This window comes from Drosophila hydei, unplaced genomic scaffold (genome assembly GCF_003285905.1).
Source record: "Drosophila hydei strain 15085-1641.00,03,60 unplaced genomic scaffold, DhydRS2 tig00000508-arrow-arrow-pilon, whole genome shotgun sequence".
In the NCBI taxonomy this organism is placed as follows: domain Eukaryota; kingdom Metazoa; phylum Arthropoda; class Insecta; order Diptera; family Drosophilidae; genus Drosophila; species Drosophila hydei.
Window position 1 is genome coordinate 980 of NW_022045743.1, and position 70,458 is coordinate 71,437.

At 34.8% G+C, this 70,458-nt stretch overlaps 6 protein-coding genes, 6 long non-coding RNA genes and 10 pseudogenes across 17 annotated transcripts; 6 read left to right on the forward strand and 16 right to left on the reverse strand.

Annotated features, from left to right (window-relative positions):
* Positions 1 to 10,920: 10,920 nt before the first annotated feature.
* Positions 10,921 to 11,976, reverse strand: LOC111599868 (annotated as a pseudogene).
* Positions 11,977 to 11,981: 5 nt separating this feature from the next.
* LOC115483130 lies at positions 11,982 to 12,441 on the reverse strand (annotated as a pseudogene).
* Positions 12,442 to 13,053: 612 nt separating this feature from the next.
* LOC115483131 lies at positions 13,054 to 13,698 on the reverse strand (annotated as a pseudogene).
* A 1,435-nt stretch (positions 13,699 to 15,133) lies between these two features.
* On the reverse strand, positions 15,134 to 16,552 carry LOC115483132 (annotated as a pseudogene).
* Positions 16,553 to 16,571: 19 nt separating this feature from the next.
* Positions 16,572 to 18,699, reverse strand: LOC115483133 (annotated as a pseudogene).
* Positions 18,700 to 18,973: 274 nt separating this feature from the next.
* Positions 18,974 to 19,685, reverse strand: LOC115483134 (annotated as a pseudogene).
* Positions 19,686 to 19,765: 80 nt separating this feature from the next.
* LOC115483139 (general odorant-binding protein 83a-like) lies at positions 19,766 to 20,075 on the reverse strand. Its single transcript, XM_030224303.1, has 2 exons — positions 20,030 to 20,075; positions 19,766 to 19,950 (listed from the first exon to the last, which is right to left on the reverse strand). Exons 1-2 carry the CDS (start codon positions 20,073 to 20,075, stop codon positions 19,766 to 19,768), a joined length of 231 nt encoding a protein of 76 aa, XP_030080163.1.
* Positions 20,076 to 20,366: 291 nt separating this feature from the next.
* On the reverse strand, positions 20,367 to 20,856 carry LOC115483135 (annotated as a pseudogene).
* A 234-nt stretch (positions 20,857 to 21,090) lies between these two features.
* Positions 21,091 to 21,581, reverse strand: LOC115483136 (annotated as a pseudogene).
* A 237-nt stretch (positions 21,582 to 21,818) lies between these two features.
* Positions 21,819 to 22,530, reverse strand: LOC115483137 (annotated as a pseudogene).
* Positions 22,531 to 22,610: 80 nt separating this feature from the next.
* Positions 22,611 to 22,920, reverse strand: LOC115483140 (general odorant-binding protein 83a-like). Its single transcript, XM_030224304.1, has 2 exons — positions 22,875 to 22,920; positions 22,611 to 22,795 (listed from the first exon to the last, which is right to left on the reverse strand). The coding sequence occupies exons 1-2, from the start codon at positions 22,918 to 22,920 to the stop codon at positions 22,611 to 22,613; spliced, it is 231 nt and encodes a 76-aa protein (XP_030080164.1).
* Positions 22,921 to 23,211: 291 nt separating this feature from the next.
* LOC115483138 lies at positions 23,212 to 23,701 on the reverse strand (annotated as a pseudogene).
* A 663-nt stretch (positions 23,702 to 24,364) lies between these two features.
* On the forward strand, positions 24,365 to 24,660 carry LOC115483153. The gene is made up of 3 exons (XR_003944268.1): positions 24,365 to 24,386; positions 24,465 to 24,479; positions 24,553 to 24,660. It is a non-coding gene; the product is annotated as an uncharacterized LOC115483153 (long non-coding RNA).
* Positions 24,661 to 28,888: 4,228 nt separating this feature from the next.
* Positions 28,889 to 30,248, reverse strand: LOC115483141. Its single transcript, XR_003944259.1, has 3 exons — positions 30,079 to 30,248; positions 29,469 to 29,717; positions 28,889 to 29,105 (listed from the first exon to the last, which is right to left on the reverse strand). It is a non-coding gene; the product is annotated as an uncharacterized LOC115483141 (long non-coding RNA).
* Positions 30,249 to 31,627: 1,379 nt separating this feature from the next.
* LOC115483149 lies at positions 31,628 to 34,220 on the forward strand. 2 transcript variants are annotated; one of them, XM_030224308.1, is made up of 3 exons: positions 31,628 to 31,751; positions 31,832 to 31,846; positions 34,034 to 34,220. In XM_030224308.1, exons 1-3 carry the CDS (start codon positions 31,650 to 31,652, stop codon positions 34,217 to 34,219), a joined length of 303 nt encoding a protein of 100 aa, XP_030080168.1. In that variant the 5' UTR covers positions 31,628 to 31,649; the 3' UTR covers position 34,220. The 2 variants fall into 2 exon arrangements, with proteins under 2 accessions (XP_030080168.1, XP_030080169.1); XM_030224309.1 differs by having other exon boundaries at positions 31,629 to 31,768.
* A 138-nt stretch (positions 34,221 to 34,358) lies between these two features.
* On the reverse strand, positions 34,359 to 35,710 carry LOC115483142. The gene is made up of 3 exons (XR_003944260.1): positions 35,393 to 35,710; positions 34,939 to 35,331; positions 34,359 to 34,575 (listed from the first exon to the last, which is right to left on the reverse strand). It is a non-coding gene; the product is annotated as an uncharacterized LOC115483142 (long non-coding RNA).
* Positions 35,711 to 38,233: 2,523 nt separating this feature from the next.
* LOC115483151 lies at positions 38,234 to 40,467 on the forward strand. Of its 3 annotated transcripts, none has more exons than XM_030224313.1 (3): positions 38,234 to 38,362; positions 38,441 to 38,455; positions 40,281 to 40,467. In XM_030224313.1, the coding sequence occupies exons 1-3, from the start codon at positions 38,261 to 38,263 to the stop codon at positions 40,464 to 40,466; spliced, it is 303 nt and encodes a 100-aa protein (XP_030080173.1). In that variant the 5' UTR covers positions 38,234 to 38,260; the 3' UTR covers position 40,467. The 3 variants fall into 3 exon arrangements, 2 of the variants coding, with proteins under 2 accessions (XP_030080173.1, XP_030080174.1); XM_030224314.1 differs by having other exon boundaries at positions 38,238 to 38,379; XR_003944266.1 differs by lacking the exons at positions 38,234 to 38,362; positions 38,441 to 38,455 and adding exons at positions 38,671 to 38,692; positions 38,774 to 38,788.
* A 138-nt stretch (positions 40,468 to 40,605) lies between these two features.
* Positions 40,606 to 41,945, reverse strand: LOC115483144. Its single transcript, XR_003944262.1, has 3 exons — positions 41,628 to 41,945; positions 41,174 to 41,566; positions 40,606 to 40,822 (listed from the first exon to the last, which is right to left on the reverse strand). It is a non-coding gene; the product is annotated as an uncharacterized LOC115483144 (long non-coding RNA).
* Positions 41,946 to 43,874: 1,929 nt separating this feature from the next.
* On the forward strand, positions 43,875 to 46,333 carry LOC115483152. Its single transcript, XR_003944267.1, has 3 exons — positions 43,875 to 43,896; positions 43,979 to 43,993; positions 46,147 to 46,333. It is a non-coding gene; the product is annotated as an uncharacterized LOC115483152 (long non-coding RNA).
* Positions 46,334 to 46,906: 573 nt separating this feature from the next.
* LOC115483143 lies at positions 46,907 to 48,082 on the reverse strand. The gene is made up of 3 exons (XR_003944261.1): positions 47,765 to 48,082; positions 47,311 to 47,703; positions 46,907 to 46,947 (listed from the first exon to the last, which is right to left on the reverse strand). It is a non-coding gene; the product is annotated as an uncharacterized LOC115483143 (long non-coding RNA).
* A 641-nt stretch (positions 48,083 to 48,723) lies between these two features.
* LOC115483150 lies at positions 48,724 to 50,618 on the forward strand. 2 transcript variants are annotated; one of them, XM_030224310.1, is made up of 3 exons: positions 48,724 to 48,847; positions 48,926 to 48,940; positions 50,432 to 50,618. In XM_030224310.1, the coding sequence occupies exons 1-3, from the start codon at positions 48,746 to 48,748 to the stop codon at positions 50,615 to 50,617; spliced, it is 303 nt and encodes a 100-aa protein (XP_030080170.1). In that variant the 5' UTR covers positions 48,724 to 48,745; the 3' UTR covers position 50,618. The 2 variants fall into 2 exon arrangements, with proteins under 2 accessions (XP_030080170.1, XP_030080172.1); XM_030224312.1 differs by having other exon boundaries at positions 48,725 to 48,864.
* Positions 50,619 to 53,237: 2,619 nt separating this feature from the next.
* LOC115483145 lies at positions 53,238 to 57,448 on the forward strand. Of its 2 annotated transcripts, none has more exons than XM_030224306.1 (3): positions 53,238 to 53,361; positions 53,440 to 53,454; positions 57,258 to 57,448. In XM_030224306.1, the coding sequence occupies exons 1-3, from the start codon at positions 53,260 to 53,262 to the stop codon at positions 57,441 to 57,443; spliced, it is 303 nt and encodes a 100-aa protein (XP_030080166.1). In that variant the 5' UTR covers positions 53,238 to 53,259; the 3' UTR covers positions 57,444 to 57,448. The 2 variants fall into 2 exon arrangements, with proteins under 2 accessions (XP_030080166.1, XP_030080167.1); XM_030224307.1 differs by having other exon boundaries at positions 53,240 to 53,378.
* Positions 57,449 to 70,458: the final 13,010 nt, after the last annotated feature.

The window sequence follows — 70,458 nt, forward strand, 5'->3', positions numbered from 1 at the left end:
GGTTCGGTTATTAGATAAGTCCCATTATTGTATATTGTAATTTATTATATTGGTTCGGTTATTGGATAAGTCTACTTATTGTATAGCTTTATATATTGGATTGGTTCGGTTATTAGATAAGTCTAATTATTGTATTGGTTAATTTATTGCACTGGGTTGGATATTAGATAAGTCCCACTATTGTATATGTTAATTTATTAAATTGGTTCTGTTATTAGCTAAGTATACTTAATATATATGCCTATAAATTGGATTGGTTCGGTTCTTAGATAAGTCCAATTATTGTTTTGGTCAATTTATTGCATTGGTTGGATATTAGATAAGTCTAATTATTATGTATGTTAATTTATTAAATTGGTTCGATTATTGGCTAAGTACATTTATTGTATAGGTTCATATATTGGATTGGTTTGGATATTAGATAAGTCCAATTATTGTATAGGGTTATATTTTGGAGTGGTTCGGTTATTAGATAAGTCCCATTATTGTATATTGTAATTTATTATATTGGTTCGGTTATTGGATAAGTCTACTTATTGTATAGCTTTATATATTGGATTGGTTCGGTTATTAGATAAGTCTAATTATTGTATTGGTTAATTTATTGCATTGGTTTGGATATTCAATAAGTTCTACTATTGTATATGTTAATTTATTAAATTGGTTCTGTTATTAGCTAAGTCCACTTAATATATATGCATATAAATTGGATTGGTTCGGTTATTAGATAAGTCCAATTATTGTTTTGGTCAATTTATTGCATTGGTTTGGATATTAGATAAGTCGATTTATTGTAATTGTTAATTTAATAAATAGGTTCGGTTATTGGCTAACTACATTTATTGTATAGGTTCATATATTGGATTGGTTTGGATATTAGATAAGTCAAAATATTGTATAGGGTTATTTTTTGTATTTGTTCGGTTATTAGATAAGTCCCATTATTGTATATTGTAATTTATTAAATTGGTTCGGTTATTGGATAAGTCTACTTATTGTATAGCTTTATATATTGGATTGGTTCGGTTATTAGATAAGTCTAATTATTGTATTGGTTAATTTATTGCATTGGTTTGGATATTCAATAAGTTCTCCTATTGTATATGTTAATTTATTAAATTGGCTCTGTTATTAGCTAAGTCCACTTAATATATATGCATATAAATTTGATTGGTTCGGTTATTAGATAAGTCCAATTATTGTTTTAGTCAATTTATTGCATTAGTTTGGATATTAGATAAGTCGATTATTATGTATGTTAATTTAATAAATAGGTTTAGTTATTGGCTAACTACATTTATTGTAAAGGATCATATATTGGATTGGTTTGGATATTAGATAAGTCAAATTATTGTATAGGGTTATGTTTTGGAGTGGTTCGGTTATTAGATAAGTTCCTTTATTGTATATTGTAGTTTATTAAATTGGTTCGGCTATTGGATAAGTCTACTTATTGTATAGCTTTATATATTGGATTGGTTCGGTTATTAGATAAGTCTAATTATTGTATTGGTTAATTTATTGCATTGGTTTGGATATTTAATAAGTTCTACTATTGTATATGTTAATTTATTAAATTGGTTCTGTTATTAGCTAAGTCCACTTAATATATATGCTTATAAATTGGATTGGTTCGGTTATTAGATAAGTCCAATTATTGTTTTAGTCAATTTATTGCATTGGTTTGGATATTAGATAAGTCGATTTATTGTAATTGTTAATTTAATAAATAGGTTCGGTTATTGGCTAACTACATTTATTGTAAAGGATAATATATTGGATTGGTTTGGATATTAGATAAGTCCAAATATTGTATAGGGTTATATTTTGTATTGGTTCGGTTATTAGATAAGTCCCATTATTGTATATTGTAATTTATTATATTGGTTCGGTTATTGGATAAGTCTACTTACTGTATAGCTTTATATATTGTATTGGTTTGGTTATTAGATAAGTCTAATTATTGTGTTGGTTAATTTAATGCATTGGTTTGAATATTAGATAAGTCCCACTATTGTATATGTTAATTTATTAAATTGGTTCTGTTATTAGCTAAGTCCACTTAATATATATGCTTATAAATTGGATTGGTTCGGTTATTAGATAAGTCCAATTATTGTTTTAGTCAATTTATTGCATTGGTTTGGATATTAGATAAATCAATTTATTGTATTTGTTAATTTATTAGATTGGTTCGTTTATTGGCTAAGTACATTTATTATAAAGGTTCATATATTGGATTGGTTTGGATATTAGATAAGTCCAAATATTGTATAGGGTTATATTTTGTATTGGTTCGGTTATTAGATAAGTCCCATTATTGTATATTGTAATTTATTATATTGGTTCGGTTATTGGATAAGTCTACTTATTGTATAGCTTAATATTTTGGATTGGTTCGGTTATTAGATAAGTCTAATTATTGTATTGGTTAATTTATTGCACTGGGTTGGATATTAGATAAGTCCCACTATTGTATATGTTAATTTATTAAATTGGTTCTGTTATTAGCTAAGTATACTTAATATATATGCTCATAAATTGGATTGGTTCGGTTATTAGATAAGCTCAATTATTGTTTTGGTCAATTTATTGCTTTGGTGTGGATATAAGATAAGTCCACTTATTGTTTTTGTTAATTTATTACATTGGTTCGGTTACTGGCTAAGTACATTTATTGTATAGGTTCATATATTGGATTGGTTTGGATATTAGATAGGTCTAATTATTATATAGGTTTATATTTTGGATTAGTTCGGATATTAGATAAGTCCCATTATTGTATATTGTAATTTATTATATTGGTTCGGTTATTGGATAAAACTAATTATTGTATAGCTTTATATTTTGGAATGGTTCGGTTATTAGATAAGTCTAATTATTGTATAGGTTAATTTATTGCATTGGTTTGGATATTTAATGAGTTCTACTATTGTATATGTTAATTTATTAAATTGGTTCCGTTATTAGCTAAGTAAACTTAATATATATGCCTATAAATTGGATTGGTTCGGTTATTAGATAAGTTCAATTATTGTTTTGGTCAATTTATTGCATTGGTTTGGATATTAGATGAGTCCAATTATTATGTATGTTAATTTATTAAATTGGTTCGCTTATTGGCTAAGTATCATTATTGTATAGGTTCATATATTGGATTGGTTTGGATATTAGATAAGTCCTATTATTGTATAGGGTTATATTTTGGAGTGGTTCAGTTATTAGATAAGTCCCATTTTTGTATATTGTAATTTATTAAATTGGTTCGGTTATTGGATAAGTCTACTTATTGTATAGCTTTATATATTGGATTGGTTCTGTAATTAGATAAGTCTAATTATTGTATTGGTTTATTTATTGCATTGGTTTGGATATTTAATAAGTTCTACTATTGTATATGTTAATTTATTAAATTGGTTCTGTTATTTGCTAAGTCCACTTAATATATATGCTTATAAATTTGATTGGTTCGGTTATTAGATAAGTCCAATTATTGTTTTAGTCAATTTATTGCATTGGTTTGGATATTAGATAAGTCAATATATTGTAATTGTTAATTTAATAAATAGGTTCGGTTATTGGCTAACTGCATTTATTGTAAAAGATCATATATTGGAATGGTTTGGATATTAGATAAGTCCAATTATTGTATAGGGTTATATTTTGTATTGGTGCGGTTATTAGATAAGTCCCATTATTGTATATTGTAATTTATTATATTGGTTCGGTTATTGGATAACTCTACTAATTGTATAGCTTTATATATTGCATTGGTTCTGTAATTAGATAAGTCTAATTATTGTATTGGTTAATTTATAGTAGTGGTTTGGATATTTAATAAGATCTACTATTGTACATGTTGATTTATTAATATGGTTCTGTTATTAGCTAAGGCCACTTAATATATATGCTTATAAATTAGATAGGTTTGGATATTAGATAAGTCTCATTATTGTATAGGGTTATATTTTCGATTGGATAAGTTCCATTATTATATATTGTAATTTATGAAATTGGTTCGGTTATTGGACAAGTCTACTTATTGTGTAGCTTTATATAGGTTCACATATTGGATTGGTTTCGATATTAGATAAGTCCAATTATTGTAAAGGTTTATATTTTGGATTGGTTGGGTTATTAGATAAGTCCCATTATTGTATATTGTAATTTATTAAATTGGTTCGGTTATTGGATAAGTCTACTTATTGTATAGCTTTATATATTGGATTGGTTCGGTTATTAGATAAGTCTAATTATTGTATTGGTTAATTTATTGCATTGGTTTGGATATTAGATTAGTCCCACTATTGTAAATGTAAATTTATTAAATTGGTTCTCTTATAAGCTAAGTATATTTAATATATATGCCTATAAATTGGATTGGTTCGGTTCTTAGATAAGTTCAATTATTGTTTTGGTCAATTTATTGCATTGGTTTGGATATTAGATAAGTCCAATTATTATGTTTGTTAATTTATTAGATTATAATATATTTTGTATTGGTTCGGTTATTAGATAAGTCCCAGTATTGTATATTGTAATTTATTATATTGGTTCGGTTATTGGATAAGTCTACTTATTGTATAGCTTTATATAGTGTATTGGTTCGGTTATTAGATAATTCTTATTATTGTGTTGGTTAATTTATTGCATTGATTTGGATATAAGATAAGTCCCACTATTGTATATGTTAATTTATTAAATTGGTTCTGTTATTAGCTAAGCCCCTTAATATATATGCTTATAAATTGGATTTGTTCGGTAATTAGATAAGTCCAATTATTGTTTTGGTCAATTTATTGCATTGGTTTGGATATTACATAAGTCCAAATATCAAATATGTTAATTTATTAAATTGGTTCGGTTATTGGCTAAGTTCATTTATTGTATAGGTTCATATATTAGATTGGTTTGGATATTAGATAAGTCGCATTATTGTATAGGGTTTTAATTTAGATTGGGTCGGCTAGTAAATAAGTTCCATTAGTGTATATTGTAATTTATTAAATTGGTTCGGTTATTGGATAAGTCTACTTATTGTATAGCTTTATATAGGTTCATTAGTTGGATTGGTTTCGATATTAGATAAGTCTAATTATTGTGCATGTTAATTTATTAGATTGGTTCGGTTATTGGCTAAGTACATTTATTGTATAGGTTCATATATTGGATTGGTTTGGATATTAAATAAGTCCAAATATTGTATAGGGTTATATTTTGTATTGGTTCGGTTTTTAGATAAGTCCCATTATTGTATATTGTTATTTATTATATTGGTTCGGTTATTGGATAAGTGTACTTATTGTATAGTATTATATATTGGATTGGTTCGGTTATTAGATAAGTCTAATTATTGTATTGGTTAATTTATTGCATTGGTTTGGATATTAGATAAGTCCCACTATTGTATATGTTAATTTATTAAATTGGTTCTGTTATTAGCTAAGTATACTTAATATATATGCCTATAAATTGGATTAGTTCGGCTATTAGATAAGGCAAATTATTGTTTTGGTCAATTTATTGCATTGGTTTGGATATTAGATAAGTCCAATTATTATGCAGGTTAATTTATTAGATTGGTTCGGTTATTGGCTAAGTACATTTATTGTATAGGTTCATATATTGGATTGGTTTGGATATTAGATAAGTCCAATTGTTGTATAGGGTTATATTTTGGAGTGGTTCGGTTATTAGATAAGTCCCATAATTGTATATTGTAATTTATTAAATTGATTCGGTTATTGGATAAGTCTACTTAATGTATAGCTCTATATATTGGACTGGTGCGGTTATTAGATAAGTCTAATTATTATATTGGTTTATTTATTGCATTGGTTTGGATATTAGATAAGTCCCACTGTTGTATATGTTAATTTATAAAATTGGTTCTGTTGTTAGCTAAGTATACTTAATATATATGCCTATAAATTCGATTGGTTCGGCTATTAGATAAGTCCAATTATTGTTTTGGTCAATTTATTGCATTGGTTTGGATATTAGATAAGTCGATTTATTGTAATTGTTAATTTAATAAATAGGTTCGGTTATTGGCTAACTACATTTATTGTAAAGGATCATATATTGGATTGGTTTGGATATTAGATAAGTCCAAATATTGTATAGGGTTATATTATGTATTGGTTCGGTTATTATATAAGTCCCATTATTGTATATTGTAATTTATTATATTGGTTTATTGTAGAGCTTTATATATTGCATTGGTTTGGATATTAGATAGGTCTAATTATTATATAGGTTTATATTTTGCATTAGTTCGGATATTAGATAAGTCCCATTATTGTATATTGTAATTTATTATATTGGTTCGGTTATTGGATAAGTCTAATTATTGTATAGCTTTATATTTTGGATTGGTTCGGTTATTAGATAAGTCTAGTTATTGTATAGGTTAATTTATTGCATTGGTTTGGATATTTAATGAGTTCTACTATTGTATATGTTAATTTATTAAATTGGTTCCGTTATTAGCTAAGTATACTTAATATATATGCCTATAAATTGGATTGGTTCGGTTATTAGATAAGTCCAATTATTGTTTTGGTCAATTTATTGCATTGGTTTGGATATTAGATAAGTCCAATTATTATGTATTTTAATTTATTAAATTGGTTTGTTTATTTGCTAAGTACATTTATTGTATAGGTTCAATTATTGGATTGGTTTGGATATTAGAAAAGTCCAATTATTGTATAGGTTTATATTTTGCAGTGGTTCGGTTATTAGATAAGTCCCATTATTGTATATTGTAATTTATTAAATTGGTTCGGTGATTGGATACGTTTACTTATTGTATAGCTTTATATATTGCATTGGTTCTGTAATTAGATAAGTCTAATTATTGTATTGGTTAATTTGTAGTATTGGTTTGGATATTTAATAAGATCTACTATTGTACATGTTGATTTATTAATATGGTTCTGTTATTAGCTAAGGCCACTTAATATATATGCTTATAAATTAGATAGGTTTGGATATTAGATAAGTCTCATTATTGTATAGGGTTATATTTTCGATTGGATAAGTTCCATTATTATATATTGTAATTTATGAAATTGGTTCGGTTATTGGACAAGTCTACTTATTGTGTAGCTTTATATAGGTTCACATATTGGATTGGTTTCGATATTAGATAAGTCCAATTATTGTATAGGTTTATATTTTGGATTGGTTGGGTTATTAGATAAGTCCCATTATTGTATATTGTAATTTATTAAATTGGTTCGGTTATTGGATAAGTCCACTTATTGTATAGCTTTATATATTGGATTGGTTAGGTTATTAGATAAGTCTAATTATTGTATTGGTTAATTTATTGCATTAGTTTGGATATTAGATTATTCCCACTATTGTAAATGTTAATTTATTAAATTGGTTCTCTTATAAGCTAAGTATATTTAATATATATGCCTATAAATTGGATTGGTTCGGTTCTTAGATAAGTCCAATTATTGTTTTGGTCAATTTATTGCATTGGTTTGGATATTAGATAAGTCCAATTATTATGTTTGTTAATTTATTAGATTATAATATATTTTGTATTGGTTCGGTTATTAGATAAGTCCCATTATTGTATATTGTAATTTATTATATTGGTTCGGTTATTGGATAAGTCTACTTATTGTATAGCTTTATATAGTGTATTGGTTCGGTTATTAGATAATTCTTATTATTGTGTTGGTTAATTTATTGCATTGATTTGGATATAAGATAAGTCCCACTATTGTATATGTTAATTTATTAAATTGGTTCTGTTATTAGCTAAGTCCACTTAATATATATGCTTATAAATTGGATTGGTTCGGTAATTAGATAAGTCCAATTATTGTTTTGGTCAATTTATTGCATTGGTTTGGATATTACATAAGTCCAAATATCAAATATGTTAATTTATTAAATTGGTTCGGTTATTGGCTAAGTTTTTTTATTGTATAGGTTCATATATTAGATTAATTTGGATATTAGATAAGTCTCATTATTGTATAGGGTTTTATTTTAGATTGGGTCGGCTAGTAAATAAGTTCCATTATTGTATATTGTAATTTATTAAATTGGTTCGGTTATTGGATAAGTCTACTTATTTTATAGCTTTATATTGGTTCATCAATTGGATTGGTTTCGATATTAGATAAGTCTAATTATTAAGCATGTTAATTTATTAGATTGGTTCGGTTATTGGCTAAGTACATTTATTGTATAGGTTCATATATTGGATTGGTTTGGATATTAAATAAGTCCAAATATTGTATAGGGTTATATTTTGTATTGGTTCAATTTTTAGATAAGTCCCATTATTGTATATTGTAATTTATTATATTGGTTCGGTTATTGGATAAGTGTACTTATTGTATAGCATTATATATTGGATTGGTTCGGTTATTAGATAAGTCTAATTATTGTATTGGTTAATTTATTGCATTGGTTTGGATATTAGATAAGTCCCACTGTTGTATATGTTAATTTATAAAATTGGTTCTGTTATTAGCTAAGTATACTTAATATATATATATGCCTATAAATTCGATTGGTTCGGCTTTAGATAAGTCCAATTATTGTTTTGGTCAATTTATTGCATTGGTTTGGATATTAGATAAGTCGATTTATTGTAATTGTTAATTTAATAAATAGTTTCGGTTATTGGCTAACTACATTTATTGTAAAGGATCATATATTGGATTGGTTTGGATATTAGATAAGTCCAAATATTGTATAGGGTTATATTATGTATTGGTTCGGTTATTATATAAGTCCCATTATTGTATATTGTAATTTATTATATTGGTTCGGTTATTGGATAAGTCTACTTATTGTATAGCTTTATATATTGGATTGGTTCGGTTATTAGATAAGTCTAATTATTGTGTTGGGTAATTATTGCATTGATTTGGATATTAGACAAGTCCCACTATTGTATATGTTAATTTACTAAATTGGTTCTGTTATTAGCTAAGTCCACTTAATATATATGCTTATAAATTGGATTGGTTCGGTTGTTAGATAAGTCCAATTATTGTTTTGGTCAATTTATTGCATTGGTTTGGATATGAGATAAGTCCAAATATCAAATATGTTAATTTAATTAATTGGTTCGGTTATTGGCTAAGTTCATTTATTGTATAGGTTCATATATTAGATTGGTTTGGATATTAGATAAGTCTCATTATTGTATAGAGTTATATTTTGGATTGGGTCGGCTATTAGATAAGTTCCATTATTGTATATATTAATTTATTAAATTGGTTCGGTTATTGGATAAGTCTACTTATTGTATAGCTTTATATAGGTTCATATATTGGATTGCTTTGGATATTAGATAAGTCCAATTATTATATAGGTTTATATTTTGGATTGGTTTGGTTATTAGATAAGTCCCATTATTGTATATTGTAATTTATTAAATTGGTTCGGTTGGTGGATAAGTCTACTTATTGTATAGCTTTATATATTGGATTGGTTCGGTTATAAGATAAGTCCATTTATTGTATTGGTTAATTTATTGCATTGGTTTGGATATTAGATAAGTCCTACTATTGTAAATGTTAATTTATTAAATTGATTCTGTTATTAGCTAAGTCCACTTAATATATATGCTGATAAATTGGATTGGTTCGGTTATAAGGTAAGTCCAATTATTGTTTTTGTCAATTTATTGCATTGGTTTGGATATTAGATAAGTCAATTTTTTGTATTTGTTTATTTATTAAATTGCTTCGGTTATTGGCTAAGTACATTTATTTCATAGGTTCATATATTGGATGGGTTTGAATATTAGATAAGTGTAATTATTGTATAGGGTTATATTTTGGATTGTTTGTATAGGTTCATTAGTAGAGTCCATATTTTGGATTGGTTTGAATTGCTGATAAGTCCAATTATTGTATAGGTTTCTATATTGGATTGTTTCGGTTATTGAATAAGTCAACTTATTGTATAGGTTCATTTTTTGGATAGGTTCAGTTGTTGGGTAAGTACACGTATTAGAGGTTCATATATATGTTAAATTGGCAAATAATTATGAAGTTATATGATTTCATTATTAAATTAGTACATGGTCATATAAAGTTTGGTGGTAGCCTTTTGTAAACATATGAGACATAGAAACGGTGTCAAACACCTATATAGTGAAGTGGAGTCTAGTCATATCAAAAAAATTAAAAAGCAATTTCATATTATTGTAGACCGTTGTCAGCTTTGTAGAATAGATGTCAAAAAACCTCAGGCAAGTCATATAAAATAAATGTAAAAGGCTATTTCATATTATTGTGTAGTGTTGTTATTTATGTTAAATGGCCAAAGATAAATGAATTTATATGATTGTATTATTAAATTAGTACATGGTAATATAATGTTTGGTGGCAGCCTTGGGTATGAATGAGTATAAATATATTAATTAAATATTAAACAATCTATTTAAGCATACCAAATCTGATGTTTAATGATTTTAAAATCATTTGTTAGTATTATAAATTCTTTTTTATTTGTAACCGGACACAGAACTGACCATTTGTGGTTTATTCTGCCGTTATGTGAGATCCAAAATGCTTTATGTGCCCAACATTGCGAAGTGCAGAAAAAACCATTTGTGCTTCTGAAACATACTTTTATTTTGTCTGCAATACAGTATAGCACATAAGTATATGCATACCTAAAACAGTGTTTTTTTTAAAGATTTAATTTTTGCAGCAAACTAATTTTATTATATAATCAAACTAAAAGTTGTTAACAATTATAGCACCACCAGCTAAGCACAAAACTAAATTAGAATTCTAAACAGTTTTTAAGACCTTCCAAAAGCAACCCAAATGCCTCTCAGCTTTATGATAGGAAGTAATGCTAGTTGAAAGAATGAGATCAAGCTGTTAGTAAAGCATGAATCGAATGCTTCATTGGCCGACATACCTACGGACCGGTCTTCTTCCACCACTGATGGAACCACTAGGCCTTGTGGCACAGTGTATCGCCTTCGGGGTGCACGCAATACTGGTACATGCCTATCAGATTGTCTCGAATCGAGTGCGGCACCGAGCGGAATAGTTTATCCAGATGCACATCGCCATTGTCGTCGACCACTTCGAACTCGTGAAACAAACAATTCATATAGCACTTGTGCTTTTCATTCTCATGGACTTCGCCATCACTGAACTCCTTGATCGCAGCTGTAAATTGTTGCAAGAGTCACAATTAATGTGAATACACATAACTGCTGTAGTGTTCAGTTGTGTAATGATCTTTATTCGTCTGAGCAAGAGTTCTTATACCCTGGCTCATGCGTATTTCATCTCTTAGCCTAAGTACATTATGTAGTGAGTTCCGCGGTTGAGTGGAGCTCCAAGCGGGAGACATACTTGTATATATTTATATGCATATGGCATAAACATTAGGTAAGCGACATAGACCTTAGGCAAAGTGCGTACGCGGCATCTCCCACGCTGCTGGTCAGACCACACTTAAGTGGCTGATCATATTCCATTTGTTTGCGCTCGCCCTATGTTTATGCGTAGGGACAAATGTCACTATATGCGTATTTATTATACACTATCATATGTAGGGCTTATGACGCATTTATATGTAGAACACTGTATATTGCTTCGGGTATTATTAATATGTTATTAAATATACTACAGTATGTTCATGCCTGAACAATTAAAATTATTATTATTTTCTGCAGTTATATTTGTTTATCCTGTGCAGCCTGTTTCACAGACGGTTGTGTGGATTGACATTCGCTGACGCCGGTTCGCTCCACACAAATGTCGGGGAAGAGCTTGGCCATTTTAAGTACGTTCGTCGCTGGACACTGCAATTAAAAATGTAATGCTTAAGTGGGCGTTGTAGAGCTGAGCTCCGTTTATTAACTCACATTGTCGTCACGCTGCGCCATAACCGCCGGGCCTCGCTGAGCTTCAGTGACAAGGCGATTAACAGGCAGGCTGCGACGGGACGAAGTCCGCGATTTCGGCTCAAGCTGTTAGTAAAGCATAAATCGAATGCTTCATTGGCCGATGTACCTTGGGATCGGTCTTCTTCCAGCACTAATGGAACCACCAGGCCTTGTGGCACAGCGTATCGCCTTCGGGGTGCACGCACTACTGGGACATGGCTATCAGATTGTCTCGAATCGAGTGCGGCACCGAGCGGAATTGTGTATCCAAATGCACATCGCCATTGTCGACGACCACTTCGAACTCGTGAAACAAACAATTCATATAGCACTTGTGCTTTTCATCCTCATGGAGTTCGCCATCACTGAACTCCTTGATCGCAGCTGTAAATTGTTGCAAGCGTCACAATTAACATTATTATTATTTTCTGCAGTTATATTTGTTTTTTCTGTGCTGCCTGCTTCACAGACGGTTGGGTATATTGACATTCGCTGACGCCGGTTTACTCCACACATATGTCGTGGAAGAGATTGGCCATTTAAGTATTTTAAGAAGGTTGTTAGTTTTGCAGAATAGGTGTCAATAAACCTATATAGTGGAGTGGAGTCGCGTAAGGCAAGACATATGAAAAAATATGTAAAAAGCAATTATATATTATTTTGTAGTGCTGTTATTTATGTGAAATGGCCAAAGAATAATGAAGTTATATGATTGTATTATTAAATTAGTACATGGTGATATAAAGTTTGGTGGCAGCCTTTGGTATGAATGAGTATAAATATATTAATTAAATATTAAACAATCTATTTTAGCATACCAAATCTGATGATTAATGATTTTATAATCATTTGTTAGTATTATAAACTCTTATTTATTTGTAACCTGACACAGAACTGACCATTTGTGGTTTATTCTGCCGTTATGTGAGATCCAACATTGCGAAGTGAAGAAAAAACCATTTATGCTTCTGAAACATACTTTTATTTTATGTGCAATACAATGCAGCACATAAGTATATGCATACCTAAAACAGAGTTTTCTTTAAAGATTTAATTTTTGCAGCAAACTAATTTTATTATATATTCCAACTAAAATTTGTTTACAATTATAGCATCACCAGCTAAGCACAAAACTAAATTAGAATTCTAAACAGATTTTAAGACCTTCCAAAAGCAACCCAAATGCCGCTCCGCTTTATGATAGGAGGTAATGCTAGTTGAAAGAATGAGATCAAGCTGTTAGTAAAGCATAAATCGAATGCTTCATAGGCTGACATACTTTGGGATCGGTCATCTTCCAGCACTGATGGAACCACCAGGCCTTGTGGCACAGCCTATCGCCTTCGGGGTGCACACACTACTGGTACATGGCTATCAGATTGTCTCGAATCGAGTGCGGCACTAAGCGGAATAGTGTATCCAGATGCACATCGCCATTGTCGTCGACCACTTCGAACTTGTGAAATAATTCATATAGCACTTGTGCTTTTCATCCTCATGGAGTTCGCCATCACTGAACTCCTTGATCGCAGCTGTAAGTTATTGCAAGCGTCACAGTTAACATTATTATTATTTTCTGCAGTTATTATTGTTTATTCTGTGCATGGCTGTTTCACAGACGCCTGGGTGGATTCAAACTCGCTGAAGCCGGTTTGCTCCACACAGATGTCGTGGAAGAGCTTGGCCATTTTAAGTTCGTTCGTCGGTGGACACTGCAATTCAAAATGTGTTGCTTAAGTGGGCGTTGCAGAGCTGAGCTCGGTTTGTTAACTCACATTGTCGTCACGCTGCGCCATAGCCGGCGACAGCCACAAATCGGCAGGCTGCGACAGGACGACGTCCGCGATTTCGGCCAAAGTCACTTAAAGCCTTTTCCATGTTGCTTCTTTGTGGAAAAGCATAAGTTGTCTGTACGCTCGCTCGACCTTTTTTGCCAGTTGTGAAAGGCGGAACAAAGGCGACGATGCATAACAACAAAAAAAAAAAACAAAAAAAAAGTGGAACACAGAGTAGGCAGATATTGTGGAATTATCGACATAATCGATAAGGTTCTGTCAAAACACCTATTTAGTGGAGTGGTGTCAAGTCATGTGACAAACAAGTAAGAAAGCTCTAGTCGGGGTGCCCTACTAGGAGATACCCTGAATCCAGTCCTCTGAGCCTACTATTTTCCGTAGTTCGTATCGAGAATTAAAAAAAAAGAAAACAAATAAAAACGACATTGCAAGACCAGGTTTCAAACCCGGACTCTTTGCGCAACGTGCACCAACTCTACCAACACCGCCACTTAATAATTAAAAAAAGAAATAAAAATACAATAAAAACATTTCATCTCCACCGGTCTCGAACCCCATACCAATCTGCATACGAGCGCCGCCTCTACCAACGCAGCCAATGCACTGCTCACACCATCAGTTACAAATTTGAACATAAGTAGCAGCTAGTAATTCAGCACAATTCAAGCGCCATTTCGATTCTTCGAATAGAATAGAATACACGCATTTGAATGGATGTGTGCACACGCATAGGAAAAATTCGTGCGCGTGCCGCTACTGACATTAGTGCTGTAAAACTATCGATTGAACTATCGATCTATCGAATTTTTATATTTCTGCGTCCATATTGATTGTTTTTTATTACTATCGATAGCGATGATATCGGGCGTTACACATCAATTACTTTGGCGCAATTGTGCAACTCAGCAGCTCTTTTTGGTCAGAAATACATTTATATATACGAATGTTATATTTTCCCGCATTTACAGCATAACGAAAGTAGAATAAAAGACGTCATTACGAAATTTTTGTGTATTCCTGCTTCATCCACTGAGTCAGAGCGATTGTTCAGCAAAGCTGGACAGATTATCACGGAGCGACGGACTGCCTTAAAAGCTAAGCATGTGGACATGCTTCTTTTTCTGTATCATAACTCTTAGATCTTGGCAGAAGACTAAAAGCCATACATTTAATTTTAATTTTATTTAATATTTTTTTGTTTTTTTATAGTCCATGAAGGATCTCATTGTAAACAATTGAATTGTTTATTAAATTTTTATTTTTATTTTTAAATATGCATTTATTTAGTTTGTTTTTTAACGAGAAAATATTTTCGATAGTAGTATCGATACTATTGAACAATTGTTGTAAAACCATCGAAACTATTGAATGTTGCAACCATCGATAGTTTTACAGCTCTACTTCATTGGCCGACATACCTTGGGATCTTTTAGCACTAATGGAACCACCAAGCCTTGTGGCACAGCGTATCGCCTTCGGGGTGCACGCACTACTGGGACATGGCTATCCGATTGTCTCGAATCGAGTGCGGCACAGAGCGGAATAGTGTATCCAGATGCGCATCGCCATTGTCGTCGACCACTTCGAACTCGTGAAACAAACTATTCATATAGCACTTGTGCTTTCCATCCTCATGGAGTGCGCCATCACTGAACTCCTTGATCGCAGCTGTAAATCATTGCAAGCGTCAAAATTAACAGTATCATTTTCTGCAGTTATTATTTTTTTTTTCTGTGCTGCCTGCTTCACAGACGGCTGGGTGGATTGCTCCACACAGATGTCGTGGAAGAGCTTGGCCGTTTTAAGTATGTTCGTCGGTGGACACTGCAATTAAAAATGTGTTGCTTAAAGCCATACATTTAAGTTTTATTTTATTTAATATTTTTTTGTTTTGTTATAGTCCATGAATGATCTCATTATTGTAAACAATTGAATTGTTTTTTTTAAATTTTTATTTTTATTTTTAAATATGCATTTATATAGTTTGTTTTTTAACTTGAAAATATTTTCGATAGTACTATCGATACTATTGAATAATTGTTGTAAAACCATCGGTACCTTGGGATCGGTCTTCTTCCAGCACTAATGGAACCACCAGGCCTTGTGGCACAGCGTATCGCCTTCGGGGTGCACGCACTACTGGGACATGGCTATCCGATTGTCTCGAATCGAGTGCAGCACCGAGCGGAATAGTGTATCCAGATGCGCATCGCCATTGTCGTCGACCACTTCGAACTTGTGAAACAAACAATTCATATAGCACTTGTGCTTTCCATCCTCATGGAGTGCGCCATCACTGAACTCCTTGATCGCAGCTGTAAATTTTTGCAAGCGTCAAAATTAACAGTATCATTTTCTGCAGTTATTATTGTTTATTCTGTGCTGTCTGCTTTACAGACGGCTGGGTGGATTGCTCCACACAGATGTCGTGGAAGAGCTTGGCCGTTTTAAGTATGTTCGTCGATGGACACTGCAATTAAAAATGTGTTGCAATTTAATTTTAAGTTTATTTAATATTTTTTTGTTTTGTTATAGCTTGGCCGTTTTAAGTATGTTCGTCGGTGGACACTGCCATTAAAAATGTGTTGCTTAAAGCCATACATTTAATTTTAATTTTATTTAGTATTTTTTTGTTTTGTTATAGTCCATGAAGGATCTCATTATTGTAAACAACTGAATTGTTTATTAAATTTTTATTTTTATTTTTAAATATGCATTTATTTAGTTTGTTTTTTAACGAGAAAATATTTTCGATAGTAGTATCGATACTATTGAACAATTGTTGTAAAACCATCGAAACTATTGAATGTTGCAACCATCGATAGTTTTACAGCTCTACTTCATTGGCCGACATACCTTGGGATCTTTTAGCACTAATGGAACCACCAGGCCTTGTGGCACAGCGTATCGCCTTCGGGGTGCACGCACTACTGGGACATGGCTATCCGATTGTCTCGAATCGAGTGCGGCACCGAGCGGAATAGTGTATCCAGATGCGCATCGCCATTGTCGTCGACCACTTCGAACTCGTGAAACAAACTATTCATATAGCACTTGTGCTTTCCATCCTCATGGAGTGCGCCATCACTGAACTCCTTGATCGCAGCTGTAAATCATTGCAAGCGTCAAAATTAACAGTATCATTTTCTGCAGTTATTATTTTTTTTTTCTGTGCTGCCTGCTTCACAGACGGCTGGGTGGATTGCTCCACACAGATGTCGTGGAAGAGCTTGGCCGTTTTAAGTATGTTCGTCGGTGGACACTGCAATTAAAAATGTGTTGCTTAAAGCCATACATTTAAGTTTTATTTTATTTAATATTTTTTTGTTTTGTTATAGTCCATGAATGATCTCATTATTGTAAACAATTGAATTGTTTTTTTAAATTTTTATTTTTATTTTTAAATATGCATTTATGTAGTTTGTTTTTTAACTTGAAAATATTTTCGATAGTACTATCGATACTATTGAATAATTGTTGTAAAACCATCGGTACCTTGGGATCGGTCTTCTTCCAGCACTAATGGAACCACCAGGCCTTGTGGCACAGCGTATCGCCTTCGGGGTGCACGCACTACTGGGACATGGCTATCCGATTGTCTCGAATCGAGTGCAGCACCGAGCGGAATAGTGTATCCAGATGCGCATCGCCATTGTCGTCGACCACTTCGAACTCGTGAAACAAACAATTCATATAGCACTTGTGCTTTCCATCCTCATGGAGTGCGCCATCACTGAACTCCTTGATCGCAGCTGTAAATTTTTGTAAGCGTCAAAATTAACAGTATCATTTTCTGCAGCTATTATTGTTTATTCTGTGCTACCTGCTTCACAGACGGCTGGGTAGATTGCTCCATACAGATGTCGTGGAAGAGCTTGGCCGATTTAAGTATGTTCGTCGGTGGACACTGCAATTAAAAATGTGTTGCTTAAAGCCATATATTTAATTTTAAGTTTATTTAATATTTTTTTTGTTTTGTTATAGTCCATGAAGGATCTCATTATTGTAAACAACAGAATTTTCTATTAAAATTTTTATTTTTATTTTTAAATATGCATTTATTTAGTTTGTTTTTTAACGAGAAAATATTTTCGATAGTACTATCGATACTATTAAATAATTGTTTTAAAACCATGGAAACTATTGAATGTTGCAACCATCGATAGTTTTACAGCTCTACTTCATTGGCCGACATACCTTGGGATCGGTCTTCTTCCGGCACTAATGGAACCACCAGGCCATGTGGCACAGCATATCGCCTTCGGGGTGCACGCACTACTGGGACATGGCTATCAGTCCTCTGAGTTTAATGTTTTCCGGAGTTCGTATCTAGTATTTTTTTGTTTTGTTATAATCCATGAAGGATCTCATTATTGTAAACAACTGAATTGTTTATTAAAATTTTTATTTTTATTTTTAAATATGCATTTATTTAGTTTGTTTTTTAAGCTTGAAAATATTTTCGATAGTACTATCGATACTATCGAATAATGGTTGTAAAACCATCGAAACTATTGAATGTTGCAACCATCGATAGTTTGACAGCTCTACTTCATTGGCCGACATACCTTGGGATCGGTCTTCTTCCAGCACTAATGGAACCACCAGGCCTTGTGGCACAGCGTATCGCCTTCGGGGTGCACGCACAACTGGGACATGGCTATCAGATTGTCTCGAATCGAGTGCGGCACCGAGCGGAATAGTGTATCCAGATGCACATCGCCATTGTCGTCGACCACTTCGAACTCGTGAAACAAACAATTAATATAGCACTTGTGCTTTTCATCCTCATGGAGTGCGCCATCACTGAACTCCTTGATCGCAGCTGTAAGTTATTGCAAGCGTCAAAATTAACAGTATCATTTTCTGCAGTTATTATTGTTTATTCTGTGCTGCTCATCCACTGAGTCAGAGCGATTGTTCAGCAAAGCTGGACAGATTATCACGGAACGACGAGCTGCCTTAACAGCTAAGCATGTGGACATGCTTCTTTTTCTTCATCCTAACTCTTGGATCTTGGCAGAAGACTAAAAGCCATACATTTAATTTTAATTATATTTAATATTTTTTTGTTTTGTTATAGTCCATGAAGGATCTCATTATCGTAAACATCTGAATTGTTTATTAAAATTTTTATTTTTATTTTTAAATATGCATTTATTTAGTTTGTTTTTTAACTTGAAAATATTTTCGATAGTACTATCGATACTATTGAATAATTGTTGTAAAACCATCGAAACTATTGAATGTTGCAACCATCGATAGTTTTACAGCTCTACTTCATTGGCCGACATACCTTGGGATCGGTCTTCTTCCAGCACTAATGGAACCACCAGGCCTTGTGGCACAGCGTATCGCCTTCGGGGTGCACGCACTACTGGGACATGGCTATCAGATTGTCTCGAATCGAGTGCGGCACCGAGCGGAATAGTGTATCCAGATGCACATCGCCATTGTCGTCGACCATTTCGAACTCGTGAAACAAAGAATTCATACAGTACTTGTGCCTTTCATCCTCATGGAGTGCGCTATCACTGAACTCCTTGATCGCAACTGTAAATTATTGCAAAATTAACAGTATTATTTTCTGCAGCTTTTATTGTTTATTCTATGCTGCCTGCTTCACAGACGGCTGGGTGGATTGCTCCACACAGATGTCGTGGAAGAGCTTGGCCATTTTAAGTATGTTCGTCGGTGGACACTGCAATTAGAAATGTGCTGCTTAAAGCCATACATTTAATTTAAATTTTAATTAATATTTTTTTGTTTTGTTATAGTCCATGAAGGATCTCATTAATGTAAACAACTGAATTGTTTATTAAATTTTTATTTTTATTTTTAAATATGCATTTATTTAGTTTGTTTTTTAACTTGAAAATATTTTTGATAGTACTATCGATACTATTGAATAATTGTTGTAAAACCATCGAAACTATTGAATGTTGCAACCAGCGATAGTTTTACAGCTCTACTTCATTGGCCGACATACCTTGGGATCGGTCTTCTTCCAGCACTAACGGAACCACCAAGCCTTGTGGAACAGCGCATCACCTTCGGGGTGCACGTACTACTGGGACATGGCTATCAGATTGTCTCGAATCGAGTGCGGCACCGAGCGGAATAGTGTATCCAGATGCGCATCGCCATTGTCGTCGACCACTTCGAACTCGTGAAACAAACAATTCATATAGTAATTGTGCTTTTCATCCTCATGGAGTGCGCCATCACTGAACTCCTTGATCGAAGCTGTAAATTATTGCAAGCGTCAAAATTAACAGTATTATTTTCTGCAGCTATTATTGTTTATTCTATGCTGTCTGCTTCACAGACGGCTGGGTGGATTGCTCCACACAGATGTCGTGGAAGAGCTTGGCCATTTTAAGTATGTTCGTCGGTGGACACTGCAATTTAAAATGTGCTGCTTAAAGCCATACATTTAATTTAAATTTTAATTAATATTTTTTTGTTTTGTTATAGTCCATAAAGGATCTCATTAATGTAAACAACTGAATTGTTTATTAAATTTTTATTTTTAATTTTAAATATGCATTTATTTAGTTTGTTTTTTAACTTGAAAATATTTTCGATAGTACTATCGATACTATTGAATAATTGTTGTAAAACCATGGAAACTATTGAATGTTGCAACCATCGATAGTTTTACAGCTCTACTTCATTGGCCGACATACCTTGGGATCGGTCTTCTTCCAGCACTAATGGAACCACCAAGCCTTGTGGCACAGCGTATCGCCTTCGGGTGCACGCACTACTGGGACATGGCTGTCAGATTGTCTCGAATTGAGTGCGGCACCGAGCGGAATAGTGTATCCAGATGCACATCGCCATTGTCGTCGACCATTTCGAACTCGTGAAACAAAGAATTCATATAGTACTTGTGCCTTTCATCCCTATGGAGTGCGCCATCACTGAACTCCTTGATCGCAGCTGTAAATTATTGCAAGCGTCAAAATTAACAGTATTATTTTTTGCATATATTATTGTTTATTCTGTGCTGCTCATCCACTGAGTCAGAGCGATTTTTCAGCAAAGCTGGACAGATTATCACGGAACGAGGAGCTGCCTTAAAAGCTAAGCATGTGGACATGCTTCTTTTTCTTCATCATAACTCTTGGATCTTGGCAGAATACTAAAAGCCATACATTTAATTTTAATTATATTTAATATTTTTTGTTTTGTTATAGTCTATGAAGGATCTCATTATTGTAAACATCTGAATTGTTTATTAAATTTTTATTTTTTTTTTAAATATGCATTTATTTAGTTTGTTTGTTAACTTGAAAATATTTTCGATAGTACTATCGATACTATTGAACAATTGTTGTAAAACCAACGAAACTATTGAATGTTGCAACCATCGATAGTTTTACAGCTCTACTTCATTGGCCGACATACCTTGGGATCGGTCTTCTTCCAGCACTAATGGAACCACCAGGCCTTGTGGCACAGCGTATCGCCTTCGGGGTGCACGCACTACTGGGACATGGCTATCAGATTGTCTCGAATCGAGTGCGGCACCGAGCGGAATAGTGTATCCAGATGCACATCGTCGTTGTCGTCGACCACTTCGAACTCGTGAAACAAACAATTAATATAGCACTTGTGCTTTTCATCCTCATGGAGTGCGCCATCACTGAACTCCTTGATCGCAGCTGTAAATTATTGCAAGCGTCAAAATTAACAGTATTATTTTTTGCATATATTATTGTTTATTCTGTTCTGCTCATCCACTGAGTCAGAGCGATTTTTCAGCAAAGCTGGACAGATTATCACGGAACGAGGAGCTGCCTTAAAAGCTAAGCATGTGGACATGCTTCTTTTTCTTCATCATAACTCTTGGATCTTGGCAGAAGACTAAAAGCCATACATTTAATTTTAATTATATTTAATATTTTTTTGTTTTGTTATAGTCCATGAAGGATCTCATTATCGTAAACATCTGAATTGTTTATTAAAATTTTTATTTTTATTTTTAAATATGCATTTATTTAGTTTGTTTTTTAACTTGAAAATATTTTCGATAGTACTATCGATACTATTGAATAATTGTTGTAAAACCATCGAAACTATTGAATGTTGCAACCGTCGATAGTTTTACAGCTCTACTTCATTGGCCGACATACCTTGGGATCGGTCTTCTTCCAGCACTAATGGAACCACCAGGCCTTGTGGCACAGCGTATCGCCTTCGGGGTGCACGCACTACTGGGACATGGCTATCAGATTGTCTCGAATCGAGTGCGGCACCGAGCGGAATAGTGTATCCAGATGCACATCGCCATTGTCGTCGACCATTTCGAACTCGTGAAACAAAGAATTCATACAGTACTTGTGCCTTTCATCCTCATGGAGTGCGCTATCACTGAACTCCTTGATCGCAACTGTAAATTATTGCAAAATTAACAGTATTATTTTCTGCAGCTTTTATTGTTTATTCTATGCTGCCTGCTTCACAGACGGCTGGGTGGATTGCTCCACACAGATGTAGTGGAAGAGCTTGGCCATTTTAAGTATGTTCGTCGGTGGACACTGCAATTAGAAATGTGCTGCTTAAAGCCATACATTTAATTTAAATTTTAATTAATATTTTTTTGTTTTGTTATAGTCCATGAAGGATCTCATTAATGTAAACAACTGAATTGTTTATTAAATTTTTATTTTTATTTTTAAATATGCATTTATTTAGTTTGTTTTTTAACTTAAAAATATTTTTGATAGTACTATCGATACTATTGAATAATTGTTGTAAAACCATCGAAACTATTGAATGTTGCAACCAGCGATAGTTTTACAGCTCTACTTCATTGGCCGACATACCTTGGGATCGGTCTTCTTCCAGCACTAATGGAACCACCAAGCCTTGTGGAACAGCGCATCGCCTTCGGGGTGCACGTACTACTGGGACATGGCTATCAGATTGTCTCGAATCGAGTGCGGCACCGAGCGGAATAGTGTATCCAGATGCGCATCGCCATTGTCGTCGACCACTTCGAACTCGTGAAACAAACAATTCATATAGTAATTGTGCTTTTCATCCTCATGGAGTGCGCCATCACTGAACTCCTTGATCGAAGCTGTAAATTATTGCAAGCGTCAAAATTAACAGTATTATTTTCTGCAGCTATTATTGTTTATTCTATGCTGTCTGCTTCACAGACGGCTGGGTGGATTGCTCCACACAGATGTCGTGGAAGAGCTTGGCCATTTTAAGTATGTTCGTCGGTGGACACTGCAATTTAAAATGTGTTGCTTAAAGCCATACATTTAATTTAAATTTTAATTAATATTTTTTTGTTTTGTTATAGTCCATAAAGGATCTCATTAATGTAAACAACTGAATTGTTTATTAAATTTTTATTTTTAATTTTAAATATGCATTTATTTAGTTTGTTTTTTAACTTGAAAATATTTTCGATAGTACTATCGATACTATTGAATAATTGTTGTAAAACCATGGAAACTATTGAATGTTGCAACCATCGATAGTTTTACAGCTCTACTTCATTGGCCGACATACCTTGGGATCGGTCTTCTTCCAGCACTAATGGAACCACCAAGCCTTGTGGCACAGCGTATCGCCTTCGGGTGCACGCACTACTGGGACATGGCTGTCAGATTGTCTCGAATTGAGTGCGGCACCGAGCGGAATAGTGTATCCAGATGCACATCGCCATTGTCGTCGACCATTTCGAACTCGTGAAACAAAGAATTCATATAGTACTTGTGCCTTTCATCCTTATGGAGTGCGCCATCACTGAACTCCTTGATCGCAGCTGTAAATTATTGCAAGCGTCAAAATTAACAGTATTATTTTTTGCATATATTATTGTTTATTCTGTGCTGCTCATCCACTGAGTCAGAGCGATTTTTCAGCAAAGCTGGACAGATTATCACGGAACGAGGAGCTGCCTTAAAAGCTAAGCATGTGGACATGCTTCTTTTTCTTCATCATAACTCTTGGATCTTGGCAGAAGACTAAAAGCCATAAATTTTAATTTTAATTATATTTAATATTTTTTTGTTTTGTTATAGTCCATGAAGGATCTCATTATTGTATATGTGTATGTATGTGTGTTTGTGTGAGGATTTATCTAAGTGCGTTTTTTTGTAATTTTTATTTCAGGAAGCCATGCAAGAGGTTTGGGTTGCTTGTAAAGAGTGGATACGGGCGGCTGCCAGAACTGAAACCACCAAAAATTCATTTATTTCAGTTGAACCAGTCACTATGCAGTCAGCAGTGGAGCTTACACATCCAGGCGGCACAATGCTAATACATGTAGAATGGAGCAGAGTTTACGCAGCAGGCGCAACCATACATGTACAGCTGGACAATTACAATGTATGTATATGTATATGTGTATGTATGTGTGTTTGTGTGAGGATTTATCTAAGTGCGTTTTTTTGTAATTTTTATTTCAGGAAGCCATGCAAGAGGTTTGGGTTGCATGTAAAGAGTGGATACGGGCGGCTGCCAGAACTGAAACCACCAAAAATTCATTTGTTTCTTGCTTACTGTCTCGCGCTTTCTACTAAGTTATGGCAGGTGCACCAGTCACTATGCAGTCAGCAGTGGAGCTTGCACATCCAGGCGGCACAATGCTAATACATGTACAATGTAGCAGAGTTTACGCAGCAGGCGCAACCATACATGTACAGCTGGACAATGACAGTGTATGTATATGTATAGTGTATGTATGTGTGTTTGTGTGAGGATTTATCTAAGTGCGTTTTTTGTAATTTTTATTTCAGGAAGCCATGCAAGAGGTTTGGGTTGCATATAAAGAGTGGATACGGGCGGCTGCCAGAACTGAAACCACCAAAAATTCATTTGTTTCAGTTGAACCAGTCACTATGCAGTCAGCAGTTGTGTCGAATCGAGTGCGGCACCCACTCATCCACTGAGTCAGAGCGATTGTTCAGCAAAGCTGGATAGATTATCACGGAACGACGAGCCTTAAAAGCTAAGCATGTGGACATGCTTCTTTTTCTTCATCATAACTCTTGGATCTTGGCAGAAGACTAAAAGCCATACATTTAATTTTAATTATATTTAATATTTTTTTGTTTTGTTATAGTCCATGAAGGATCTCATTATTGTAAACATTTGAATTGTTTATTAAAATTTTTATTTTTATTTTTAAATATGCATTTATTTAGTTTGTTTTTTAACCCTTTATATGGCAGTGTTGCATATCTGCAACATACCCTTTAAAAGATATTTTTTCGCAATGCAAATCGAAAAAATCGAATGTGGCTATATGTTGTACATCTGAAACAAACGTATTTTATAAATGATTTGCTTTGGGCACATTTCTAGATGTTTTGTAAAACATATGTTCACTTTCCCGCCAATTTTGTGAGAAGCACATGTTGTGTGCGCTGAAAAAATTGTGTTGCAAAATTTTATTAAAAATATAGATATTTCTTTACGAAAAACTTAAGAAAAACAAAGGTAAATATGTTTCAAATGCATGTGCTATCAAGTTTTCACGTTTCTTGTTGTGTATTGTGTGTAGATTCGAAAAATCGGTATGTTGCAGATATACATCAAACAAGTATTCGAAGTTATATTGTGCAGAATTTATTTTGTTGTATTTATGCAACATAGAGTGTTTGTGTTTATATTATATGTTGTTATGTGTTTATACATATGGTTATATGTTGTTGTTATGTGTCATAGAACTTGTCTTGGGTTTGTTGTATGTGTTTTATGAGACTACATATATAAATAGTACTTCTTACGCAGGAAATATGTCAGGAAAAGGTTTAACACCTTCACAGGTTGAAAATTATTTCAACAGTTTAGATAGCGAGGATGAACTTGACTTTTCTGCTGATGAAGAAAGCGATTTTTATCCAGATGAGAAAGATGCAGGTAGTACGGATGAAGATGACATCGATGACCAAAATCCACCGAGTAATGCCTTAGACGTTTCAAACTCAAATCTCGTAGATGATTCTGAGCCAAATGTTAAAAGTAATAACCCTGATCTGAAAAGAAACTTGTTATGGAGAAAACGCAGTTTAATTTTGAACGAAAATCAACTGCAGTTTCTCGGGAGTACTATGTTGCATCCGGAACTAATGGAACTATCAGAGCCAATACAATTTTTTTGGTATCTTTTTCCAAAAAACCTGTTTGATGAAATTACAATCGAAACAAATCTTTATATTCGCCAAAAAGACCCTAACGCACATGTCAATTTTACGTCCTTAGATATTCGACAGTTTGTTGGAATAATATTATACATGTCAATTTCGCGTCTTCCAAGAATTACTCAATATTGGTCAACAATAATTGGAGTACCAGCGATACAGAATATTATGTCGCAAAAAACATTTGATGAGGAGGCGTCACATTTACTTTAACAACAATGATAATGCTCTGCCTTTGTCACACTCCTGTCACGATCGGCTATTCAAAATCAGGCCAATAATAGATGAACTAAACAAAAATTTTAAAAAAGTTCCTATGGAACAATTTTTGTGTGTTGATGAACTGATATGTTCAACAAAGGCTAAGAACCACATGAAAAGGTACAATCCCAACAATCCATCGATAGTTTGACAGCTCTACTTCATTGGCTAAAAGCCATACATTTAATTTTAATTATATTTAATATTTTTTTGTTTTGTTATAGTCCATGAAGGATCTCATTATTGTAAACATCTGAATTGTTTATTAAAATTTTTATTTTTGTTTTTAAATATGCATTTATTTAGTTTGTTTTTTAGTACTATCGATACTATTGAATAATATATGCAAAACCATCGAAACTATTGAATGTTGCAACCATCGATAGTTTGACAGCTCTACTTCATTGGCTAAAAGCCATACATTTAAATTTAAATACATTAGTTGCAACCATCGATAGTTTTACAGCTCTACTTCATTGGCTAAAACCCATACATTTAATTTTAATAATATTTAATATTTTTTTGTTTTGTTATAGTCCATGAAGGATCTCATTATTGTAAACATCTGAATTGTTTATTAAAATTTTTATTTTTATTTTTAAATATGCATTTATTTAGTTTGTTTTTTAACTTGAAAATATTTTCGATAGTACTACCGATACTATTGAATAATTGTTGCAAAACCATCGAAACTATTGAATGTTGCAACCATCGATAGTTTTACAGCTCTACTTCATTGGCTAAAAGCCATACATTTATCTATAATTATATTTAATATATTTTTGTTTTATTATAGTCCATGAAGGATCTCATTTGACAGCTCTACTTCATTGGCTAACAGCCATACATTTAATTTTAATTATATTTAATATTTTTTTGTTTTGTTATAGTCCATGAAGGATCTCATTATTGTAAACATCTGAATTGTTTATTAAAATTTTTATTTTTATTTTTAAATATGCATTTATTTAGTTTGTTTTTTAACTTGAAAATATTTTCGATAGTACTATCGATACTATTGAATAATTGTTGCAAAACCATCGAAACTATTGAATGTTGCAACCATGGATAGTTTTTCAGCTTCATCAGTTTGGGATCTTTTAGCACTAATGGAACCTGTGCCTTTTGGCACAGCGTGGAGCAGAGTTTACGCAGCAAGCACAACCATACATGACAATGTATGTATATGTATAGTGTATGTATGTGTGTTTGTGTGAGGATTTATCTAAGTGCGTTTTTTGTAATTTTTATTTCAGGAAGCCATGCAAGAGGTTTGGGTTGCATATAAAGAGTGGATACGGGCGGCTGCCAGAACTGAAACCACCAAAAATTCATTTGTTTCTTGCTTACTCTCTCGCGCTCTCTACTAAGTTATGGCAGTTGCACCAGTCACTATGCAGTCAGCAGTGGAGCTTACACATCCAGGCAGCACAATGCTAATACATGTACAATGTAGCAGAGTTTACGCAGCAGGCGCAACCATACATGTACAGCTGGACAATGACAGTGTATGTTTATGTATAGTGTATGTATGTGTGTTTGTGTGAGGATTTATCTAAGTGCGTTTTTTTTGTAATTTTTATTTCAGGAAGCCATGCAAGAGGTTTGGGTTGCATGTAAAGAGTGGATACGGGCGGCTGCCAGAACTGAAACTACCAAAAATTCATTTGTTTCTTGCTTACTCTCTCGCGCTTTCTACTAAGTTATGGCATGTAAAGAGTGGATACGGGCGGCTGCCAGAACTGAAACCACCAAAAATTCATTTGTTTCTTGCTTACTCTCTCGCGCTTTCTACTAAGTTATGGCAGGTGCACCAGTCACTATGCAGTCAGCAGTGGAGCTTACACATCCAGGCGGCACAATGCTAATACATGTACAATGTAGCAGAGTTTACGCAGCAGGCGCAACCATACATGTACAGCTGGACAATGACAGTGTATGTATATGTATAGTGTATGTATGTGTGTTTGTGTGAGGATTTATCTAAGTGCGTTTTTTGTAATTTTTATTTCAGGAAGCCATGCAAGAGGTTTGGGTTGCATATAAAGAGTGGATACGGGCGGCTGCCAGAACTGAAACCACCAAAAATTCATTTGTTTCTTGCTTACTCTCTCGCGCTCTCTACTAAGTTATGGCAGTTGCACCAGTCACTATGCAGTCAGCAGTGGAGCTTACTCATCCAGGCGGCGCAATGCTAATACATGTACAATGGAGCAGAGTTTACGCAGCAGTCGCAACCATACATGTACAGCTGGACAATGACAATGTATGTATATGTATAGTGTATGTATGTGTGTTTGTGTGAGGATTTACCTAAGTGCGTTTTTTGTAATTTTTATTTCAGGAAGCCATGCAAGAGGTTTGGGTTGCATATAAAGAGTGGATACGGGCGGCTGCCAGAACTAAATCACCAAAAATTCATTTGTTTCAGTTGAACCAGTCACTAAGCAGTCACCAGTTGTGTCGAATCGAGTGCGGCACCCACTCATCCACTGAGTCAGAGCGATTGTTCAGCAAAGCTGGACAGATTATCACGGAACGACGAGCCTTAAAAGCTAAGCATGTAGACATGCTTCTTTTTCTTCATCATAACTCTTGGATCTTGGCAGAAGACTAAAAGCCATACATTTAATTTTAATTATATTTAATATTTTTTTGTTTTGTTATAGTCCATGAAGGATCTCATTATTGTAAGCATTTGAATTGTTTATTAAAATTTTTATTTTTATTTTTAAATATGCATTTATTTAGTTTGTTTTTTAACCCTTTATATGGCAGTGTTGCATATCTGCAACATACCCTTTAAAAGATATTTTTTCGCAATGCAAATCGAAAAAATCGAATGTGGCTATATGTTGTACATCTGAAACAAACGTATTTTATAAATGATTTGCTTTGGGCACATTTCTAGATGTTTTGTAAAACATATGTTCACTTTCCCGCCAATTTTGTGAGAAGCACATGTTGAGTGCGCTGAAAAAATTGTGTTGCAAAATTTTATTAAAAATATAGATATTTCTTTACGAAAAACTTAAGAAAAACAAAGGTAAATATGTTTCAAATGCATGTGCTATCAAGTTTTCACGTTTCTTGTTGTGTATTGTGTGTAGATTCGAAAAATCGGTATGTTGCAGATATACATCAAACAAGTATTCGAAGTTATATTGTGCAGAATTTATTTTGTTGTATTTATGCAACATAGAGTGTTTGTGTTTATATTATATGTTGTTATGTGTTTATACATATGGTTATATGTTGTTGTTATGTGTCATAGAACTTGTCTTGGGTTTGTTGTATGTGTTTTATGAGACTACATATATAAATAGTACTTCTTACGCAGGAAATATGTCAGGAAAAGGTTTAACACCTTCACAGGTTGAAAATTATTTCAACAGTTTAGATAGCGAGGATGAACTTGACTTTTCTGCTGATGAAGAAAGCGATTTTTATCCAGATGAGAAAGATGCAGGTAGTACGGATGAAGATGACATCGATGACCAAAATCCACCGAGTAATGCCTTAGACGTTTCAAACTCAAATCTCGTAGATGATTCTGAGCCAAATGTTAAAAGTAATAACCCTGATCTGAAAAGAAACTTGCTATGGAGAAAACGCAGTTTAATTTTGAACGAAAATCAACTGCAGTTTCTCGGGAGTACTATGTTGCATCCGGAACTAATGGAACTATCAGAGCCAATATCTTTTTCCAAAAAACCTGTTTGATGAAATTACAATCGAAACAAATCTTTATATTCGCCAAAAAGACCCTAACGCACATGTCAATTTTACGTCCTTAGATATTCGACAGTTTGTTGGAATAATATTATACATGTCAATTTCGCGTCTTCCAAGAATTACTCAATATTGGTCAACAATAATTGGAGTACCAGCGATACAGAATATTATGTCGCAAAAAACATTTGAGATGATGAGGCGTCACATTTACTTTAACAACAATGATAATGCTCTGCCTTTGTCACACTCCTGTCACGATCGGCTATTCAAAATCAGGCCAATAATAGATGAACTAAACAAAAATTTTAAAAAAGTTCCTATGGAACAATTTTTGTGTGTTGATGAACTGATATGTTCAACAAAGGCTAAGAACCACATGAAAAGGTACAATCCCAACAATCCATCGATAGTTTGACAGCTCTACTTCATTGGCTAAAAGCCATACATTTAATTTTAATTATATTTAATATTTTTTTGTTTTGTTATAGTCCATGAAGGATTTCATTATTGTAAACATCTGAATTGTTTATTAAAATTTTTATTTTTGTTTTTAAATATGCATTTATTTAGTTTGTTTTTTAGTACTATCGATACTATTGAATAATATATGCAAAACCATCGAAACTATTGAATGTTGCAACCATCGATAGTTTGACAGCTCTACTTCATTGGCTAAAAGCCATACATTTAATTTTAATTATATTTAATATTTTTTTGTTTTGTTATAGTCCATGAAGGATCTCATTATTGTAAACATCTGAATTGTTTATTAAAATTTTTATTTTTGTTTTTAAATATGCATTTATTTAGTTTGTTTTTTAGTACTATCTATACTATTGAATAATATATGCAAAACCATCGAAACTATTGAATGTTGCAACCATCGATAGTTTGACAGCTCTACTTCATTGGCTAAAAGCCATACATTTAATTTTAATTATATTTAATATTTTTTTGTTTTGTTATAGTCCATGAAGGATCTCATTATTGTAAACATCTGAATTGTTTATTAAATTTTTTATTTTTATTTTTAAATATGCATTTATTTAGTTTGTTTATTAACTTGAAAATATTTTCGATAGTACTATCGATACTATTGAATAATTAATGCAAAACCATCGAAACTATTGAATGTTGCAACCATCGATAGTTTTACAGCTCTACTTCATTGGCTAAAAGCCATACATTTAATTTTAATAATATTTAATATTTTTTTGTTTTGTTATAGTCCATGAAGGATCTCATTATTGTAAACATCTGAATTGTTTATTAAAATTTTTATTTTTATTTTTAAATATGCATTTATTTAGTTTGTTTTTTAACTTGAAAATATTTTCGATAGTACTACCGATACTATTGAATAATTGTTGCAAAACCATCGAAACTATTGAATGTTGCAACCATCGATAGTTTTACAGCTCTACTTCATTGGCTAAAAGCCATACATTTATCTATAATTATATTTAATATATTTTTGTTTTATTATAGTCCATGAAGGATCTCATTTGACAGCTCTACTTCATTGGCTAACAGCCATACATTTAATTTTAATTATATTTAATATTTTTTTGTTTTGTTATAGTCCATGAAGGATCTCATTATTGTAAACATCTGAATTGTTTATTAAAATTTTTATTTTTATTTTAAAATATGCATTTATTTAGTTTGTTTTTTAACTTGAAAATATTTTCGATAGTACTATCGATACTATTGAATAATTGTTGCAAAACCATCGAAACTATTGAATGTTGCAACCATGGATAGTTTTTCAGCTCTACTTCAATGGCCGACATACCTTGGGATCTTTTAGCACTAATGGAACCTGTGCCTTTTGGCACAGCGTGGAGCAGAGTTTACGCAGCAAGCACAACCATACATGACAATGTATGTATATGTATAGTGTATGTATGTGTGTTTGTGTGAGGATTTATCTAAGTGCGTTTTTTTTGTAATTTTTATTTCAGGAAGCCATGCAAGAGGTTTGGGTTGCATGTAAAGAGTGGATACGGGCGGCTGCCAGAACTGAAACTACCAAAAATTCATTTGTTTCTTGCTTACTCTCTCGCGCTTTCTACTAAGTTATGGCATGTAAAGAGTGGATACGGGCGGCTGCCAGAACTGAAACCACCAAAAATTCATTTGTTTCTTGCTTACTCTCTCGCGCTTTCTACTAAGTTATGGCAGGTGCACCAGTCACTATGCAGTCAGCAGTGGAGCTTACACATCCAGGCGGCACAATGCTAATACATGTACAATGTAGCAGAGTTTACGCAGCAGGCACAACCATACATGTACAGCTGGACAATGACAGTGTATGTTTATGTATAGTGTATGTATGTGTGTTTGCGTGAGGATTTATCTAAGTGCGTTTTTTTGTAATTTTTATTTCAGGAAGCCATGCAAGAGGTTTGGGTTGCATGTAAAGAGTGGATACGGGCGGCTGCCAGAACTGAAACTACCAAAAATTCATTTATTTCTGCCAGAACTGAAACCACCAAAAATTCATTTGTTTCTTGCTTACTCTCTCGCGCTTTCTACTAAGTTATGGCAGGTGCACCAGTCACTATGCAGTCAGCAGTGGAGCTTACTCATCCAGGCGGCGCAATGCTAATACATGTACAATGTAGCAGAGTTTACGCAGCAGGCGCAACCATACATGTACAGCTGGACAATGACAGTGTATGTATATGTATAGTGTATGTATGTGTGTTTGTGTGAGGATTTATCTAAGTGCGTTTTTTGTAATTTTTATTTCAGGAAGCCATGCAAGAGGTTTGGGTTGCATATAAAGAGTGGATACGGGCGGCTGCCAGAACTGAAACCACCAAAAATTCATTTGTTTCTTGTTTACTCTCTCGCGCTCTCTACTAAGTTATGGCAGTTGCACCAGTCACTATGCAGTCAGCAGTGGAGCTTACGCATCCAGGCAGCACAATGCTAATACATGTACAATGTAGCAGAGTTTACGCAGCAGGCGCAACCATACATGTACAGCTGGACAATGACATTGTATGTATATGTATAGTGTATGTATGTGTGTTTGTGTGAGGATTTATCTAAGTGCGTTTTTTTGTAATTTTTATTTCAGGAAGCCATGCAAGAGGTTTGGGTTGCATGTAAAGAGTGGATATGGGCGGCTGCCAGAACTGAAACCACCAAAAATTCATTTGTTTGTTGCTTACTCTCTCGCGCTTTCTACTAAGTTATGGCAGGTGCACCAGTCACTTTGCAGTCAGCAGTCGAGCTTACTCATCCAGGCGGCGCAATGCTAATACATGTACAATGTAGCAGAGTTTACGCAGCAGGCGCAACCATACATGTACAGCTGGACAATGACAGTGTATGTATATGTATAGTGTATGTATGTGTGTTTGTGTGAGGATTTATCTAAGTGCGTTTTTTGTAATTTTTATTTCAGGAAGCCATGCAAGAGGTTTGGGTTGCATATAAAGAGTGGATACGGGCGGCTGCCAGAACTGAAACCACCAAAAATTCATTTGTTTCTTGCTTACTCTCTCGTGCTTTCTACTAAGTTATGGCAGGTGCACCAGTCACTATGCAGTCAGCAGTGGAGCTTACACATCCAGGCGGCACAATGCTAATACATGTACAATGTAGCAGAGTTTACGCAGCAGGCGCAACCATACATGTACAGCTGGACAATGAAAATGTATGTTTATGTATAGTGTATGTATGTGTGTTTGTGTGAGGATTTATCTAAGTGCGTTTTTTGTAATTTTTATTTCAGGAAGCCATGCAAGAGGTTTGGGTTGCATATAAAGAGTGGATACGGGCGGCTGCCAGAACTGAAACCACCAAAAATTCATTTGTTTCTTGCTTACTCTCTCGCGCTTTCTACTAAGTTATGACAGGTGCACCAGTCACTATGCAGTCAGCAGTGGAGCTTACACATCCAGGCGGCACAATGCTAATACATGTACAATGTAGCAGAGTTTACGCAGCAGGCGCAACCATACATGTACAGCTGGACAATGACAGTGTATGTATATGTATAGTGTATGTATGTGTGTTTGTGTGAGGATTTATCTAAGTGCGTTTTTTGTAATTTTTATTTCAGGAAGCCATGCAAGAGGTTTGGGTTGCATATAAAGAGTGGATACGGGCGGCTGCCAGAACTGAAACCACCAAAAATTCATTTGTTTCAGTTGAACCAGTCACTATGCAGTCAGCAGTTGTGTCGAATCGAGTGCGGCACCCACTCATCCACTGAGTCAGAGCGATTGTTCAGCAAAGTTGGACAGATTATCACGGAACGACGAGCCTTAAAAGCTAAGCATGTGGACATGCTTCTTTTTCTTCATCATAACTCTTGGATCTTGGCAGAAGACTAAAAGCCATACATTTAATTTTAATTATATTTAATATTTTTTTGGTTTGTTATAGTCCATGAAGGATCTCATTATTGTAAGCATTTGAATTGTTTATTAAAATTTTTATTTTTATTTTTAAATATGCATTTATTTAGTTTGTTTTTTAACCCTTTATATGGCAGTGTTGCATATCTGCAACATACCCTTTAAAAGATATTTTTTCGCAATGCAAATCGAAAAAATCGAATGTGGCTATATGTTGTACATCTGAAACAAACGTATTTTATAAATGATTTGCTTTGGGCACATTTCTAGATGTTTTGTAAAACATATGTTCACTTTCCCGCCAATTTTGTGAGAAGCACATGTTGAGTGCGCTGAAAAAATTGTGTTGCAAAATTTTATTAAAAATATAGATATTTCTTTACGAAAAACTTAAGAAAAACAAAGGTAAATATGTTTCAAATGCATGTGCTATCAAGTTTTCACGTTTCTTGTTGTGTATTGTGTGTAGATTCGAAAAATCGGTATGTTGCAGATATACATCAAACAAGTATTCGAAGTTATACTGTGCAGAATTTATTTTGTTGTATTTATGCAACATAGAGTGTTTGTGTTTATATTATATGTTGTTATGTGTTTATACATATGGTTATATGTTGTTGTTATGTGTCATAGAACTTGTCTTGGGTTTGTTGTATGTGTTTTATGAGACTACATATATAAATAGTACTTCTTACGCAGGAAATATGTCAGGAAAAGGTTTAACACCTTCACAGGTTGAAAATTATTTCAACAGTTTAGATAGCGAGGATGAACTTGACTTTTCTGCTGATGAAGAAAGCGATTTTTATCTAGATGAGAAAGATGCAGGTAGTACGGATGAAGATGACATCGATGACCAAAATCCACCGAGTAATGCCTTAGACGTTTCAAACTCAAATCTCGTAGATGATTCTGAGCCAAATGTTAAAAGTAATAACCCTGATCTGAAAAGAAACTTGCTATGGAGAAAACGCAGTTTAATTTTGAACGAAAATCAACTGCAGTTTCTCGGGAGTACTATGTTGCATCCGGAACTAATGGAACTATCAGAGCCAATACAATTTTTTTGGTATCTTTTTCCAAAAAACCTGTTTGATGAAATTACAATCGAAACAAATCTTTATATTCGCCAAAAAGACCCTAACGCACATGTCAATTTTACGTCCTTAGATATTCGACAGTTTGTTGGAATAATATTATACATGTCAATTTCGCGTCTTCCAAGAATTACTCAATATTGGTCAACAATAATTGGAGTACCAGCGATACAGAATATTATGTCGCAAAAAACATTTGAGATGATGAGGCGTCACATTTACTTTAACAACAATGATAATGCTCTGCCTTTGTCACACTCCTGTCACGATCGGCTATTCAAAATCAGGCCAATAATAGATGAACTAAACAAAAATTTTAAAAAAGTTCCTATGGAACAATTTTTGTGTGTTGATGAACTGATATGTTCAACAAAGGCTAAGAACAACATGAAAAGGTACAATCCCAACAATCCATCGATAGTTTGACAGCTCTACTTCATTGGCTAAAAGCCATACATTTAATTTTAATTATATTTAATATTTTTTTGTTTTGTTATAGTCCATGAAGGATCTCATTATTGTAAACATCTGAATTGTTTATTAAAATTTTTATTTTTGTTTTTAAATATGCATTTATTTAGTTTGTTTTTTAGTACTATCGATACTATTGAATAATATATGCAAAACCATCGAAACTATTGAATGTTGCAACCATCGATAGTTTGACAGCTCTACTTCATTGGCTAAAAGCCATACATTTAATTATACCCTGATCCCATTAAAAATGGGAAATCAGGGTATAATGGTTTTGTGCAAATGTATGTAACAGGCAGAAGGAGGCGTGGCAGACCCCATAAAGTATATATATTCTTGATCAGGACGACAAGCCGAGTCGATTGAGCCCTGTCCGTCTGTCTGTCTGTCCGTCTGTCCGTCTGTCCGTCTGTCCGTCTGTCCGTCTGTCCGTATGTGTGAACGCGTGGATCTCAGCATCTATAAGAGCTAGAGACTTGAAATTTTTTTTGTAGGTCCGTGTATAGCACGCGCAGGTCAAGTTTGTTTCAAATATTCGATAACTATTCGCATTTAATTGTTATCGAATAAAAACATTATTGAAATGCAGTAAATAAATTATATCTCGAACGTCTTAAGAGCTAGAGCCTCCAAATTTTGTATTTAGTGTTATGTATATTTTATGCAATTTTGATTTTTGTTGGATTTTGGATACCGGCTCCAAATTCCCCCAAATTCTTAGAATTTAAGTTTAGTTGGAACTAGGGCCATTATGTGAAGGCGTTTGCATCTCAACCAAGCCAATAGGATATGTAGATCATATGCTGAAAATTTCATTAAAATCCATTAAGTAAAACAGAAGTTATTAAACAAAACGTTTGGCCAATTTGCAAAAGCACATGTCAGCAGCGCCACGCGCACGCATTTTTCCTATGCGTGTGCACACATACATTCAAATGCGTGTATACTTTTCTATTCCAAGAATTGAAATTGCGATTGAATTGTGCTGAATTATTAGCTGCTACTTATGTTCAAATTTGCAACAGCTCGCGTAAGAAGGGCAGTGGCTGCGTTGGTAGAGGCACCTCTCGGATGCAGCTTGGTCCGGGTTCGAGACCAGAGGAGATGAAATGTTTTTTATTGTTTTATATTATTTATTTATTTTTTTTTTTTAGTTATGAAGTGGCGGTGTTGGTAGAGTTTGTGCACGTTGCGCAAATAATCCGGGTTCGAATCCTGGTCTCGCAATGTCGATTTTTATTTGTTTTCTTTTTTTTTTAATACTCGATACAAACTACGGAAAATATTACAAAACTCAAAGGACTGGGATCAGGGTATCTCCTAGTCGGGCACCCCGACTAGAGCTTTCTTACTTGTTTTAATTATATTTAATATTTTTTTGTTTTGTTATAGTCCATGAAGGATCTCATTATTGTAAACATCTGAATTGCTTATTAAAATTTTTATTTTTGTTTTTAAATATGCATTTATTTAGTTTGTTTTTTAGTACTATCGATACTATTGAATAATATATGCAAAACCATCGAAACTATTGAATGTTGCAACCATCGATAGTTTGACAGCTCTACTTCATTGGCTAAAAGCCATACATTTAATTTTAATTATATTTAATATTTTTTTGTTTTGTTATAGTCCATGAAGGATCTCATTATTGTAAACATCTGAATTGTTTATTAAAATTTTTATTTTTATTTTTAAATATGCATTTATTTAGTTTGTTTATTAACTTGAAAATATTTTCGATAGTACTATCGATACTATTGAATAATTAATGCAAAACCATCGAAACTATTGAATGTTGCAACCATCGATAGTTTTACAGCTCTACTTCATTGGCTAAAAGCCATACATTTAATTTTAATAATATTTAATATTTTTTTGTTTTGTTATAGTCCATGAAGGATCTCATTATTGTAAACATCTGAATTGTTTATTAAAATTTTTATTTTTATTTTTAAATATGCATTTATTTAGTTTGTTTTTTAACTTGAAAATATTTTCGATAGTACTACCGATACTATTGAATAATTGTTGCAAAACCATCGAAACTATTGAATGTTACAACCATCGATAGTTTTACAGCTCTACTTCATTGGCTAAAAGCCATACATTTATCTATAATTATATTTAATATATTTTTGTTTTATTATAGTCCATGAAGGATCTCATTTGACAGCTCTACTTCATTGGCTAACAGCCATACATTTAATTTTAATTATATTTAATATTTTTTTGTTTTGTTATAGTCCATGAAGGATCTCATTATTGTAAACATCTGAATTGTTTATTAAAATTTTTATTTCTATTTTTAAATATGCATTTATTTAGTTTGTTTTTTAACTTGAAAATATTTTCGATAGTACTATCGATACTATTGAATAATTGTTGCAAAACCATCGAAACTATTGAATGTTGCAACCATGGATAGTTTTTCAGCTCTACTTCAATGGCCGACATACCTTGGGATCTTTTAGGACTAATGGAACCTGTGCCTTTTGGCACAGCGTGGAGCAGAGTTTACGCAGCAAGCACAACCATACATGACAATGTATGTATATGTATAGTGTATGTATGTGTGTTTGTGTGAGGATTTATCTAAGTGCGTTTTTTGTAATTTTTATTTCAGGAAGCCATGCAAGAGGTTTGGGTTGCATATAAAGAGTGGATACGGGCGGCTGCCAGAACTGAAACCACCAAAAATTCATTTGTTTCTTGCTTACTCTCTCGCGCTCTCTACTAAGTTATGGCAGTTGCACCAGTCACTATGCAGTCAGCAGTGGAGCTTACACATCCAGGCAGCACAATGCTAATACATGTACAATGTAGCAGAGTTTACGCAGCAGGCGCAACCATACATGTACAGCTGGACAATGACAGTGTATGTTTATGTATAGTGTATGTATGTGTGTTTGTGTGAGGATTTATCTAAGTGCGTTTTTTTTTGTAAATTTTATTTCAGGAAGCCATGCAAGAGGTTTGGGTTGCATGTAAAGAGTGGATACGGGCGGCTGCCAGAACTGAAACTACCAAAAATTCATTTGTTTCTTGCTTACTCTCTCGCGCTTTCTACTAAGTTATGGCATGTAAAGAGTGGATACGGGCGGCTGCCAGAACTGAAACCACCAAAAATTCATTTGTTTCTTGCTTACTCTCTCGCGTTCTCTACTAAGTTATGGCAGTTGCACCAGTCACTATGCAGTCAGCAGTGGAGCTTACACATCCAGGCAGCACAATGCTAATACATGTACAATGTAGCAGAGTTTACGCAGCAGTCGCAACCATACATGTACAGCTGGACAATGACAGTGTATGTATATGTATAGTGTATGTATGTGTGTTTGAGTGAGGATTTATCTAAGTGCGTTTTTTTTGTAATTTTTATTTCAGGAAGCCATGCAAGAGGTTTGGGTTGCATGTAAAGAGTGGATACGGGCGGCTGCCAGAACTGAAACTACCAAAAATTCATTTGTTTCTTGCTTACTCTCTCGCGCTTTCTACTAAGTTATGGCAGGTGCACCAGTCACTTTGCAGTCAGCAGTGGAGCTTACTCATCCAGGCGGCGCAATGCTAATACATGTACAATGGAGCAGAGTTTACGCAGCAGGCGCAACCATACATGTACAGCTGGACAATGACAGTGTATGTATATGTATAGTGTATGTATGTGTGTTTGTGTGAGGATTTATCTAAGTGCGTTTTTTTGTAATTTTTATTTCAGGAAGCCATGCAAGAGGTTTGGGTTGCATGTAAAGAGTGGATACGGGCGGCTGCCAGAACTGAAACCACCAAAAATTCATTTGTTTGTTGCTTACTCTCTCGCGCTTTCTACTAAGTTATGGCAGGTGCACCAGTCACTTTGCAGTCAGCAGTGGAGCTTACTCATCCAGGCGGCGCAATGCTAATACATGTACAATGTAGCAGAGTTTACGCAGCAGGCGCAACCATACATGTACAGCTGGACAATGACAGTGTATGTATATGTATAGTGTATGTATGTGTGTTTGTGTGAGGATTTATCTAAGTGCGTTTTTTGTAATTTTTATTTCAGGAAGCCATGCAAGAGGTTTGGGTTGCATATAAAGAGTGGATACGGGCGGCTGCCAGAACTGAAACCACCAAAAATTCATTTGTTTCTTGTTTACTCTCTCGCGCTCTCTACTAAGTTATGGCAGTTGCACCAGTCACTATGCAGTCAGCAGTGGAGCTTACGCATCCAGGCAGCACAATGCTAATACATGTACAATGTAGCAGAGTTTACGCAGCAGGCGCAACCATACATGTACAGCTGGACAATGACAGTGTATGTATATGTATAGTGTATGTATGTGTGTTTGTGTGAGGATTTATCTAAGTGCGTTTTTTGTAATTTTTATTTCAGGAAGCCATGCAAGAGGTTTGGGTTGCATATAAAGAGTGGATACGGGCGGCTGCCAGAACTGAAACCACCAAACATTCATTTGTTTCAGTTGAACCAGTCACTATGCAGTCAGCAGTTGTGTCGAATCGAGTGCGGCACCCACTCATCCACTGAGTCAGAGCGATTGTTCAGCAAAGTTGGACAGATTATCACGGAACGACGAGCCTTAAAAGCTAAGCATGTGGACATGCTTCTTTTTCTTCATCATAACTCTTGGATCTTGGCAGAAGACTAAAAGCCATACATTTAATTTTAATTATATTTAATATTTTTTTGGTTTGTTATAGTCCATGAAGGATCTCATTATTGTAAGCATTTGAATTGTTTATTAAAATTTTTATTTTTATTTTTAAATATGCATTTATTTAGTTTGTTTTTTAACCCTTTATATGGCAGTGTTGCATATCTGCAACATACCCTTTAAAAGATATTTTTTCGCAATGCAAATCGAAAAAATCGAATGTGGCTATATGTTGTACATCTGAAACAAACGTATTTTATAAATGATTTGCTTTGGGCACATTTCTAGATGTTTTGTAAAACATATGTTCACTTTCCCGCCAATTTTGTGAGAAGCACATGTTGAGTGCGCTGAAAAAATTGTGTTGCAAAATTTTATTAAAAATATAGATATTTCTTTACGAAAAACTTAAGAAAAACAAAGGTAAATATGTTTCAAATGCATGTGCTATCAAGTTTTCACGTTTCTTGTTGTGTATTGTGTGTAGATTCGAAAAATCGGTATGTTGCAGATATACATCAAACAAGTATTTGAAGTTATATTGTGCAGAATTTATTTTGTTGTATTTATGCAACATAGAGTGTTTGTGTTTATATTATATGTTGTCATATGGTTATATGTTGTTGTTATGTGTCATAGAACTTGTCTTGGGTTTGTTGTATGTGTTTTATGAGACTACATATATAAATAGTACTTCTTACGCAGGAAATATGTCAGGAAAAGGTTTAACACCTTCACAGGTTGAAAATTATTTCAACAGTTTAGATAGCGAGGATGAACTTGACTTTTCTGCTGATGAAGAAAGCGATTTTTATCCAGATGAGAAAGATGCAGGTAGTACGGATGAAGATGACATCGATGACCAAAATCCACCGAGTAATGCCTTAGACGTTTCAAACTCAAATCTCGTAGATGATTCTGAGCCAAATGTTAAAAGTAATAACCCTGATCTGAAAAGAAACTTGCTATGGAGAAAACGCAGTTTAATTTTGAACGAAAATCAACTGCAGTTTCTCGGGAGTACTATGTTGCATCCGGAACTAATGGAACTATCAGAGCCAATACAATTTTTTTGGTATCTTTTTCCAAAAAACCTGTTTGATGAAATTACAATCGAAACAAATCTTTATATTCGCCAAAAAGACCCTAACGCACATGTCAATTTTACGTCCTTAGATATTCGACAGTTTGTTGGAATAATATTATACATGTCAATTTCGCGTCTTCCAAGAATTACTCAATATTGGTCAACAATAATTGGAGTACCAGCGATACAGAATATTATGTCGCAAAAAACATTTGAGATGATGAGGCGTCACATTTACTTTAACAACAATGATAATGCTCTGCCTTTGTCACACTCCTGTCACGATCGGCTATTCAAAATCAGGCCAATAATAGATGAACTAAACAAAAATTTTAAAAAAGTTCCTATGGAACAATTTTTGTGTGTTGATGAACTGATATGTTCAACAAAGGCTAAGAACAACATGAAAAGGTACAATCCCAACAATCCATCGATAGTTTGACAGCTCTACTTCATTGGCTAAAAGCCATACATTTAATTTTAATTATATTTAATATTTTTTTGTTTTGTTATAGTCCATGAAGGATCTCATTATTGTAAACATCTGAATTGTTTATTAAAATTTTTATTTTTGTTTTTAAATATGCATTTATTTAGTTTGTTTTTTAGTACTATCGATACTATTGAATAATATATGCAAAACCATCGAAACTATTGAATGTTGCAACCATCGATAGTTTGACAGCTCTACTTCATTGGCTAAAAGCCATACATTTAATTTTAATTATATTTAATATTTTTTTGTTTTGTTATAGTCCATGAAGGATCTCATTATTGTAAACATCTGAATTGCTTATTAAAATTTTTATTTTTGTTTTTAAATATGCATTTATTTAGTTTGTTTTTTAGTACTATCGATACTATTGAATAATATATGCAAAACCATCGAAACTATTGAATGTTGCAACCATCGATAGTTTGACAGCTCTACTTCATTGGCTAAAAGCCATACATTTAATTTTAATTATATTTAATATTTTTTTGTTTTGTTATAGTCCATGAAGGATCTCATTATTGTAAACATCTGAATTGTTTATTAAAATTTTTATTTTTATTTTTAAATATGCATTTATTTAGTTTGTTTATTAACTTGAAAATATTTTCGATAGTACTATCGATACTATTGAATAATTAATGCAAAACCATCGAAACTATTGAATGTTGCAACCATCGATAGTTTTACAGCTCTACTTCATTGGCTAAAAGCCATACATTTAATTTTAATAATATTTAATATTTTTTTGTTTTGTTATAGTCCATGAAGGATCTCATTATTGTAAACATCTGAATTGTTTATTAAAATTTTTATTTTTATTTTTAAATATGCATTTATTTAGTTTGTTTTTTAACTTGAAAATATTTTCGATAGTACTACCGATACTATTGAATAATTGTTGCAAAACCATCGAAACTATTGAATGTTGCAACCATCGATAGTTTTACAGCTCTACTTCATTGGCTAAAAGCCATACATTTATCTATAATTATATTTAATATATTTTTGTTTTATTATAGTCCATGAAGGATCTCATTTGACAGCTCTACTTCATTGGCTAACAGCCATACATTTAATTTTAATTATATTTAATATTTTTTTGTTTTGTTATAGTCCATGAAGGATCTCATTATTGTAAACATCTGAATTGTTTATTAAAATTTTTATTTCTATTTTTAAATATGCATTTATTTAGTTTGTTTTTTAACTTGAAAATATTTTCGATAGTACTATCGATACTATTGAATAATTGTTGCAAAACCATCGAAACTATTGAATGTTGCAACCATGGATAGTTTTTCAGCTCTACTTCAATGGCCGACATACCTTGGGATCTTTTAGGACTAATGGAACCTGTGCCTTTTGGCACAGCGTGGAGCAGAGTTTACGCAGCAAGCACAACCATACATGACAATGTATGTATATGTATAGTGTATGTATGTGTGTTTGTGTGAGGATTTATCTAAGTGCGTTTTTTGTAATTTTTATTTCAGGAAGCCATGCAAGAGGTTTGGGTTGCATATAAAGAGTGGATACGGGCGGCTGCCAGAACTGAAACCACCAAAAATTCATTTGTTTCTTGCTTACTCTCTCGCGCTTTCTACTAAGTTATGGCATGTAAAGAGTGGATACGGGCGGCTGCCAGAACTGAAACCACCAAAAATTCATTTGTTTCTTGCTTACTCTCTCGCGTTCTCTACTAAGTTATGGCAGTTGCACCAGTCACTATGCAGTCAGCAGTGGAGCTTACACATCCAGGCAGCACAATGCTAATACATGTACAATGTAGCAGAGTTTACGCAGCAGTCGCAACCATACATGTACAGCTGGACAATGACAGTGTATGTTTATGTATAGTGTATGTATGTGTGTTTGTGTGAGGATTTATCTAAGTGCATTTTTTTTTTGTAAATTTTATTTCAGGAAGCCATGCAAGAGGTTTGGGTTGCATGTAAAGAGTGGATACGGGCGGCTGCCAGAACTGAAACTACCAAAAATTCATTTGTTTCTTGCTTACTCTCTCGCGCTTTCTACTAAGTTATGGCATGTAAAGAGTGGATACGGGCGGCTGCCAGAACTGAAACCACCAAAAATTCATTTGTTTCTTGCTTACTCTCTCGCGTTCTCTACTAAGTTATGGCAGTTGCACCAGTCACTATGCAGTCAGCAGTGGAGCTTACACATCCAGGCAGCACAATGCTAATACATGTACAATGTAGCAGAGTTTACGCAGCAGGCGCAACCATACATGTACAGCTGGACAATGACAGTGTATGTATATGTATAGTGTATGTATGTGTGTTTGAGTGAGGATTTATCTAAGTGCGTTTTTTTTGTAATTTTTATTTCAGGAAGCCATGCAAGAGGTTTGGGTTGCATGTAAAGAGTGGATACGGGCGGCTGCCAGAACTGAAACTACCAAAAATTCATTTGTTTCTTGCTTACTCTCTCGCGCTTTCTACTAAGTTATGGCAGGTGCACCAGTCACTTTGCAGTCAGCAGTGGAGCTTACTCATCCAGGCGGCGCAATGCTAATACATGTACAATGTAGCAGAGTTTACGCAGCAGGCGCAACCATACATGTACAGCTGGACAATGACAGTGTATGTATATGTATAGTGTATGTATGTGTGTTTGTGTGAGGATTTATCTAAGTGCGTTTTTTGTAATTTTTATTTCAGGAAGCCATGCAAGAGGTTTGGGTTGCATATAAAGAGTGGATACGGGCGGCTGCCAGAACTGAAACCACCAAAAATTCATTTGTTTCTTGTTTACTCTCTCGCGCTCTCTACTAAGTTATGGCAGTTGCACCAGTCACTATGCAGTCAGCAGTGGAGCTTACGCATCCAGGCAGCACAATGCTAATACATGTACAATGTAGCAGAGTTTACGCAGCAGGCGCAACCATACATGTACAGCTGGACAATGACAGTGTATGTATATGTATAGTGTATGTATGTGTGTTTGTGTGAGGATTTATCTAAGTGCGTTTTTTTGTAATTTTTATTTCAGGAAGCCATGCAAGAGGTTTGGGTTGCATGTAAAGAGTGGATACGGGCGGCTGCCAGAACTGAAACCACCAAAAATTCATTTGTTTGTTGCTTACTCTCTCGCGCTTTCTACTAAGTTATGGCAGGTGCACCAGTCACTTTGCAGTCAGCAGTGGAGCTTACTCATCCAGGCGGCGCAATGCTAATACATGTACAATGTAGCAGAGTTTACGCAGCAGGCGCAACCATACATGTACAGCTGGACAATGACAGTGTATGTATATGTATAGTGTATGTATGTGTGTTTGTGTGAGGATTTATCTAAGTGCGTTTTTTGTAATTTTTATTTCAGGAAGCCATGCAAGAGGTTTGGGTTGCATATAAAGAGTGGATACGGGCGGCTGCCAGAACTGAAACCACCAAAAATTCATTTGTTTCTTGCTTACTCTCTCGCGCTCTCTACTAAGTTATGGCAGTTGCACCAGTCACTATGCAGTCAGCAGTGGAGCTTACACATCCAGGCAGCACAATGCTAATACATGTACAATGTAGCAGAGTTTACGCAGCAGGCGCAACCATACATGTACAGCTGGACAATGACAGTGTATGTATATGTATAGTGTATGTATGTGTGTTTGAGTGAGGATTTATCTAAGTGCGTTTTTTTGTAATTTTTATTTCAGGAAGCCATGCAAGAGGTTTGGGTTGCATGTAAAGAGTGGATACGGGCGGCTGCCAGAACTGAAACTACCAAAAATTCATTTGTTTCTTGCTTACTCTCTCGCGCTTTCTACTAAGTTATGGCAGGTGCACCAGTCACTATGCAGTCAGCAGTGGAGCTTACACATCCAGGCGGCACAATGCTAATACAAGTACAATGTAGCAGAGTTTACGCAGCAGGCGCAACCATACATGTACAGCTGGACAATGACAGTGTATGTATATGTATAGTGTATGTATGTGTGTTTGTGTGAGGATTTATCTAAGTGCGTTTTTTGTAATTTTTATTTCAGGAAGCCATGCAAGAGGTTTGGGTTGCATATAAAGAGTGGATACAGGCGGCTGCCAGAACTGAAACCACCAAAAATTCATTTGCTTCAGTTGAACCAGTCACTATGCAGTCAGCAGTTGTGTCGAATCGAGTGCGGCACCCACTCATCCACTTAGTCAGAGCGATTGTTCAGCAAAGTTGGACAGATTATCACGGAACGACGAGCCTTAAAAGCTAAGCATGTGGACATGCTTCTTTTTCTTCATCATAACTCTTGGATCTTGGCAGAAGACTAAAAGCCATACATTTAATTTTAATTATATTTAATATTTTTTTGGTTTGTTATAGTCCATGAAGGATCTCATTATTGTAAGCATTTGAATTGTTTATTAAAATTTTTATTTTTATTTTTAAATATGCATTTATTTAGTTTGTTTTTTAACCCTTTATATGGCAGTGTTGCATATCTGCAACATACCCTTTAAAAGATATTTTTTCGCAATGCAAATCGAAAAAATCGAATGTGGCTATATGTTGTACATCTGAAACAAACGTATTTTATAAATGATTTGCTTTGGGCACATTTCTAGATGTTTTGTAAAACATGTTCACTTTCCGTTTCTCATTATTGTAAGCATTTGAATTGTTTATTAAAATTTTTATTTTTATTTTTAAATATGCATTTATTTAGTTTGTTTTTTAACCCTTTATATGGCAGTGTTGCATATCTGCAACATACCCTTTAAAAGATATTTTTTCGCAATGCAAATCGAAAAAATCGAATGTGGCTATATGTTGTACATCTGAAACAAACGTATTTTATAAATGATTTGCTTTGGGCACATTTCTAGATGTTTTGTAAAACATGTTCACTTTCCCGCCAATTTTGTGAGAAGCACATGTTGAGTGCGCTGAAAAAATTGTGTTGCAAAATTTTATTAAAAATATAGATATTTCTTTACGAAAAACTTAAGAAAAACAAAGGTAAATATGTTTCAAATGCATGTGCTATCAAGTTTTCACGTTTCTTGTTGTGTATTGTGTGTAGATTCGAAAAATCGGTATGTTGCAGATATACATCAAACAAGTATTCGAAGTTATACTGTGCAGAATTTATTTTGTTGTATTTATGCAACATAGAGTGTTTGTGTTTATATTATATGTTGTTATGTGTTTATACATATGGTTATATGTTGTTGTTATGTGTCATAGAACTTGTCTTGGGTTTGTTGTATGTGTTTTATGAGACTACATATATAAATAGTACTTCTTACGCAGGAAATATGTCAGGAAAAGGTTTAACACCTTCACAGGTTGAAAATTATTTCAACAGTTTAGATAGCGAGGATGAACTTGACTTTTCTGCTGATGAAGAAAGCGATTTTTATCCAGATGAGAAAGATGCAGGTAGTACGGATGAAGATGACATCGATGACCAAAATCCACCGAGTAATGCCTTAGACGTTTCAAACTCAAATCTCGTAGATGATTCTGAGCCAAATGTTAAAAGTAATAACCCTGATCTGAAAAGAAACTTGCTATGGAGAAAACGCAGTTTAATTTTGAACGAAAATCAACTGCAGTTTCTCGGGAGTACTATGTTGCATCCGGAACTAATGGAACTATCAGAGCCAATACAATTTTTTTGGTATCTTTTTCCAAAAAACCTGTTTGATGAAATTACAATCGAAACAAATCTTTATATTCGCCAAAAAGACCCTAACGCACATGTCAATTTTACGTCCTTAGATATTCGACAGTTTGTTGGAATAATATTATACATGTCAATTTCGCGTCTTCCAAGAATTACTCAATATTGGTCAACAATAATTGGAGTACCAGCGATACAGAATATTATGTCGCAAAAAACATTTGAGATGATGAGGCGTCACATTTACTTTAACAACAATGATAATGCTCTGCCTTTGTCACACTCCTGTCACGATCGGCTATTCAAAATCAGGCCAATAATAGATGAACTAAACAAAAATTTTAAAAAAGTTCCTATGGAACAATTTTTGTGTGTTGATGAACTGATATGTTCAACAAAGGCTAAGAACAACATGAAAAGGTACAATCCCAACAATCCATCGATAGTTTGACAGCTCTACTTCATTGGCTAAAAGCCATACATTTAATTTTAATTATATTTAATATTTTTTTGTTTTGTTATAGTCCATGAAGGTTCTCATTATTGTAAACATCTGAATTGTTTATTAAAATTTTTATTTTTGTTTTTAAATATGCATTTATTTAGTTTGTTTTTTAGTACTATCGATACTATTGAATAATATATGCAAAACCATCGAAACTATTGAATGTTGCAACCATCGATAGTTTGACAGCTCTACTTCATTGGCTAAAAGCCATACATTTATCTTTAATTATATTTAATATATTTTTGTTTTATTATAGTCCAAGAAGGATCTCATTTGACAGCTCTACTTCATTGGCTAACAGCCATACATTTAATTTTAATTATATTTAATATTTTTTTGTTTTGTTATAGTCCATGAAGGATCTCATTATTGTAAACATCTGAATTGTTTATTAAAATTTTTATTTTTATTTTTAAATATGCATTTATTTAGTTTGTTTTTTAACTTGAAAATATTTTCGATAGTACTATCGATACTATTGAATAATTGTTGCAAAACCATCGAAACTATTGAATGTTGCAACCATGGATAGTTTTTCAGCTCTACTTCAATGGCCGACATACCTTGGGATCTTTTAGCACTAATGGAACCTGTGCCTTTTGGCACAGCGTGGAGCAGAGTTTACGCAGCAAGCACAACCATACATGACAATGTATGTATATGTATAGTGTATGTATGTGTGTTTGTGTGAGGATTTATCTAAGTGCGTTTTTTGTAATTTTTATTTCAGGAAGCCATGCAAGAGGTTTGGGTTGCATATAAAGAGTGGATACGGGCGGCTGCCAGAACTGAAACCACCAAAAATTCATTTGTTTCTTGCTTACTCTCTCGCGCTCTCTACTAAGTTATGGCATGTAAAGAGTGGATACGGGCGGCTGCCAGAACTGAAACCACCAAAAATTCATTTGTTTCTTGCTTACTCTCTCGCGTTTTCTACTAAGTTATGGCAGGTGCACCAGTCACTATGCAGTCAGCAGTGGAGCTTACACATCCAGGCAGCACAATGCTAATACATGTACAATGTAGCAGAGTTTACGCAGCAGGCGCAACCATACATGTACAGCTGGACAATGACAGTGTATGTATATGTATAGTGTATGTATGTGTGTTTGTGTGAGGATTTATCTAAGTGCGTTTTTTGTAATTTTTATTTCAGGAAGCCATGCAAGAGGTTTGGGTTGCATATAAAGAGTGGATACGGGCGGCTGCCAGAACTGAAACCACCAAAAATTCATTTGTTTCTTGCTTACTCTCTCGCGCTCTCTACTAAGTTATGGCAGTTGCACCAGTCACTATGCAGTCAGCAGTGGAGCTTACACATCCAGGCAGCACAATGCTAATACATGTACAATGTAGCAGAGTTTACGCAGCAGGCGCAACCATACATGTACAGCTGGACAATGACAGTGTATGTATATGTATAGTGTATGTATGTGTGTTTGAGTGAGGATTTATCTAAGTGCGTTTTTTTGTAATTTTTATTTCAGGAAGCCATGCAAGAGGTTTGGGTTGCATGTAAAGAGTGGATACGGGCGGCTGCCAGAACTGAAACTACCAAAAATTCATTTGTTTCTTGCTTACTCTCTCGCGCTTTCTACTAAGTTATGGCAGGTGCACCAGTCACTTTGCAGTCAGCAGTGGAGCTTACTCATCCAGGCGGCGCAATGCTAATACATGTACAATGGAGCAGAGTTTACGCAGCAGTCGCAACCATACATGTACAGCTGGACAATGACAATGTATGTATATGTATAGTGTATGTATGTGTGTTTGTGTAAGGATTTATCTAAGTGCGTTTTTTGTAATTTTTATTTCAGGAAGCCATGCAAGAGGTTTGGGTTGCATATAAAGAGTGGATACGGGCGGCTGCCAGAACTGAAACCACCAAAAATTCATTTGTTTCTTGCTTACTCTCTCGCGCTTTCTACTAAGTTATGGCAGGTGCACCAGTCACTTTGCAGTCAGCAGTGGAGCTTACTTATCCAGGCGGCGCAATGCTAATACATGTACAATGTAGCATAGTTTACGCAGCAGGCGCAACCATACATGTACAGCTGGACAATGACAGTGTATGTATATGTATAGTGTATGTATGTGTGTTTGTGTGAGGATTTATCTAAGTGCGTTTTTTTGTAATTTTTATTTCAGGAAGCCATGCAAGAGGTTTGGGTTGCATATAAAGAGTGGATACGGGCGGCTGCCAGAACTGAAACCACCAAACATTCATTTGTTTCAGTTGAACCAGTCACTATGCAGTCAGCAGTTGTGTCGAATCGAGTGCGGCACCCACTCATCCACTGAGTCAGAGCGATTGTTCAGCAAAGTTGGACAGATTATCACGGAACGACGAGCCTTAAAAGCTAAGCATGTGGACATGCTTCTTTTTCTTCATCATAACTCTTGGATCTTGGCAGAAGACTAAAAGCCATACATTTAATTTTAATTATATTTAATATTTTTTTGGTTTGTTATAGTCCATGAAGGATCTCATTATTGTAAGCATTTGAATTGTTTATTAAAATTTTTATTTTTATTTTTAAATATGCATTTATTTAGTTTGTTTTTTAACCCTTTATATGGCAGTGTTGCATATCTGCAACATACCCTTTAAAAGATATTTTTTCGCAATGCAAATCGAAAAAATCGAATGTGGCTATATGTTGTACATCTGAAACAAACGTATTTTATAAATGATTTGCTTTGGGCACATTTCTAGATGTTTTGTAAAACATATGTTCACTTTCCCGCCAATTTTGTGAGAAGCACATGTTGAGTGCGCTGAAAAAATTGTGTTGCAAAATTTTATTAAAAATATAGATATTTCTTTACGAAAAACTTAAGAAAAACAAAGGTAAATATGTTTCAAATGCATGTGCTATCAAGTTTTCACGTTTCTTGTTGTGTATTGTGTGTAGATTCGAAAAATCGGTATGTTGCAGATATACATCAAACAAGTATTTGAAGTTATATTGTGCAGAATTTATTTTGTTGTATTTATGCAACATAGAGTGTTTGTGTTTATATTATATGTTGTCATATGGTTATATGTTGTTGTTATGTGTCATAGAACTTGTCTTGGGTTTGTTGTATGTGTTTTATGAGACTACATATATAAATAGTACTTCTTACGCAGGAAATATGTCAGGAAAAGGTTTAACACCTTCACAGGTTGAAAATTATTTCAACAGTTTAGATAGCGAGGATGAACTTGACTTTTCTGCTGATGAAGAAAGCGATTTTTATCCAGATGAGAAAGATGCAGGTAGTACGGATGAAGATGACATCGATGACCAAAATCCACCGAGTAATGCCTTAGACGTTTCAAACTCAAATCTCGAAGATGATTCTGAGCCAAATGTTAAAAGTAATAACCCTGATCTGAAAAGAAACTTGTTATGGAGAAAACGCAGTTTAATTTTGAACGAAAATCAACTGCAGTTTCTCGGGAGTACTATGTTGCATCCGGAACTAATGGAACTATCAGAGCCAATACAATTTTTTTGGTATCTTTTTCCAAAAAACCTGTTTGATGAAATTACAATCGAAACAAATCTTTATATTCGCCAAAAAGACCCTAACGCACATGTCAATTTTACGTCCTTAGATATTCGACAGTTTGTTGGAATAATATTATACATGTCAATTTCGCGTCTTCCAAGAATTACTCAATATTGGTCAACAATAATTGGAGTACCAGCGATACAGAATATTATGTCGCAAAAAACATTTGAGATGATGAGGCGTCACATTTACTTTAACAACAATGATAATGCTCTGCCTTTGTCACACTCCTGTCACGATCGGCTATTCAAAATCAGGCCAATAATAGATGAACTAAACAAAAATTTTAAAAAAGTTCCTATGGAACAATTTTTGTGTGTTGACGAACTGATATGTTCAACAAAGGCTAAGAACCACATGAAAAGGTACAATCCCAACAATCCATCGATAGTTTGACAGCTCTACTTCATTGGCTAAAAGCCATACATTTAATTTTAATTATATTTAATATTTTTTTGTTTTGTTATAGTCCATGAAGGATCTCATTATTGTAAACATCTGAATTGTTTATTAAAATTTTTATTTTTGTTTTTAAATATGCATTTATTTAGTTTGTTTTTTAGTACTATCGATACTATTGAATAATATATGCAAAACCATCGAAACTATTGAATGTTGCAACCATCGATAGTTTGACAGCTCTACTTCATTGGCTAAAAGCCATACATTTAATTTTAATTATATTTAATATTTTTTTGTTTTGTTATAGTCCATGAAGGATCTCATTATTGTAAACATCTGAATTGTTTATTAAAATTTTTATTTTTGTTTTTAAATATGCATTTATTTAGTTTGTTTTTTAGTACTATCGATACTATTGAATAATATATGCAAAACCATCGAAACTATTGAATGTTGCAACCATCGATAGTTTGACAGCTCTACTTCATTGGCTAAAAGCCATACATTTAATTTTAATTATATTTAATATTTTTTTGTTTTGTTATAGTCCATGAAGGATCTCATTATTGTAAACATCTGAATTGTTTATTAAAATTTTTATTTTTATTTTTAAATATGCATTTATTTAGTTTGTTTATTAACTTGAAAATATTTTCGATAGTACTATCGATACTATTGAATAATTAATGCAAAACCATCGAAACTATTGAATGTTGCAACCATCGATAGTTTTACAGCTCTACTTCATTGGCTAAAAGCCATACATTTATCTATAATTATATTTAATATATTTTTGTTTTATTATAGTCCATGAAGGATCTCATTTGACAGCTCTACTTCATTGGCTAACAGCCATACATTTAATTTTAATTATATTTAATATTTTTTTGTTTTGTTATAGTCCATGAAGGATCTCATTATTGTAAACATCTGAATTGTTTATTAAAATTTTTATTTTTATTTTAAAATATGCATTTATTTAGTTTGTTTTTTAACTTGAAAATATTTTCGATAGTACTATCGATACTATTGAATAATTGTTGCAAAACCATCGAAACTATTGAATGTTGCAACCATGGATAGTTTTTCAGCTCTACTTCAATGGCCGACATACCTTGGGATCTTTTAGCACTAATGGAACCTGTGCCTTTTGGCACAGCGTGGAGCAGAGTTTACGCAGCAAGCACAACCATACATGACAATGTATGTATATGTATAGTGTATGTATGTGTGTTTGTGTGAGGATTTATCTAAGTGCGTTTTTTGTAATTTTTATTTCAGGAAGCCATGCAAGAGGTTTGGGTTGCATATAAAGAGTGGATACGGGCGGCTGCCAGAACTGAAACCACCAAAAATTCATTTGTTTCTTGCTTACTCTCTCGCGCTCTCTACTAAGTTATGGCAGTTGCACCAGTCACTATGCAGTCAGCAGTGGAGCTTACACATCCAGGCAGCACAATGCTAATACATGTACAATGTAGCAGAGTTTACGCAGCAGGCGCAACCATACATGTACAGCTGGACAATGACAGTGTATGTTTATGTATAGTGTATGTATGTGTGTTTGTGTGAGGATTTATCTAAGTGCGTTTTTTTGTAATTTTTATTTCAGGAAGCCATGCAAGAGGTTTGGGTTGCATGTAAAGAGTGGATACGGGCGGCTGCCAGAACTGAAACTACCAAAAATTCATTTGTTTCTTGCTTACTCTCTCGCGCTTTCTACTAAGTTATGGCATGTAAAGAGTGGATACGGGCGGCTGCCAGAACTGAAACCACCAAAAATTCATTTGTTTCTTGCTTACTCTCTCGCGCTTTCTACTAAGTTATGGCAGGTGCACCAGTCACTATGCAGTCAGCAGTGGAGCTTACACATCCAGGCGGCACAATGCTAATACATGTACAATGTAGCAGAGTTTACGCAGCAGGCGCAACCATACATGTACAGCTGGACAATGACAGTGTATGTATATGTATAGTGTATGTATGTGTGTTTGTGTGAGGATTTATCTAAGTGCGTTTTTTGTAATTTTTATTTCAGGAAGCCATGCAAGAGGTTTGGGTTGCATATAAAGAGTGGATACGGGCGGCTGCCAGAACTGAAACCACCAAAAATTCATTTGTTTCTTGCTTACTCTCTCGCGCTCTCTACTAAGTTATGGCAGTTGCACCAGTCACTATGCAGTCAGCAGTGGAGCTTACACATCCAGGCAGCACAATGCTAATACATGTACAATGTAGCAGAGTTTACGCAGCAGGCGCAACCATACATGTACAGCTGGACAATGACAGTGTATGTATATGTATAGTGTATGTATGTGTGTTTGAGTGAGGATTTATCTAAGTGCGTTTTTTTGTAATTTTTATTTCAGGAAGCCATGCAAGAGGTTTGGGTTGCATGTAAAGAGTGGATACGGGCGGCTGCCAGAACTGAAACTACCAAAAATTCATTTGTTTCTTGCTTACTCTCTCGCGCTTTCTACTAAGTTATGGCAGGTGCACCAGTCACTTTGCAGTCAGCAGTGGAGCTTACTCATCCAGGCGGCGCAATGCTAATACATGTACAATGGAGCAGAGTTTACGCAGCAGTCGCAACCATACATGTACAGCTGGACAATGACAATGTATGTATATGTATAGTGTATGTATGTGTGTTTGTGTGAGGATTTATCTAAGTGCGTTTTTTGTAATTTTTATTTCAGGAAGCCATGCAAGAGGTTTGGGTTGCATGTAAAGAGTGGATACGGGCGGCTGCCAGAACTGAAACTACCAAAAATTCATTTGTTTGTTGCTTACTCTCTCGCGCTTTCTACTAAGTTATGGCAGGTGCACCAGTCACTTTGCAGTCAGCAGTGGAGCTTACTCATCCAGGCGGCGCAATGCTAATACATGTACAATGTAGCAGAGTTTACGCAGCAGGCGCAACCATACATGTACAGCTGGACAATGACAGTGTATGTATATGTATAGTGTATGTATGTGTGTTTGTGTGAGGATTTATCTAAGTGCGTTTTTTGTAATTTTTATTTCAGGAAGCCATGCAAGAGGTTTGGGTTGCATATAAAGAGTGGATACGGGCGGCTGCCAGAACTGAAACCACCAAAAATTCATTTGTTTCTTGCTTACTCTCTCGCGCTCTCTACTAAGTTATGGCAGTTGCACCAGTCACTATGCAGTCAGCAGTGGAGCTTACACATCCAGGCAGCACAATGCTAATACATGTACAATGTAGCAGAGTTTACGCAGCAGGCGCAACCATACATGTACAGCTGGACAATGACAGTGTATGTATATGTATAGTGTATGTATGTGTGTTTGAGTGAGGATTTATCTAAGTGCGTTTTTTTGTAATTTTTATTTCAGGAAGCCATGCAAGAGGTTTGGGTTGCATGTAAAGAGTGGATACGGGCGGCTGCCAGAACTGAAACTACCAAAAATTCATTTGTTTCTTGCTTACTCTCTCGCGCTTTCTACTAAGTTATGGCAGGTGCACCAGTCACTTTGCAGTCAGCAGTGGAGCTTACTCATCCAGGCGGCGCAATGCTAATACATGTACAATGGAGCAGAGTTTACGCAGCAGTCGCAACCATACATGTACAGCTGGACAATGACAATGTATGTATATGTATAGTGTATGTATGTGTGTTTGTGTGAGGATTTATCTAAGTGCGTTTTTTGTAATTTTTATTTCAGGAAGCCATGCAAGAGGTTTGGGTTGCATGTAAAGAGTGGATACGGGCGGCTGCCAGAACTGAAACTACCAAAAATTCATTTGTTTGTTGCTTACTCTCTCGCGCTTTCTACTAAGTTATGGCAGGTGCACCAGTCACTTTGCAGTCAGCAGTGGAGCTTACTCATCCAGGCGGCGCAATGCTAATACATGTACAATGTAGCAGAGTTTACGCAGCAGGCGCAACCATACATGTACAGCTGGACAATGACAGTGTATGTATATGTATAGTGTATGTATGTGTGTTTGTGTGAGGATTTATCTAAGTGCGTTTTTTGTAATTTTTATTTCAGGAAGCCATGCAAGAGGTTTGGGTTGCATATAAAGAGTGGATACGGGCGGCTGCCAGAACTGAAACCACCAAAAATTCATTTGTTTCTTGCTTACTCTCTCGCGCTCTCTACTAAGTTATGGCAGTTGCACCAGTCACTATGCAGTCAGCAGTGGAGCTTACACATCCAGGCAGCACAATGCTAATACATGTACAATGTAGCAGAGTTTACGCAGCAGGCGCAACCATACATGTACAGCTGGACAATGACAGTGTATGTATATGTATAGTGTATGTATGTGTGTTTGAGTGAGGATTTATCTAAGTGCGTTTTTTTGTAATTTTTATTTCAGGAAGCCATGCAAGAGGTTTGGGTTGCATGTAAAGAGTGGATACGGGCGGCTGCCAGAACTGAAACTACCAAAAATTCATTTGTTTCTTGCTTACTCTCTCGCGCTTTCTACTAAGTTATGGCAGGTGCACCAGTCACTTTGCAGTCAGCAGTGGAGCTTACTCATCCAGGCGGCGCAATGCTAATACATGTACAATGGAGCAGAGTTTACGCAGCAGTCGCAACCATACATGTACAGCTGGACAATGACAATGTATGTATATGTATAGTGTATGTATGTGTGTTTGTGTGAGGATTTATCTAAGTGCGTTTTTTGTAATTTTTATTTCAGGAAGCCATGCAAGAGGTTTGGGTTGCATGTAAAGAGTGGATACGGGCGGCTGCCAGAACTGAAACCACCAAAAATTCATTTGTTTCTTGCTTACTCTCTCGCGCTTTCTACTAAGTTATGGCAGGTGCACCAGTCACTATGCAGTCAGCAGTGGAGCTTACACATCCAGGCGGCACAATGCTAATACAAGTACAATGTAGCAGAGTTTACGCAGCAGGCGCAACCATACATGTACAGCTGGACAATGACAGTGTATGTATATGTATAGTGTATGTATGTGTGTTTGTGTGAGGATTTATCTAAGTGCGTTTTTTGTAATTTTTATTTCAGGAAGCCATGCAAGAGGTTTGGGTTGCATATAAAGAGTGGATACGGGCGGCTGCCAGAACTGAAACCACCAAAAATTCATTTGTTTCAGTTGAACCAGTCACTATGCAGTCAGCAGTTGTGTCGAATCGAGTGCGGCACCCACTCATCCACTGAGTCAGAGCGATTGTTCAGCAAAGCTGGACAGATTATCACGGAACGACGAGCCTTAAAAGCTAAGCATGTGGACATGCTTCTTTTTCTTCATCATAACTCTTGGATCTTGGCAGAAGACTAAAAGCCATACATTTAATTTTAATTATATTTAATATTTTTTTGTTTTGTTATAGTCCATGAAGGATCTCATTATTGTAAACATCTGAATTGTTTATTAAAATTTTTATTTTTGTTTTTAAATATGCATTTATTTAGTTTGTTTTTTAGTACTATCGATACTATTGAATAATATATGCAAAACCATCGAAACTATTGAATGTTGCAACCATCGATAGTTTAACAGCTCTACTTCATTGGCTAAAAGCCATACATTAATAATTGTTTCAAAAATTTTCATTTACATTAAAATAACTCCACTTTTTTACTTAAATGTGTTATATAATTAATTAATAATATTATCTAACTAACTTTGAAAAATATTTTGTTTTACCTCTTATAATACACTAAGAAATACTTCAATTATTTTCACCACAACCCTATCTGTTGCATATATGCAACAATCCTTTTATCCTTAAATAAATGACTAAAAAAGTAAAATTTAAAAAAAAAGAAAGAAGTTGAATTATTTATTTTTATTTTTCTTTCTAATGAAATAAGCTACATCAAAATCCGATAAGGTGTCATATAAAGGGTTAACTTGAAAATATTTTCGATAGTACTATCGATACTATTGAATAATTGTTGTCAAACCATCGAAACTATTGAATGTTGCAACCATCGATAGTTTGACAGCTCTACTTCATTGGCTAAAAGCCATACATTTAATTTTAATTATATTTAATATTTTTTTGTTTTGTTATAGTCCATGAAGGATCTCATTATTGTAAACATCTGAATTGTTTATTAAAATTTTTATTTTTATTTTTAAATATGCATTTATTTAGTTTGTTTTTTAACTTGAAAATATTTTCGATAGTACTATCGATACTATTGAACAATTAATGCAAAACCATCGAAACTATTGACTGTTGCACCCATCGATAGTTTTACAGCTCTACTTCATTGGCTAAAAGCCATACATTTAATTTTAATAATATTTAATATTTTTTTGTTTTGTTATAGTCCATGAAGGATCTCGTTATTGTAAATATCTGAATTGTTTATTAAAATTTTTATTTTTATTTTTAAATATGCATTTATTTAGTTTGTTTTTTAACTTGAAAATATTTTCGATAGTACTATCGATACTATTGAATAATTGTTGCAAAACCATCGAAACTATTGAATGTTGCAACCATGGATAGTTTTTCAGCTCTACTTCAATGGCCGACATACCTTGGGATCTTTTAGCACTAATGGAACCACGTGGCCTTTTGGCACAGCGTGGAGCAGAGTTTACGCAGCAAGCACAACCATACATGACAATGTATGTATATGTATAGTGTATGTATGTGTGTTTGTGTGAGGATTTATCTAAGTGCGTTTTTTGTAATTTTTATTTCAGGAAGCCAAGCAAGAGGTTTGGGTTGCATGTAAAGAGTGGATACGGGCGGCTGCCAGAACTGAAACTACCAAAAATTCATTTGTTTCTTGCTTACTCTCTCGCGCTTTCTACTAAGTTATGGCAGGTGCACCAGTCACTTTGCAGTCAGCAGTGGAGCTTACTCATCCAGGTGGCGCAATGCTAATACATGTACAATGTAGCAGAGTTTACGCAGCAGGCGCAACCATACATGTACAGCGGGACAATGACAGTGTATGTCATTTGTTTCTTGCTAGCCGAGCTCAGCGCACGCTAAATTAATTCTAACCGCTAGCCGAACAAAACGAAAAACGCAACATTTAAAAGGGATTGTGCAGCACACTTGCAGAAGACGAAAAAGCAGAAGTGCTGAAGAGCTTAAGCATGGTGGCGGAACAGCATGCATAAGGGAGCAGAAGAGAGAGACAGAGAGGAAAAACGCTAATAGATGTACAAGGAAGCAGAAGCAGGAGAGCAGATGAGCAAACGCATACAGGCTTAACAATGCAGTGAGTAGAAAATCAGAAGAGTTTACGCAACCGGCGCCACAATACATGTACAGCTGGACAATGACAATGTATGTATATGTATATGTAAATGTATGTGTGCTTGTGTGTGCGCGCCATGCCCGAAGTTTGAGTAGTGAGTAAAGAGTGGCTACGGACGGCGGCCAGAAGTGAAACCAACAAAAAATCATTTGTTTCTTGCTAGCTGAGCTCAGCGTACGCTAAATTAATTCTAACCGCTAGCCGAACAAAACGAAAAACGCAACATTTAAAAGGGATTATGCAGCACACTTGCAGAAGACAAACAAGCAGAAGTGATCGAATCAAATAAAAAAAAAATTTTATTTTTCGGGCGGTGCAAAAATCAAAAAAAAAAAAAATAAAAAGAAATTCAATCAAATAAAACAAATAAGAAGTTTGAGTAGCGAGTAAAGAGTGGCTACGGACGGCGGCCAGAAGTGAAACCAACAAAAAATCATTTGCTTCTTGCTAGCTGAGCTCAGCGCACGCTAAATTAATTCTAACCGCTAGCCGAACAAAACGAAAAACGCAACATTTAAAAGGGATTGTGCAGCACACTTGCAGAAGACAAACAAGCAGAAGTGATCGAATCAAATAAAAAAAAATTTTATTTTTCGGGCGGTGCTAAAATCTAAAAAAAAAATAAAATAAAAAGAAATTCAAACAAATAAAATAAAAAAAGTGAAATCAACAAAAAATCATTTGTTTCTTGCTAGCTGAGCTCAGCGCACGCTAAATTAATTCTAACCGCTAGCCGAACTAAACGAAAAACGCAACATTTAAAAGGAATTATGCAGCACACTTGCAGAAGACAAACAAGCAGAAGTGATCGAATCAAATAAAAAAAAAAAATTTTTTTTTCGGGCGGTGCAAAAATCTAAAAAAAAAAAATAAAAAGAAATTCAAACAAATGAAACAAAAAAAGTGAAATCAACAAAAAATCATTTGTTTCTTGCTAGCTGAGCTCAGCGCACGCTAAATTAATTCTAACCGCTAGCCGAACAAAACGAAAAACGCAACATTTAAAAGGGATTATGCAGCACACTTGCAGAAGACAAACAAGCAGAAGTGATCGAATCAAATAAAAAAAAATTTTATTTTTCGGGCGGTACTAAAATCTAAAAAAAAAATAAAATAAAAAGAAATTCAAACAAATAAAATAAAAAAAGTGAAATCAACAAAAAATCATTTGTTTCTTGCTAGCTGAGCTCAGCGCACGCTAAATTAATTCTAACCGCTAGCCGAACTAAACGAAAAACGCAACATTTAAAAGGAATTATGCAGCACACTTGCAGAAGACAAACAAGCAGAAGTGATCGAATCATATAAAAAAAAAAATTTTTTTTTCGGGCGTAGCAAAAATCTAAAAAAAAAAAATAAAAAGAAATTCAAACAAATAAAACAAAAAAAGTGAAATCAACAAAAAATCATTTGTTTCTTGCTAGCTGAGCTCAGCGCACGCTAAATTAATTCTAACCGCTAGCCGAACAAAACGAAAAACGCAACATTTAAAAGGGATTATGCAGCACACTTGCAGAAGACAAACAAGCAGAAGTGATCGAATCAAATAAAAAAAAAATTTTATTTTTCGGGCGGTGCAAAAATCTAAAAAAAAAAAAAATAAAAAGAAATTCAAACAAATAAAACAAATAAGAAGTTTGAGTAGCGAGTAAAGAGTGGCTACGGACGGCGGCCAGAAGTGAAACCAACAAAAAATCATTTGTTTCTTGCTAGCTGAGCTCAGCGCACGCAAAATTAATTCTAACCGCTAGCCGAACAAAACGAAAAACGCAACATTTAAAAGGGATTATGCAGCACACTTGCAGAAGACAAACAAGCAGAAGTGATCAAATCAAATAAAAAAAAAAAAATTTTTTTTCGGGCGGAGCAAAAATCTAAAAAAAAAAAATAAAAAGAAATTCAAACAAATAAAACAAAAAAAGTGAAATCAACAAAAAATCATTTGTTTCTTGCTAGCTGAGCTCAGCGCACGCTAAATTAATTCTAACCGCTAGCCGAACAAAACGAAAAACGCAACATTTAAAAGGGATTATGCAGCACACTTGCAGAAGACAAACAAGCAGAAGTGATCGAATCAAATAAAAAAAAAAATTTTATTTTTCGGGCGGTGCAAAAATCTAAAAAAAAAAAATAAAAAGAAACTCAAACAAATAAAACAAAAAAAAAGTGAAACCAACAAAAAATCATTTGTTTCTTGCTAGCTGAGCTCAGCGCACGCTAAATTAATTCTAACCGCTAGCCGAACAAAACGAAAAACGCAACATTTAAAAGGGATTGTGCAGCACACTTGGAGAAGACGAAAAAGCAGAAGTGCTGAAGAGCTTAAGCATGGTGGCGGAACAGCATGCATAAGGGAGCAGAAGAGAGAGACAGAGAGGAAAAACGCTAATAGATGTACAAGAAAGCAGAAGCAGGAGAGCAGATGAGCAAACGCATACAGGCTTAACAATGCAGTGAATAGAAAATCAGAAGAGTTTACGCAACCGGCGCTACAATACATGTACAGCTGGACAATGACAATGTATGTATATGTATATGTGTATGTATGTGTGCTTGTGTGTGCGCGCCATGCCCGAAGTTTGAGTAGTGAGTAAAGAGTGGATACGGACGGCGGCCAGAAGTGAAACCAACAAAAAATCATTTGTTTCTTGCTAGCTGAGCTCAGCGCACGCTAAATTAATTCTAACCGCTAGCCGAACAAAACGAAAAACGCAACATTTAAAAGGGATTATGCAGCACACTTGCAGAAGACAAACAAGCAGAAGTGATCGAATCAAATAAAAAAAAAAATTTTTTTTTCGGGCGGAGCAAAAATCTAAAAAAAAAAATAAAAAGAAATTCAAACAAATAAAACAAAAAAAGTGAAATCAACAAAAAATCATTTGTTTCTTGCTAGCTGAGCTCAGCGCACGCTAAATTAATTCTAACCGCTAGCCGAACAAAACGAAAAACGCAACATTTAAAAGGGATTATGCAGCACACTTGCAGAAGACAAACAAACAGAAGTGATCGAATCAAATAAAAAAAAATTTTATTTTTCGGGCGGTGCAAAAATCTAAAAAAAAAAAAAAATAAAAAGAAATTCAAACAAATAAAACAAATAAGAAGTTTGAGTAGCGAGTAAAGAGTGGCTACGGACGGCGGCCAGAAGTGAAACCAACAAAAAATCATTTGTTTCTTGCTAGCTGAGCTCAGCGCACGCAAAATTAATTCTAACCGCTAGCCGAACAAAACGAAAAACGCAACATTTAAAAGGGATTATGCAGCACACTTGCAGAAGACAAACAAGCAGAAGTGATCGAATCAAATAAAAAAAAAAATTTTTATTTTTCGGGCGGTGCAAAAATCTAAAAAAAAAAAATAAAAAGAAACTCAAACAAATAAAACAAAAAAAAAGTGAAACCAACAAAAAATCATTTGTTTCTTGCTAGCTGAGCTCAGCGCACGCTAAATTAATTCTAACCGCTAGCCGAACAAAACGAAAAACGCAACATTTAAAAGGAATTATGCAGCACACTTGCAGAAGACAAACAAGCAGAAGTAATCGAATCAAATAAAAAAAAAAATTTTATTTTTCGGGCGGTGCAAAAATCTAAAAAAAAAAAAAAAATAAAAAGAAATTCAAACAAATAAAACAAATAAGAAGTTTGAGTAGCGAGTAAAGAGTGGCTACGGACGGCGGCCAGAAGTGAAACAAACAAAAAATCATTTGTTTCTTGCTAGCTGTGCTCAGCGCACGCTAAATTAATTCTAACCGCTAGCCGAACAAAACGAAAAACGCAACATTTAAAAGGGATTATGCAGCACACTTGCAGAAGACAAACAAGCAGAAGTGATCGAATCAAATAAAAAAAAAAAATTTTTTTTTCGGGCGGAGCAAAAATCTAAAAAAAAAAAATAAAAAGAAATTCAAACAAATAAAACAAAAAAAGTGAAATCAACAAAAAATCATTTGTTTCTTGCTAGCTGAGCTCAGCGCACGCTAAATTAATTCTAACCGCTAGCCGAACAAAACGAAAAACGCAACATTTAAAAGGGATTATGCAGCACACTTGCAGAAGACAAACAAGCAGAAGTGATCGAATCAAATAAAAAAAAAATTTTATTTTTCGGGCGGTGCAAAAATCTAAAAAAAAAAAAATAAAAAGAAATTCAAACAAATAAAACAAATAAGAAGTTTGAGTAGCGAGTAAAGAGTGGCTACGGACGGCGGCCAGAAGTGAAACCAACAAAAAATCATTTGTTTCTTGCTAGCTGAGCTCAGCGCACGCAAAATTAATTCTAACCGCTAGCCGAACAAAACGAAAAACGCAACATTTAAAAGGGATTATGCAGCACACTTGCAGAAGACAAACAAGCAGAAGTGATCAAATCAAATAAAAAAAAAAAATTTTTTTTCGGGCGGAGCAAAAATCTAAAAAAAAAAAATAAAAAGAAATTCAAACAAATAAAACAAAAAAAGTGAAATCAACAAAAAATCATTTGTTTCTTGCTAGCTGAGCTCAGCGCACGCTAAATTAATTCTAACCGCTAGCCGAACAAAACGAAAAACGCAACATTTAAAAGGGATTATGCAGCACACTTGCAGAAGACAAACAAGCAGAAGTGATCGAATCAAATAAAAAAAAAAATTTTATTTTTCGGGCGGTGCAAAAATCTAAAAAAAAAAAATAAAAAGAAATTCAAACAAATAAAACAAAAAATAGTGAAACCAACAAAAAATCATTTGTTTCTTGCTAGCTGAGCTCAGCGCACGCTAAATTAATTCTAACCGCTAGCCGAACAAAACGAAAAACGCAACATTTAAATGGGATTGTGCAGCACACTTGCAGAAGACGAAAAAGCAGAAGTGCTGAAGAGCTTAAGCATGGTGGCGGAACAGCATGCATAAGGGAGCAGAAGAGAGAGACAGAGAGGACGCTAATAGATGTACAAGGAAGCAGAAGCAGAGCAGATGAGCAAACGCATACAGGCTTAACAATGCAGTGAGTAGAAAATCAGAAGAGTTTACGCAACCGGCGCCACAATACATGTACAGCTGGACAATGACAATGTATGTATATGTATATGTGTATGTATGTGTGCTTGTGTGCGCGCGCCATGCCCGAAGTTTGAGTAGTGAGTAAAGAGTGGCTACGGACGGCGGCCAGAAGTGAAACCAACAAAAAATCATTTGTTTCTTGCTAGCTGAGCTCAGCGCACGCTAAATTAATTCTAACCGCTAGCCGAACAAAACGAAAAACGCAACATTTAAAAGGGATTATGCAGCACACTTGCAGAAGACAAACAAGCAGAAGTGATCGAATCAAATAAAAAAAAAAATTTTTTTTTCGGGCGGAGCAAAAATCTAAAAAAAAAAATAAAAAGAAATTCAAACAAATAAAACAAAAAAAGTGAAATCAACAAAAAATCATTTGTTTCTTGCTAGCTGAGCTCAGCGCATGCTAAATTAATTCTAACCGCTAGCCGAACAAAACGAAAAACGCAACATTTAAAAGGGATTATGCAGCACACTTGCAGAAGACAAACAAGCAGAAGTGATCGAATCAAATAAAAAAAAAATTTTATTTTTCGGGCGGAGCAAAAATCTAAAAAAAAAAAATAAAAAGAAACTCAAGCAAATAAAACAAAAAAAAAAGTGAAACCAACAAAAAATCATTTGTTTCTTGCTAGCTGAGCTCAGCGCACGCTAAATTAATTCTAACCGCTAGCCGAACAAAACGAAAAACGCAACATTTAAAAGGGATTGTGCAGCACACTTGGAGAAGACGGAAAAGCAGAAGTGCTGAAGAGCTTAAGCATGGTGGCGGAACAGCATGCATAAGGGAGCAGAAGAGAGAGACAGAGAGGAAAAACGCTAATAGATGTACAAGGAAGCAGAAGCAGGAGAGCAGATGAGCAAACGCATACAGGCTTAACAATGCAGTGAATAGAAAATCAGAAGAGTTTACGCAACCGACGCCACAATACATGTACAGCTGGACAATGACAATGTATGTATATGTATATGTGTATGTATGTGTGCTTGTGTGTGCGCGCCATGCCCGAAGTTTGAGTAGTGAGTAAAGAGTGGATACGGACGGCGGCCAGAAGTGAAACCAACAAAAAATCATTTGTTTCTTGCTAGCTGAGCTCAGCGCACGCTAAATTAATTCTAACCGCTAGCCGAACAAAACGAAAAACGCAACATTTAAAAGGGATTATGCAGCACACTTGCAGAAGACAAACAAGCAGAAGTAATCGAATCAAATAGAAAAAAAATTTTATTTTTCGGGCGGTGCTAAAATCTACAAAAAAATAAAATAAAAAGAAATTCAAACAAATAAAACAAAAAAAGTGAAATCAACAAAAAATCATTTGTTTCTTGCTAGCTGAGCTCAGCGCACGCTAAATTAATTCTAACCGCTAGCCGAACTAAACGAAAAACGCAACATTTAAAAGGAATTATGCAGCACACTTGCAGAAGACAAACAAGCAGAAGTGATCGAATCAAATAAAAAAAAAATTTTTATTTTTCGGGTGGAGCAAAAATCTAAAAAAAAAAAAAAAAAAATAAAAAAGAAATTCAAACAATTAAAACAAAAAAAAGTGAAACCAACAAAAAATCATTTGTTTCTTGATAGCTGAGCTCAGCGCACGCTAAATTAATTCTAACCGCTAGCCGAACAAAACGAAAAACGCAACATTTAAAAGGGATTGTGCAGCACACTTGGAGAAGACGAAAAAGCAGAAGTGCTGAAGAGCTTAAGCATGGTGGCGGAACAGCATGCATAAGGGAGCAGAAGAGAGAGACAGAGAGGAAAAACGCTAATAGATGTACAAGGAAGCAGAAGCAGGAGAGCAGATGAGCAAACGCATACGGGCTTAACAATGCAGTGAGTAGAAAATCAGAAGAGTTTACGCAACCGGCGCCACAATACATGTACAGCTGGACAATGACAATGTATGTATATGTATATGTGTATGTATGTGTGCTTGTGTGTGCGCGCCATGCCCGAAGTTTGAGTAGTGAGTAAAGAGTGGCTACGGACGGTGGCCAGAAGTGAAACCAACAAAAAATCATTTGTTTCTTGCTAGCTGAGCTCAGCGCACGCTAAATTAATTCTAACTGCTAGCCGAACAAAACGAAAAATGCAACATTTAAAAGGGATTGTGCAGCACACTTGCAGAAGACAAACAAGCAGAAGTGATCGAATCAAATAAAAAAAAATTTTTTATTTTTCGGGCGGTGCAAAAATCAAAAAAAAAAAAATAAAAAGAAATTCAAACAAATAAAACAAATAAGAAGTTTGAGTAGCGAGTAAAGAGTGGCTACGGACGGCGGCCAGAAGTGAAACCAACAAAAAATCATTTGTTTCTTGCTAGCTGAGCTCAGCGCACGCTAAATTAATTCTAACCGCTAGCCGAACAAAACGAAAAACGCAACATTAAAAAAGGGATTGTCCAGCACACTTGCAGAAGACGAAAAAGCAGAAGTGCTGAAGAGCTTAAGCATGCTGGCGGAACAGCATGCATAAGGGAGCAGAAGAGAGAGACAGAGAGGAAAAACGCTAATAGATTTACAAGGAAGCAGAAGCAGGAGAGCAGATGAGCAAACGCATATAGGCTTAACAATGCAGTGAGTAGAAAATCAGAAGAGTTTACGCAACCGGCGCCACAATACATGTACAACTGGACAATGACAATGTATGTATATGTATATGTGTATGTATGTGTGTTTGTGTGAGGATTTATCTAAGTGCGTTTTTTTGTAATTTTTATTTCAGAAAGCCATGCAAGAGGTTTGGGTTCCATGTAAAGAGTGGATACGGGCGATTGCCAGAACTGAAACCACCAAAAATTCGTTTATTTCAGTTGAACCAGTCACTATGCAGTCAGCAGTGGAGCGTACACATCCAGGCGGCGCAATGCTAATACATGTACAATGGAGCAGAGTTTACGCAGCAGGCGCAACCGTACATGTACAGCTGGACAATGACAATGTATGTATATGTATTGTGTATGTATGTGTGTTTGTGTGAGGATTTATCTAAGTGCGTTTTTTGTAATTTTTATTTCAAGAAGCCATGCAAAAGGTTTGAGTTGCATATAAAGAGTGGATACGGGCGGCTGCCAGAACTGAAACCACCAAAAACATGTACAGCTGGACAATGACAATGTATGTATATGTATATGTGTATGTATGTGTGTTTGTGTGAGGATTTATCTAAGTGCGTTTTTTGTAATTTTTATTTCAGGAAGCCATGCAAGAGGTTTGGGTTGCATATAAAGAGTGGATGCGGGCGGCTGCCAGAACTGAAACCACCAAAAATTCATTTGTTTCTTGCTTACTCTCTCGCGCTCTCTACTAAGTTATGGCAGTTGCACCAGTCACTATGCAGTCAGCAGTGGAGCTTACACATCCAGGCGGCGCAATGCTAATACATGTACAATGGAGCAGAGTTTACGCAGCAGGCGCAACCATACATGTACAGCTGGACAATGACAGTGTATGTATATATATAGTGTATGTATGTGTGCTTGTGTGAGGATTTATCTAAGTGCGTTTTTTTGTAATTTTTATTTCAGGAAGCCATGCAAGAGGTTTGGGTTGCATATAAAGAGTGGATACGGGCGGCTGCCAGAACTGAAACCACCAAAAACATGTACAGCTGGACAATGACAATGTATGTATATGTATATGTGTATGTATGTGTGTTTGTGTGAGGATTTATCTAAGTGCGTTTTTTGTAATTTTTATTTCAAGAAGCCATGCAAAAGGTTTGGGTTGCATATAAAGAGTGGATACGGGCGGCTGCCAGAACTGAAACCACCAAAAACATGTACAGCTGGACAATGACAATGTATGTATATGTATATGTGTATGTATGTGTGTTTGTGTGAGGATTTATCTAAGTGCGTTTTTTTGTAATTTTTATTTCAGGAAGCCATGCAAGAGGTTTGGGTTGCATATAAAGAGTGGATACGGGCGGCTGCCAGAACTGAATCCACCAAAAATTCATTTGTTTCTTGCTTACTCTCTCGCGCTTTCTACTAAGTTATGGCAGGTGCACCAGTCACTTTGCAGTCAGCAGTGGAGCTTACTCATCCAGGCAGCACAATGCTAATACATGTAAAATGGAGCAGAGTTTACGCAGCAGGCGCAACCCTACATGTACAGCTGGACAATGACAATGTATGTATATGTATAGTGTATGTATGTGTGTTTGTGTGAGGATTTATCTAAGTGCGTTTTTTGTAATTTTTATTTCAGGAAGCCATGCAAGAGGTTTGGGTTGCATATAAAGAGTGGATACGGGCGGCTGCCAGAACTGAAACCAACAAAAATTCATTTGTTTCAGTTGAACCATTCACTATGCAGTCAGCAGTGGAGCCTACACATCCAGGCGGCGCAATGCTAATACATGTACAATGGAGCAGAGTTTACGCAGCAGGCGCAACCATACATGTACAGCTGGACAATGACAATGTATGTATATGTATAGTGTATGTATGTGTGTTTGTGTGAGGATTTATCTAAGTGCGTTTTTTGTAATTTTTATTTCAGGAAGCCATGCAAGAGGTTTGGGTTGCATATAAAGAGTGGATACGGGCGGCTGCCAGAACTGAAACCACCAAAAATTCATTTGTTTCAGTTGAACCATTCACTATGCAGTCAGCAGTGGAGCTTACACAACATGTACAATGGAGCAGAGCTTACGCAGCAGGCGCAACCATATATGTACAGCTGGACAATGACAATGTATGTATATGTATATGTGTATGTATGTGTGTTTGTGTGAGGATTTATCTAAGTGCGTTTTTTGTAATTTTTATTTCAAGAAGCCATGCAAGAGGTTTAGGTTGCATATAAAGAGTGGATACGGGCGGCTGCCAGAACTGAAACCACCAAAAATTCATTTGTTTCTTGCTTACTCTCTCGCGCTTTCTACTAAGTTATGGCAGGTGCACCAGTCACTTTGCAGTCAGCAGTGGAGCTTACTCATCCAGGCAGCACAATGCTAATACATGTAAAATGGAGCAGAGTTTACGCAGCAGGCGCAACCCTACATGTACAGCTGGACAATGACAATGTATGTATATGTATAGTGTATGTATGTGTGTTTGTGTGAGGATTTATCTAAGTGCGTTTTTTGTAATTTTTATTTCAGGAAGCCATGCAAGAGGTTTGGGTTGCATATAAAGAGTGGATACGGGCGGCTGCCAGAACTGAAACCAACAAAAATTCATTTGTTTCAGTTGAACCATTCACTATGCAGTCAGCAGTGGAGCCTACACATCCAGGCGGCGCAATGCTAATACATGTACAATGGAGCAGAGTTTACGCAGCAGGCGCAACCATACATGTACAGCTGGACAATGACAATGTATGTATATGTATAGTGTATGTATGTGTGTTTGTGTGAGGATTTATCTAAGTGCGTTTTTTGTAATTTTTATTTCAGGAAGCCATGCAAGAGGTTTGGGTTGCATATAAAGAGTGGATACGGGCGGCTGCCAGAACTGAAACCACCAAAAATTCATTTGTTTCTTGCTTACTCTCTCGCGCTCTCTACTAAGTTATGGCAGTTGCACCAGTTACTATACAGTCAGCAGTGGAACTTGCACATCCAGGCAGCACTATGCTAATACAAGTACAATGTAGCAGAGTTTACGCAGCAAGCGCAACCATACATGTACAGCTGGACAATGACAGTGTATGTATATGTATAGTGTATGTATGTGTGCTTGTGTGAGGATTTATCTAAGTGCGTTTTTTTGTAATTTTTATTTCAGGAAGCCATGCAAGAGGTTTGGGTTGCATATAAAGAGTGGATACGGGCGGCTGCCAGAACTGAAACCACCAAAAATTCATTTGTTTCTTGCTAGCTGAGCTCAGCGCACGCTAAATTAATTCTTACCGCTAGCCGAACAAAACGAAAAACGCAACATTAAAAAAGGGATTGTCCAGCACACTTGCAGAAGACGAAAAAGCAGAAGTGCTGAAGAGCTTAAGCATGCTGGCGGAACAGCATGCATAAGGGAGCAGAAGAGAGAGACAGAGAGGAAAAACGCTAATAGATGTA

Bases quoted from the DNA above. Each gene is read 5' to 3' on its own strand.
- LOC115483139 (XM_030224303.1), bottom strand. From the start codon at position 20,075: ATGGCCAAGCTCTTCCACGACATCTGTGTGGAGCAATCCACCCAGC. The intron at 19,951-20,029 runs CGTCTGTGAAGC...GCTTGCAATAAT, and splicing joins TGTGGAGCAATCCACCCAGC to TTACAGCTTCGATCAAGGAG.
- LOC115483140 (XM_030224304.1), bottom strand. From the start codon at position 22,920: ATGGCCAAGCTCTTCCACGACATCTGTGTGGAGCAATCCACCCAGC. The intron at 22,796-22,874 runs CGTCTGTGAAGC...GCTTGCAATAAT, and splicing joins TGTGGAGCAATCCACCCAGC to TTACAGCTTCGATCAAGGAG.
- LOC115483149 (XM_030224308.1), top strand. From the start codon at position 31,650: ATGGCCGACATACCTTGGGATCTTTTAGCACTAATGGAACCTGTGCCT.
- LOC115483151 (XM_030224313.1), top strand. From the start codon at position 38,261: ATGGCCGACATACCTTGGGATCTTTTAGGACTAATGGAACCTGTGCCT.
- LOC115483150 (XM_030224310.1), top strand. From the start codon at position 48,746: ATGGCCGACATACCTTGGGATCTTTTAGCACTAATGGAACCTGTGCCT.
- LOC115483145 (XM_030224306.1), top strand. From the start codon at position 53,260: ATGGCCGACATACCTTGGGATCTTTTAGCACTAATGGAACCTGTGCCT.